Raw genomic sequence first — 72,089 nt, 5'->3', positions numbered from 1 at the left:
TCTCTGATAAAGGGTTAATATCCTGAATATACAAAGAACTCCTACACCTCAACAACAAAAAACAATCTGATCAAAAATGGGCAAAGGATGTGAATAGTCATTTTAAAAAAATGATATACAAATCACCAACAGCATATAAGGTGTTCAACATCACTAATCATTAGAGACATGCAAATCAAAAGGACGATGAGATATCACCTCACACTCATTAGGATGATTATTATCAAAACAAAAACAAAAACAAAAACAAAAACAAAATAACAAGCGTTGGTGAGGAACTTGAATCCCTGTGTACTCTTGTGAGATTGCATAATGGTGCGATCATGTTGGAAAACAGTATGGTGGTTCCTCAAAATTCAAAATAGAACTTCCATATGACCCAGCAATCCTACTCTGGCTGTATATCCAAAAAAAAATTAAAAGTGGAGTCTCAAAGAGATATTTGTACATCTATGTTCATAGCAGCTCTATCTCCAATAGCCAAGAATATTGGAAATAAAAGCCAAATGTCTATTAATGGATGAATAGACAAAAAATATTTACATACAATGGAATATTATTCAATTTTAAAAAGGAAGTAAATTCTCCAATATGCTTCGATATGGATGAACTTTGAGGTCATTACGCTAAGTGAAATATACCAGTCACAAAAAGACAAATACAGTATGATTCCACTTATGTGAGGTATCTAAAGTAGTCAAATTCATAGAGACAGAAAGTAGAATGATGACTACCAGGTCTAGAGGAAGGGAGAAATGGGAGTTGTTATTCAATGGGTACAGAGTTTCAGTTTTGCAAGATTATGGTGTGAATACATTACTGAACTGTACACTTAAGAATGATTATGAGGGACAAAAGTATTTATTTTGGAAAGCTTTTAGCATTGTTTATAGAGATACATATAATAAAAGATTAAATGTAGAAATAAAAGAACAAGGAAAGTAGGACAGAAAAAAACTAAATGAAAAATCATAAAATTAAGCTAGGAGAGTTTTATCCAGAGCATGAATGTTGTAAGATTTTGTGCTTTTGCCTCTAGGCTTTTTAGCAGCTACTGACAAGGAGACTAGTTACATGATTCCTATAATCTACAAAAATAAATTTCTAGTATGATCTCAACTCAAAAAAAAAAAGAGTAAAAATATATATAAAACCATAGAAGGAAATATGCCAAAACATTAACAAAGGTTATTACTGGCCAGTGGTATATTTTCTGAAATTTTTACAATTGGCTTCCAACTTATAATTAGGAGAATGCTGTTGTGCCTCTTGGTGACTTTGGTAGGAATTTGTTAAATGACTCAAAGAGAGAAAAGGAAAAGTCATGTGTGCAGATCTAGTGCCAGGTAAAACCAGCTATAGAGGGAAAAGGGAAAACTGCCAAAGAGAAGGATTGACTTTGCTGTGGTTGAAGGGCCACAGGCTGTATTCTCTGCATAGAAGTGAAAATGTGTAAAGCCCCGGGTCATTTCTTGGGACAATGCAGTGGGAGAAACAGCTTCTCTTCTCATAACTTCCTGCTGTGAGTAAGGAACAGGGTACAGGAGAAGATCCAACTGAAGTGGGGAGAGAGGGTTGAGAGAAGATGCTGTAGACAGTTATTGTTTGTTTTTGTGTTGTTTCTCCAGAGCCCAATTTTACTCCAAGACTATAAGATTCCATTAATCCAGGCAAATTTTGGTCAAATGGAAAATTATGGAGTTCAGTTCATGATTCTGAATAAATTTAATAGCTTTATTGAGATATAATTTATATAGCATAAAATTCACCCATTGAAGTCTACAAAAGGTCTTAGAATATATACAGAGCTGTGCAATCACCGTAATCTGTCATGACCGCCCCCTCAATCTATTAATATCTATTAATAGTCACTTTCCATTGTCCTTCATCTCAGCCTTAAGTAACCACTAATCTACTTTCTGTCTCTATAGATTTGCATCTGATGGACATTTCATGTAAATGGAGTCATATAATAAATGGTCTTTTGTGATGGGTTTCTTTCACTAAGCATGTTTTGTGAGGTTCATACATGTTGTAGTACGTGGCAGTATTTCATTCTTTTTATTGTTGAATAATATTCCATTGTATTGCTATACCATGTTTTACTTATCCACTCATCCATTGATGGACATTTGAGTTGTTTCCACTTTTTGGCTAGATTCTTAAACTGCTAATAATTTTTCTTACATGGAGCCCATTTCTTAAAGGTTGCTCTTTATGAAGATCTTATTGGGTGATTAATCAAAGACATTAAATGACTGCTATTCAGCACGGCCAGGTAGCATAAGGTGATCAACTATCAATTATCTTCTGAGATGATCAATTGTTGTACTAAACTGATATATCTCAGTCAAAAAATAGAAACAACATTTTATTTAGGTCATACAGCTTTAAGTTGAATGTTCAATTTCTGTAAGATTTTCTGATATAATGGAAATAATGCAGATTCCCATCATTACCTCTGAGGCCATTGAGGGGCCTGGAGATAGGACCTGAGGTTGGGAGTCCTTGTTTCAAATTACAGAAGAGTATAACAGGCCCTTAGTTTTATTGTTTTCAATTACATAAAGTAACAAGGACTAATTTCCAAAGCATTGACATAAAATGTCCCCAGGGAATTTGGTTTAATGAACAGCTAAAAGTGATCTACAATGAAAGTATTTGCTATTGTATATAAATGGTGCTTTTAAGGAGCTTTAGGGTTTTCTTTTTAGGGTGTGTGAATTCTGGGTTAGCCTATTCATAGGTTTTTGGTGTACAGAAGGGGACCCTCATCAGTGAAGTCCTATCCTGTGATCACCAATGTTCCCCAGAAAAGGGAGCTCAAATCCTCTGTGTCCTTACTGTCCTCCCATGCTGCTTGCTCCCACCCCAGGCGGAAGAGGGCTCATCAATGATCTGATTTCAGCAGATGGAAGGGACTACTTTTTCCAGGGGTGACACTATCAAAAGATTTTAAAGGTCCAGCAATTTCAGGTAGAGTCCTTTTTCCCTGATTCCATTTTAGCTCTTTTATTTTCCTCTCCAACACTGTGTCCAGCTTTGCTACTCTGATCTGAGAAGCAGAAGCAAAGCAAAGGGTATGGAAATATTTGAATGAATTTTTGAAAAAAGAGTCTGATGTTGATGAGGAGAAGGCAGGTAAAACGCCATGAAATTGAGGCTATCCAGAGAGTAACACCCTTTTGGGTACTCGCCTACAAATCCAACATGGTGTGCCTCTGCCCATGGGCTAGGTCTTCTTGACCTGGTCTTGTCTTTGTCAAGAAGATCTTTAGCAGAAGGTCCAGGTCAGCTGGATTAGTCAGTCTAACTGCTGTAACAAACAGCTCCAGACCTCAGTGGCCTAATACCATAAAAATGTATTGCTTCCTCACATCATGGTCTAGTGTGGTGAGGAGCTCCGGCTCCTTCTATCTTGTGATCCCACCATCATCAACACATGGACTGGTCATCAGGGTCCAGTGATGGGTGGAAAGGGTGGCCAGGCCTATAAGTAATGTACATCATTACTTCCCAACCTCCATTGTCCAGAACTTACATGCCCCAGTCTAACTGCAATGAAGCCCACGAGGAAATTAAAATGGGCTTGGTAAACATTTGGAAATGTCTCAGTCACACCAGTTCTGGGCTGGGGATAAAAGATATTTTCTTTTGCTCTCTGGAGGTCTGATTCCATTGTCTCTGTAAGAGGTTACTCATCACATTGTAGTAGTAAATTCTGAGATTTTGGGTTGAATTTAGTGTTGAAAGGGGATTAATCTGCAGTTGGGTCCCTGTTTATTCTTGGTTCTCCAAGCTGAAACACCATTTCCATAGCATCTAATAGTACCTAAATCAATAGTCAGGTCCTAAAAAAAAGTAAAATTCAAGAGTTTTGCTGGATCTATCTGATTAAATGGATTTTGTTTAGTATTATTAAAGTAGGAAGAATCCAATAGTACCCTTACTATAGCTTTGGCTCTTTCCTGATTTACCTTGTGGGAACTTTTTTATCGTTAAAAAAAGTTTCAACTTGGTGAGCAATGCTGCCAGAATTTTCATTTAGCCTCTGTGCACAAGGACCATAACTTGACTATAAGGAGGCGGTAAAGGCCCATGGGTAGGAGCACGGGTTCTGGAGCAGACTGCCTTGGTGTTACCTTAGGCCATTTACTTAATTCTCTGTTCCTCAGTTCCCTTATTTATTAACAGGGGGCATGAGGATGGTAATAGAGTACCCCCCTGGAATAATAATGTGGATTACCTTGCTTATCATATATTCCACCTCCCTTCTCGGTCCTTCCTCTCTTGCAGAGGTTGAAAAGCTAAAATCCTGCATTTCTCAAACTGTTTTGCAACTAGGAGTTTGGCTGTGATTTAGTTCCCGTCATTTAGATGGATTTGTTTGAAATTTGGAAGGCAGACACGAGAAGGCCATCTTCTCATCTCACTTGGCCATCTTACTGCTGGCACTAAAAATCCTGGAGGCGTGAGGTTTCATCTGAGCAGTGCTCCGGGATTCTTTTTCCAGCTGCCTGGGTGTCAAAAGTTGTGGCAGTGGTAGCAGCTTTTTGAATTTGGATTCCTGTTCTGGCACATGGTTTGTAAATTTACTAACTTCAGTAACCTGGAAGGTAACTGCTCTCCTCGTAGACCGGTTCTGTTATTTCTCTGGGAATCAGTTCTGGAGGCCCCATCTAGAACCTGCTCCTCTGGCCCATCTAATAGTTTCGTAAACACCCAATTCCCTGTCTTATATCCTACCTTGCTTAAAATACTTAGAAGGGTTCCTTTTGTTTTTTGTACTGAATCCTGTTGGAATCAGTATCTCCTAGGGTTATTGTGAGAATGAAATAATGTAAAGCACAAAACCCAGTGTATGTAAGTACTCAATACTTGTGAACTTTATTATTATGCAGACTAATGACCAAGAATGTGAAATGAACTCTTTCAGGATCCCTGAAGAGTTCCATTTTTAGAGATGAATCTGGCTCCAGCAATGTGTCACCAGCAGCAACTAAAGTGGAGTTTAGTCATACACAGTTAATTTGCCCACACTCCCCTCACATGCTAATTCAGGGAAAGCTATTTGGCCCTCTGCTGACCCCATTACACTGATAATTGCCATTTCACCTGGTCCTGAAAGGGCATAGCCCCAAGTGACTCTTTAGTTCTTGGACTCTCAACAAAGATGTTGTGGATGGAGACACAAATAAATGCATCAGGAACAGAGGTATTTTATTAAAACTCTCTCTTTTTAAATCAATTTATTTAGTTTCAGAAGCTAGCTAAAGATAAATTACTGGCTGTTCTAAAACAAATGCTAATATAAAAGGAGAAAGTGTGAAACAAAATTACACTTGGTCACTCTGAAGCTTCCTTTAAGATTTAAAAAGCCTAATTTAACATTCATTATTTCAACCCGAAATTCATTCAGTCTGCCTTTCCTATAAATTACCTTTTTAATGCATGCTTTGCATTGGAGCCACAAGAATTATCTTCCTTTGCTGTTCCTTTTATTGAGCCCCTGTTTTGAATCTAAAGTGGCCATTAACTTGCTGTGTATGAGGAATTTTCCCAACTCAACATCATTAATGAAAATTGAGTGCCTTCTTTTTGAGAATGGCAGATGTTTGTCATCAATGATGAGGATGATGATAATGATGATAATGATTTTTTGACAAAAGAGAGTTTATTTAACTAGATATTTCTGGAAATTATAATTCATGTTTACATGGACACCCTTGCACAATTGATAATCCATCATATCATCAAAGAGGAATTGCTGGATGCCAGGTGGAAGAGAGGAACCAGGTGGACTTTCAGGAGATTCTTCCTACAACTATTATTACCAACTTCGGGCAAGAATTATTCTTGAGTTCCTGTTTTTTCATCCATGAAATGAGAACAATAGTTTCTCCTTAGATTTATTATAAAGATTAAGGGTCACACTATTTATGAAATGCTTATCACTGTGCCTGGCACAGCAGATCTTTTGAGCTGTTCTATGTGACCAAAGGCAAGTTACTTTAATTTTCTCACTAAAACTTCTTGGCAGAAGATTAGGGCAAGTTTGTGTCAAGGCCTAGCACATGTATGCATCTACTATTATGCATATTCTTCTTTTTTTTAGTTTATTTATTTGTTTTTGAGAGAGAGAGAGAAAGAGAGAGAGCGTGGGGCAGAGAAAGGGAAAGAGAGAATCCCAAGCACACTCCATGCTGTCCGCACAGAGTTTGATGTGGGTTGATCTCACGAACCATGACATCATGATCTGATCCGAAATCAAGAGTCGGACACTTAACCAACTCAGCCACCCAGGTGCCCCTATTACATTATTCTTTACAAATAGTCAATGCTTTCTTTGAACTAAAGTATTTGGCTAACACAGTACTCCCCCAATACATTTATTTACAACTGTGTTTATTTACCAAAGGTGAAGGAGGATATTTTCCTTTTTAGGCTTGGAAAAAGAAAAGAAATGCATAACTGGCAATTCAAATACCTTTTGATAGCATTTATGGATAAAGTCTGTATGTTATATATTGTAATTCCTACTAGGTGTTCATTGCATTCACTTCTTGCTTAAATGGACAATGAAAAAATTACTCACCCCCTACAAAGCCTCCTCTCTTTTCCTTCATAATTTCTCAATACCACTTGATTTGATAACTTTATAAACTCCTTTCAATTTCATATCCATTACTAGCTTATTGCTAAGCCTTACTCCTTTTCTCTTATCATATTGCCTCTGAAGGCTTCTCTCTTTTATTTTTTTAATATTTATTTTTAAGAGAGTGAGAGGGAGACAGAGAGAGAGAGAGAGAGAGAGAGAGAGAGAGAGAGAGAGAGACAGAGTGTGAGCAGGGGAGGGGCAGAGATAAATGTAGACACAGAATCCAAAGCAGGCTCCCAGGCTCTGAGCTGTCAGCACAGAGCCCGACTCAGGGCTGGAACTCACAGACCTGAGCTGAAGTCAGATGCTTAACTGACTGAGCCACCCAGGTGCCCCAAGGCTTATCTCTTTAAATTGTTCTTCTTCCATAAACATTGGGGTACAAGTGCCCCTATGCATCAGCACTCCTGTATCCCTTGGGTAAATTACTAGCAGTGCTATTGCTGGGTCATAGGGTAGATCTATTTTTAATTTTTTTGAGGAACCTCCACACTGTTTTCCAGAGCAGCTGCACCAGTTTGCATTCCCACCAACAGTGCAAGAGGGTTCCCGTTTCTCCACATCCTCTCCAGCATCTATAGTCTCCTAATTTGTTCATTTTAGCCACTCTGACTGGCGTGAGGTGATATCTGAGTGTGGTTTTGATTTGTATTTCCCTGATGAGGAGCGACGTTGCACATCTTTTCATGTGCCTGTCGGCCATCTGGATGTCTTCTTTAGAGAAGTGTCTATTCATGTTTTCTGCCCATTTCTTCACTGGATTATTTATTTTTCGGGCCTTTTATAGCAACATGGATGGAACTGGAGAGTGTTATGCTAAGTGAAATAAGTCATACAGAGAAAGACAAATACCATATGTTTTCACTCTTATGTGGATCCTGAGAAACTTAACAGAAGTCCATGGGGGAGGGGAAGAAAAAAAAAAGAGGCTAGAGAGGGAGAGAGCCAAAGCATAAGACACTCTTAAAAACTGAGAACAAACTGAGGGTTGATGGGGGGTGGGAGGGTGGGGAGGGTGGGTGATGGGTATTGAGGAGGGCACCTTTTGGGATGAGTACTGGGTGTTGTATGGAAACCAATTTGACAATAAATTTCATATTAAAAAAAATTGTTCCTCTTCTCCTTTCTCCCCGATCATCTTGAAAGCCAAAGATATCTTCTCTATTGTTAAAGCTATTAAAAAATTTTCAGGTAAAATATCAATCCACGCATTTATAAATTCCCATCTTGATTAATGTAAACTTCTATTGGCCTTACTTATAGCTCACTTCTGTTCACCAAAATCATTTTTCATCTTTGTTCTTGTAAGAATATACCTTTACTGACCTCTTTTGTTAATTCCATTCCTCTCTCAAGATCTTCATTACCTTATGAATCTAGTTCATCCTCCATGAGTATCTCTTGCAGTCTGTTTTGGCTAATCTTTTAAGTTTTAAGGTGCAAAGCAAGCCAAATCTGAGTGGACTGCAGTCTGTGTGGCTATCCCCCTTGAAATCATTGCTTCTCTATCCATTTCAGAAAGTAGCACTCAAGCATTCACGTATTTACCAACTGGAGGGTTGGAAGCCAGGGAATGTGTTCTGTTCTGGTCATCTGTGTACCCCCAGCACATAACACAAGTCCTGACACACAGATGCCTCTTCACATTCCTGGATAACTAGCACCTTCCATGTGCCCTATAACCTGCTGGGCTCTGAGGACAAAAAGAGGAAGCAGAAACTGCCTAGGGCTTTGATGAGCTCATGATCCAACTTCAGGCAGTGTGAAAAGGACAAGTCATGATTCATTGTGATGAGTGCTATTATGGAGGTATGGGCCAAAGTGCTGGGGACTCACAGCCTGGGGAGGGTCAGCAAAGTTTCAGGAAGAAAGTGGCATTGGAACAGGGCCTTGAAGTGCTGGAAGGGAATCTAAGCAGAATAGGTCTATAGACAAATAAGCTGTTGAAGCAAGGTAGAAAACAAGTCTATTAAGAGCAAACATTCCGGGCTCTAGTCTTGTCTTTGCTATGTTGTAAGTCAAGATCTTGGATCTGTCACTTAGCTGTGTTCCAGTTTCCTATCTTTTAAATGAGAATGACACTAACAATAACCCTCTCAAAAGTTCTGTGAGGATCACATGAGATGATGTGTGTGCAAGTGTTGTGTGTGCTTGTAAATTCTAAAACACTACATGAAAGTAGCTTAATTTTAATATATGCTGTACATATGGCATAAACATTTATATACCCTATTTGAAAGCCAATAGATAACATTTATGATTATAAATTACTTTAATAATATGTATTATTATATATTATACTTAATAATATAATTTAATCTATAATTAATTATATATAATATAAAGTTCTATTTAATTACATAATTATATATAAAATATAAAATTATATATAATCATAATGTAATTATATATAAATTTTAAAAGATTATGATTTAAGACATCAATCCCTAAGGAAGAGAAAAACATTTAGAATTATGGATACATAATACCAGAGGAAATATCTGAAAGTATATACCTTTGGGGAAAGAGCTTGATGGGGAAGTATATAGCAGGTAACTGTTATGTACTACTTGACTTTCAAAACATTTGAGTAAAAAAATAATGTACAGGGGTATTCAGGCTCAGTTGGTTAAGCTTCCAGCTTTGGCTCAGGTCATGATCTCATTGTCCGTGGGTTTGGGCCCCACATCGGGCTCTACACTGAGCAGAGCCCACTTGGAATTCTCTCCCCCTCTCTCTCTGCCTCTCCCCTGCTTGTCTGCAGGTTCCATTTTTCTCTCTCTCTCAAAATAAATAAATAAACTTAAAAAAAATAAAGTACACTAAAATTAAAAAGGTAGAATGGAAAAACACAGGAAAGGAGGTGTATTTGTGACCTTGATGCCATCAGGCCCCCAAACAACAGCAGAGGCTCCATCACTTGGGACCTGACCTCATGCCCAGATTCATTCCAATTCTGACTTCACCAAGAGGATACTAAAGTTCTAGAGTGGTGTTCCTTAATGGAGCCTACCCCTATGCCCTCAGATGGTATTCTGGTCTTTTGTGGAGTCATTATTAGTTGTCACAATGATCAGAAGTGGGGAGGTGGGTGAGAGGTGTCTGGAGAAAATTGCTGGCATTTCCTGGGCAGAGACCAGAGGTGCTGGACATCCTGCAGTGCGTGAACAATCCCACAGAGTGTAGCATTCTTACATCTCTCATGATGTTCTCATGTCCCCATTGGATATTCATGTATATATTTTTTTAATGTTTATTTATTTTTGGGAGAGAGACAGAGACAGAGTGCGAGTGGGGCAGGGATAGAGAGAGAGGGAGACACAGAATCTGAAGCAGGCTTCAGGCTCTGAGCTGTCAGCACAGAGCCCGACGCGGGGCTCAAACCCATGAACCGTGAGATCATGACCTGAGCTGAAGTCTGGTGCTTAACCAACTGAGCCACTCAGGCCCCCCAGATATTCAGGTAGATTAAAAAAAGAAATCACGCTCATAAGTTTCTAAGCCTAGAACCTAACTCTGTTTTAACATATACATACTGAATATTCTGAATACCTTTTGCACAGTTTTAAACACTGCTTAGTTTGGAGCTTTAACAAGTGTCGTGCACCATTTCAGAACACCACATCACCAACTGCAGCGCCCTTGTAGTATTTGAGTCTCTGATACGACTGCAGCTCTTGTGTTGCAGTGATTCCATGCATATATAAACATATTTAACTCCGATTTCAAAGTTTCCAGTATAAAGGAAGTATGTTGATAATTCACTGAATTTGTGTTTTCTTCAATCTAAACTTATTTTGTGCATCTATCTACTCCATTATGTCTTCTTGTTAAATCATGATCAAACATTTACATATAGAAATAGTTTATTATAAATTACTTTCCTTTTAAATTCTTCTGCATTTTGCAGTTAGAGCAGTATATTGAGTTTTTAAAATTACACCTATGGGTATATTATCTATAAGCATTAGTACAGTATAATAGAGGAGACAAATATTTGTTATGCAAAGGGGGTGGCTCTGACTGGGTCTAGTACAACTGTACTAAGAAACTCTGGGTCCCTTCTGTCCCTGCTTAATGCCACTTTCCATTGGCAGTCATTTCCTCCCTCCCATTGGGGATGGAAAAGAGCTACTCAGAACCACCTTAATTAACATTTTCCTTCATTTTTTTCAAGTCTAAAAGTATAAACGATGTAATATCTTATGCTCACCAGGTTTGGCATTACAAAGCCTTTTTGTGGGTATAGATTTGCATAGCTCATGGTTCAAAATCCATGTTCCTGTGCAATCAGCCAAAAGATGGCAGCAGCTTTTCTGCAGTGTTTTCAGGGCAGCCTTTCTTGAGTGTCCCCCACGGGCCGCAGGGCTGGTCCTGCTTCGTGATCTGTGGGCCTCGTATGTGTCCACCCCCAGTGCTGGGGCCTGCTGCACTCTGCATTCTGGCCTTCGTACTGCTAATTCACCAAGCTAATTAGGCTAGTTAAGGGTCCATAAAGGCAGAAATCTGTTGGAGTTTAGTCTCATTCATTTCTTTTAGAACAACTTGCAAGGAAGCTCCTGTCAGCTTTTGGAACGGGAACAGAATCTCAAAGGCTTGGCATGAGAAACAGTCGAAGGTGCCAACCTTCTAGGCCAAAGATTCTAGTCACAAAGAGTCCCAATTCAACTTTTTCCCTTGAGGCAAACTTCAAAGTATGCAGAATCAAAAAACTCATATAATGAAAATAAACCGAGGGATAACACACTTAGCTGAGACTTGCTTGAAACACATTTCTCCCACTGTACCTCAATTCTATCTGCTCCACGACTGCCTCACGGTGCTAAATTACTTGGAAGGAGGACAAAGGCGGGTTTCTCATGTTCACTCACTTCGTTCCACTTGTGACCCAGACGTTTCTTCTGCTTGTGTTAAAAAACTGTATTAAACAAAGTTATATAGCTTACTACGTGCAAGGTGCTGTCCTAAGCACTTTAAAAATATTAATTCATTTAATCATCACAACACTCCTATGAGAAAGGCACTTTTAGTATTGTGGGGTTTTTTTAAGTTTTTTTAAAATTTATTTTTTAAAATTTAAATCCAAGTTAGTTAACATATGGTGTAATAATGATTTCAGGCCCTTGCACTATTCTCAGTTTATAGAAACACTGTTTCCTGTTTTCCTTTTGTAGTGTGTGTTTTTTTTCTTCTTTCTTTGTTTTGTTTCTGTTTTTCCTACATGAGGTTTTGGAACAGTGTGTAATTACGTTTTAGAATCGATTTGTTTTTAATGATTGAAAAAAATCAGAAAATGATGATAGCAGAGATCAGAGCAAAGCATAATGTCAAGACATAGTGTTTGGACTTGTGGGTTTTATGTTTTAGATGAAATATAAGTCACTTAAGGAATTCCATAGAGAGGCACCAACTAAAACCTCTTAAGAGAGTCGTTTGGCCATTAGGCTCAAGTTAGCAGAATAAAGCGGCACCAGCGGTTTAATCTCTTGGATCTCTCTTGTTTTTATGTACTCTTGGCATTGCTTAATTTTTTCCCCCACTAGTGAATTGCTTACCTCCAGGCTTTTTTGGGGGTGGCAAGAGAAGAATAGCATCGCACAACCTGTGTAAGAGCATTGTTCACACATCAGTGCACGTATTCAAAGAGCAAATGCCCGACTTTGGTGACTACTGCAGACAGTCATTCACACTTTTTGCTTGCACCTATATAGTACCATTTGTCTGCAAGCTTTTGTGACAATTTGATTAAAATTGAACACATATTCAGCTAGTTGATTTACGAAATTACCAAAGTGCTTGCAAAGTCTTGAAATTTGTGGCTTGTTGAAAATTAGACCTTTCCCATTGGAACATTTTGAATTTTGCAAAGAAGAGTCTATAGGAGCTCCATTTGTTAGATAGGTCTTCTTTCCTCATCTTATTTTTTTTAGGGTGTTAAAGTTTTTACCACTCCCATTTTTGAATTCTGAAGCACGTCATTTAGATTTGGATTACTGTCAACTATCAATTAGTGGAAAGAGGTGTGGGACTGCTCTCGCTTTTAAAGCAATTTTTCCATGCCACTGAAATTTTACAGCAGGCCTCCTATTAACTAGAATGGTCAGAGAATGTGGAAGTCTTGTTACTTGGATAAGGGGAACGTTTATGAGAAAGCCCATTCTGTTAGAATTCTTGGACTTCTTTATAAAATTAATTAGTCCACTTAATGGCCTTACAAAACAAAGTGAGTAGTATTAAACATCACTGAATCTGTCTTTCAGGGCAGTGTCTTGCTGTGCCTCAGGGTATTCATTCTGAAGGTGCATTATTATTATACATTTCTGCAGCTAGAGAATGGAAGACACGGAACTCAACCTACATTGCTCCCTGGACCTATGTACTCTGGAATTCTTTTCACTTGTATTCCTGATAGAGACTTGTTTCCTTATCAACAAGATGCAGTAGCTCTGGAGCAGCCTGCCACAGTTTAAACTCTAGTTCCACCATTTACTCACTATATAAGCTTGGGCAAATTAGTTATTTGTTCCTAAGTTTCCTTATCTGTGAAATAGGCCACATAGTAGGTCCTACTGCAATTCATTTATGCTTAGGTTATGAGTATTTAACATTCATACAAAAATACTAAGGAGAATATCTGAGCCTGTGTTCACCAAACTGCAAAGCCTAATGGCACAATCTCCAAGACTGTGGTCACTTCTAAGACCAACTGCAAGTTCAAGGAGTTCTCAAAACCACTCCTGGGGTTGATAATGTGATAAAACTGGAAGGATTCACAGAACTCACCGGAAGTGAGTTACAGTCATGGTTATGATTTATTAAGGGGAAGAATACAAATTAGAACAGGCTATAGGAAGAGACACATAGAGTGGAGTCTAGCAGAGTTTCAAAGGCAAAGCTTCTGTTTTCCTCAGAATGTGTTACCCTTCTGGTATCGATGTGTGACAATACACATGCAATACTGCCATGCTGGGATGTTCACCAGAGCTTTGGTATCCAGAGTTTTAACTGGGGCTTTATTACATAGGCATGACTAATTGACTGATTGCCCATTGACTGACTGCCCATCAGTCTCCAGTCTTCTACCTCATCCTCCTCCACCCCAGTTTAGATTGATACTCATGGCCCAAGGTGCCTACCAGGAATAACAAAAACACTCCTATCACTTGGGAAATTGTAAGAGTTTAAAGGTTTACTTCTCAGGAGCTTTGGGTTAGACCAATTTTTTTACTTCACAGACTGTCACAGAGTAAGTATTCTCCTAATGTGTAGGAGTATCATTAGTGACTATCACTATTAATTGTTCTCTTCCTCCTATAAGAAGATCAAAGGAAAACATTTCCCCCCACTTCTTTTCCAACTCTTTTTTATGAAAATATGCAAGTATACAGAACAGAATAATATAAGGAGTTCGTATATAAACCACTAGATCCAACAATTAATATTTTGCCGTGTTTGCTATATCTATGTAGATGGATATTTGTATATGTATGCGTGTGTACGTATCTGAATTATTTGAAAATGTTGCAGCTATCACAACACTTTATCCCTAAAAGACTTCAGCATAGATTTCCTAAGAATAACTATAATACTATTTTACACCTTAGAAAAAACTAATAATAATCCTGTGAAATGCAATATCCAGACTATATTCTAATTAAAGGGAAAATATGGGTTAAAAATTGAATTAATTGCCAGAATCCTCTTCCTTGGACACCATGCTCATCCTGTGTCTTCTCAGGGCAAGAAGCCAGGAGGGCTCCATGTTTCTTGCTGGATCAAATCCAAACACTGGTGACTGCCATTCAATGCTTCCATGACCATGTAGAGCTCACATTCTTAGCCCATAATATCACATTCCCACATACGTTATATCACATTTCCTGAATTGCAACTGTGTGCTAGGCACAGTGCTGACTGATTTATGTCCAAAGTCTCAGTGTTCTCTGCTTCCTACCATCAATGCTCTACTCCGGTCATCATGTATCCCTGTCTTTCTGCACAAACTGAGCAAGTTTGGTAGTTGGGAAGAGTCATCCTGTCACCCAGGCCTTCAGAGATCCCTTGGTTCAACACACTTGGGTTCCAAGGGTTCAGCCCATGAACGTTAGGAGCTGCCCCTAGGGATGAGGTGATGGTCAAGAGGGTGAGTTATACACCCCCCTGCAGTTTTCCCATCATTATCAAGAGAGAATTATTAGTACCTTACTGTTTTTAAAATGGTTTTACAAGCCATTAATCAAATCCAACCCAATCATTTTACATAATGGAAGCAGGCAGCGGTGAATCAATTTTCTCAGGTACCCAAAACATAGTTTTGGGAGATGAACCTACTCTAGATATATTTGATACTACATACTTGCCTCCAGCCTTTATAAAGACTGTTCCCTTGTCTGACAGGTCCTCTTGCTCCTCTCAGACTCATCCATGCCTCCTTAACAAATCAGGAGCCTCCATGCTTTTTCCCCACCATTGAATCTTCCCACAGATGCTCAAGATAGTTCTGAACTGTACACATTTAACACTTAATATTGTATGCTAGGGTCTTTTTTCCTCTCTTATGAAGTGTTGTAGTTTTGCCTTCCTTTGAGGTTAGCAGGACTTTGAAAGTGGAGAGAAAAGTTTGACTTTTAATTTAGTGTACCTAAACATTTCAATAAACATTCATTAAGTAACTACTATGTACTGAGCACTAGGTAGGTGCTATGGAGAATACAAGGATGAAAGGCTCCTTGCCTCTCTGTTTCTACTTAGAGAAACAGACAAGGAAGCATTGTTTTATGGTACCAGATGAAATAAAATAAGTACAAAATATAGGTCAAGAAAAGTGCTATGAGAATGCAAGGGAAAAGCAACTCATTTTGACAGAAAAGGTCAGTAAAGTTTCCTTTTGTTGCTATCCACCACGGGGCACATTGTAGACATTTAACAGTTGCTGACTTATGGAGGATTTTACTCTATCTCAGTTTTGATGAATCAGTATTCAACTTCTTGTAAAAAGAATCCAGAAATGCATAGAGCCAAGGCGTGTCTTATCTCATAAGACTGAAGCCAAAACTCGCATCTCTTTTTGGGTTTGTTATTACTTCTGTAGCAAAGTGCTCAGAACATCATAGCTGCATAACAGTTGCTAGTTCAGTGCAGCTCCTGAGACTTTTTGTATGTGCTCAGCAAACCAGTTTTTAAGTGTATCACTCATTACCCATTTCTTAAATTGAATTCCATCAAAAAAAGTACATATATACTTTTAAATCACCTTGTCCTGATTTGGAGCCTACTATTAAAAGACCTAAAAAATTGTGCAGGAAAAAAAAAGTTTTTTCTAGAATTCAAAGGAGACTTGGCTCTGAGAGCAAAGCTAAATCAGATGCCCACAAAGGTCAATCCAGTTTTGTGATTTCCAGCTCCTAGGCCACTTTCCTCCCATCCTCTGTTCCCTCAAGAATCTGTTTCACCTGTCAAGTTAACTTTCAGGAGTCACTTGTGGGATTGGAGTCTTCTAAGTCAAAAAGATATCCCTGGAAAAGGCATGAGAAATACAGGAGCAATTATCTCCTGGAAGAACAACGAAACATTTATTATGCCAAGCCCAAATTGTCATTTTTCACAGGTGCTTTATAGCAACCATGTGAATAATACTTTAAAAATGCTATTCAGTAAGCTACCTTAGTTTCCTGTGGGTTTGTTTGTGGCTAATATCTTTCTCAAAATGGAGTCCATTACAGGAACTACATGAAGGGTTTACCATGGAAGAGATTAGAATTCTGTAATCGCTCTTGTAAATATGTATTTATTTGTGTTACTAAGTAATTAATGTTGGTTTTCCCACTAAGCTCTAAGCTTAAGAAGTAGGGACACTGACCTTCTCACTACTGAATCCCTAATGCCATGCAAAATGCTCAGCATTTAGACGTTCAGTGTATTTTTGATGAATGGATAAATCTGGAAGACAGACTTTGGTGCAGTCTTGAAGTGCTCTTTGCCTTGTAAACATACTTAAATTAGAGAACAGGATGAACTCACTAATCAAGTTTCCTAAAGGGGGAAAAACTGAGGAAAAGTGTAGGTTGAACCATATGAAATCACCATTTTTGAAGGTCCATAAGATAGCTATTTCATACTGTTCAACCTAATGTGTTGAAATTTTGTTTCCATTTCTCAACCATCTGAATTTATGAGACTAATTTAAATGCATTATACATTTTTAAAAATATCTAGGTCCAATACCATAATCCGTAAGAATGAGAGAAACCGAAGTGTTCATGAGGCACCATAATAGGTGTTTTCAGACGTTTGAGGGACTGCTGGGGGGAAGAATCAGTTACTTCGATATGTCCCTGGTCCTGGTGGAACCGGGATCAATGGGGAGAGCTACAAGGAGATTGCTCTTGGCTCAATAATAAGAAAGTACTTCCTAACTTTGAGAGTTGTTTGAGGGATAACTCCTTTATGACCAGATGTAAGTCTGAGAAACTCTTTGCTGGTCCTGTTGTAAATGGGAATCTAAATCGTATCAGAGAGGAACTGCATGATCCCAGGGATTCTTCCCATCTTCAGAGTTGATGATTTGACTTCAAGGAACTCAATGAGGCCCATTACCTTAGGTCCAGATGTATTTATCTCTAAGAGAATGTTCCCTGTTTAACTGTTAAGTGCTTTGTGATCTAGAAATAAAGGAATTATAGATCATGGTGTATTTTTCTAGAAAAGTAAAGTTGGTGCTAAATTAAAATAAGTATGTGAGTACACAGGTTAAACAAGTATTATTATAAGAATAATACCACAACTAACAGAAAAAATGTTCTTAAAGTTATGGCATTGATGTTTTAAAAGACATTAAATACAAACTAAAATGGTTTAATTTTTATGTTAATTTCAAGGAAGACTGGCCAGAATTGTAGTTTGTATGTTTGATTTACCCCATCCAATTAGCTTAATTTGGAGATGGAAATAGCAATGGTAACAACCCTGAACTTAGTTCTCTGTCTCTGGAAGGCCACATTCAGTTCAACAAATATTAGTTTGGCCTCTACTGTGTGTTACAAAGGAGAATGAGACAATGCTCCTTTCAAGGACCTAACCTCTCATCTGCTCCATGTTTTGACTAAATATAATACTTCCTGAACATTACTTTGTACCATTAACATTTATAACATCCTATACAGTAGGAACTATTTTTCTTTCCATTTACAGATGGGAACTCTAAGTTATACAGAGTATAGATAGAGAGACTAAGTAAATCTGTCCATGGTCACACAGACAGTATTTAACAAAGAGGATCTGAACCCAGGCAGTCTGGTTTCAGAATTCATAAGCTTAACCATTACACTATATTGCCTTCTAAGTGGAACACAATTCTTCCTTTTGTACTGTTCAAAGGAGATTGACTAGAGGCTGACAGCCTACAACGATCATACATGATATACACTCATCAAAGCCTACACGGCTCATTTGTATTCATCCATTTTCAATTCAACTGGCATCTATGGAAAACCTACTGTATTTTAGGCACTGCACTAAGTGATTTCTCCGTGACTATCTCATTCTATCCTAACAGCTTTGTCAAACAGGTATTAATTCTATTTTAAGGAGGAGAAATTGAGAGGCAGAAATTAAATGACCTATGTGGGTTCACACACTTAGTGAGTTAGCACTGAGATTTAAAACCAGACCTCCTGATTCTAAGTCCTGTGCTCGCACAGTGGTCTTGCAAATGTCATTTTTTAAGTGTATGCATCTGTGGCTCTTAGTATATTTACTAGGTTGTGCAACCATTATCACTCTTCCAGAAAATTTTCATCACTCCAAAAAAGAAACTCTGTACCGATTATCAACCATTCCCCACTCTCCTCTCCCTCCAGTTCCTGGCAATCACATATCTACTTTCAACCACTATGAAATTTGCCCATTTTGGACATTTCATATACTTGAAATCATATCAGTGGTTTTGGTGACTGCCTTCTTTGACTTAGCATGGTGTTTTCAAGGTTCATCTAGGTAGTAGCATGTATCAGTACTTCATCACTTTTCATGACTGAGTAATTTTCCATTGTGTGGAGATACTATATTTTGCTTATCCATTCATCAGTTAATGGACATCAGGATTATTTCCAGCGTTTGGCTATTAGAAATAACACTGTTATAAACATTCATGTACTAGTTTTTGTGGGAATATGTGTTCAGTTCCTTAGGGTGCATACCAAGAGTGGAACTGCTATATCGTATGGTAACCCTCCTTAACCCTCCTTAACGTTTGGTTATGACAAACTGTTGTTTGTAGAGGCTACATTATCTTAGGTTCCCGCCAGCAATGAAAAGGGGCTCCAATTTCTCCACTTCCTTTCCAACACTTGCTATTTTTTAAGTCATCCTAGTGCATGTAAAATGGTATAATGATTTTGACTTGCATTTTCCTAATTACTAACTGTAGAGCATCCTTTCATTTGCATATTGGCTATCGATGTATGTTTTTGGAGACACATCTATTTAAAAATCCTTTGCCCATTTTAAAATTATATTTAAAAAGTGTTTGTTTTTGAATAGTAAGAAGAGTTCCTTACATATTCTAGATATTAGACTCTTATCAGATATATGATTTGGAAATAGTTTCTCCCATTCTGTGGCTGTTCTCTCTCTTGAAATTTTTGTGAAACTGTCCACTTTTTTACTTGCTTACTTGTACTTCTGGTGTCATACCTAATAAACCATTGCTTAATTCAACGTCATGACATTTATATATAAATATCGTTTTATTTATTTATTTTTTTTTTTTTTTTTAAATTTTTTTTTTCAACGTTTATTTATTTTTGGGACAGAGAGAGACAGAGCATGAACGGGGGAGGGACAGAGAGAGAGGGAGACACAGAATCGGAAACAGGCTCCAGGCTCTGAGCCATCAGCCCAGAGCCTGACGCGGGGCTCGAACTCACGGACCGTGAGATCGTGACCTGGCTGAAGTCGGACGCTTAACCGACTGCGCCACCCAGGCGCCCCATAAATATCGTTTTAAACTGGAATTTCAAAGACACTCTTCTCTCATGAAGGAGAAATACATAATCACAAAGTTCCCTTAGCAGTTTTAAATAAGTCTGAACTCTATTTGGCATTGGAAAATTGGGTTCATTTTTACTAGGAGATGGAAACATTAAAATAATACAGAATTCACAAGTTTTCTCCCAAATCAATTTATGTAAAATATTTGTCACAGGGCATTGAATAAACTGTTTATTATTTATTATTAATAAATTAAATAATTTATGTTATTTATATATTAATATATATTCACATATAATTTATATTAATAATTATTAATAAATTAAAACTTACCTTTTTTAAGTTAAAAAATTTTTTTATCATTTATTTTTGAAGAAAGAGACAGAGCACTAGTGGGGGAGGGGCAGAGGGAGAGAGGGAGTCACAGAATCTGAAGCAGGCTCCAGGCTCTGAGCTGTCAGCACAGAGCCTGATGCAGGGCTCGAATCCATGAACCATGAGATCACGACCTAAATGGAAGTCGGATGCTTAACCAAGTGAGCCACCCAGGCGAACCACTACTTATTATCTTAATCATTAAAGTTATTCTGAGAGATTTAAAGTCAATGTTCTGAATAAAATAATAGAAAACAGTATACAAGTTTGGAATTCATGATTAAGTGAAAAGCATTCAGAAGACATGTTTGTTAGCATATGTGACAGCTAAAAGTTGAGATGAGTTCCCTATGCCTGCTAGGATTGGTAAAGGGGACAGCACTTGTACCTCGGGCTAAGAATGAAGTCCCCTAAAATTTGGGGACAGGAAAAAAAGTCTTTGTTTCATAACCTTGTTTCAAATTCCTGAATTATGTAAATGTACATTCAAGATTTTATGGGAGATCTCACCTAGTGTTAGACCAATGGATTTTGACTTTCAGATTATCTTTTCTTAGAATTAAAAAATTGGAATTTCAGGAACATTGCACTCTAATACTACAATCCATGGGGCCATCTCCAGGGAGAATATCAGAACTAAAACGTATGATTATACAAGCAGTACACTGCTTAACCACAAGGAACGTCAATGACTCAAAGTCATTGTAGATTCATAGGGTTAGGATTTTCCGTCAGATTAGCAGATAGGTGTTTTGGAGAAGGTGGCTACTTTTTAACATGTATAAATTCACTGCTGAGGTAAGCAATGTGGCAGTCATAGGTAGGACCAAAACTTCCATCTGTTTGCAGGCAGTGTATCCAGACTCACAGCAGGATAACCATCAGATCAAATTTTGGGGAACCAAACTAGGGCTCTTACGTGACTTTGGTAGTTATCTGCTCTACAGTATTCCTTCACTTTGCTAATGTGGTAACGATAATACCCATAAGCTTTAATACACACGTACCAATGACCTACAGAATCCCTGATATTTGTGTTTGCATAAAAGTAATAGCATCAATGATCATTGTAAATAATGATTTTTTTGTGTGAATGACTAAAACACAGTGATCCCCAACAGAAAAGTAGAAAAACAACATCATTCACAGAAGAAACTCAAATGACCATTAAATATATGAAAAACTTTATTTTACTAGTAATAAAATAAAAATTTGGGGCACCTGGGTGTCTCAGTCAGTTAAGTCTCCAACTCTTGATCTCAGCTCAGGTCATCGTTCGTGAGATTGAGCTCTGTGTTGGGTTCCATGCTAACAGCACAGGGTCTCTGGGATTCTCTCTCTCTCTGTCTGTTCCTCCCCCCTCCTCTCAAAATAAATAAACTTAAAAAAAAAACCCACTGAAATTAGAACAGTGAGGCATTAGTTTTCATTACTAGACTGGCCAAAATAAGAGTGCTGGCAAAGGTAAGGAAAGATGTCATTTATATACTGTTGATGGAAGTGGATGAGTACAACTCTTTTGGCCATAGTCAAGATGTCAAATGTACATTCCCTTTGACTCAGACATTCCACTTCTAGAAATTAGTTAAGTAAAAAAATCTACGTAGGCAAAAGCTTTGTGAACAAGAAGGTTTACTGCAGTATCACTGCAGTATTAGAAATAATCTTTACCTATAACTATAATCTATTGGCTGAATAAGTTCAAAATAGAATGTATACAATATTCTCCTTTAACAATTATATGTGCATCTACATGTGTGTGAATATACATTCATAGATACACACATCCATACACAGTCATAGAGAAAATGGTGTGCAGTGTTACCTCTAGGACACAGGAGTGCGGGGAAGGAGGACGTTGGCTTTTTTCTCCTTTGTACTATTGTTATGTTTATTTAAAAAAAATCACCTGTGGCACTTTTGTTACTGTTTAAAAAGTAGACCTGTGGAGTTTACACTGCATTTGTGAAATGGAAGCAGGCCAAGAACATAGGTCAACTGTGTACTGACTGCACATTGAAAATATTTTTGTATTCACTGGATACCAGCTATTTTTCTTTGGGTAAAAGTGGTGTTCAGCATGTCCAACACAAATTAAGGTCCATTTTATAATCAGAAGCAAAAAAAAAAAAAGCTATGAATAAGATTCTTCTGGATATAATATGGATAGTAAATGCAGTTGATTAAGGACAGATTGGGGGCACTGACACAAGTTCTGAGCCCCCACAGTATATGCTAAGGCCCTGAGGAATTACAGCCTCCTTACAAGAGCCTCTGAGCAATTCAGGTGCTACTTTCCATCTTAAAAGATTCAAGTCCTCATCTAAGAGGAATCCCCAGAATTCAGCTTTCTTGGGTGCTCATGCAGTCTCCAAACTTCTCAGGAATGCGAAGAAAAACCAAATAATTATATTTATAAAGTAGTTCTCTGTTGGGGGGGGGGTGGCGGGGTGCCTGGGTGGCTCAGTAGGTTGAGTGTCTGACTTTGGCTCAGATCATGATCTCAAGGTTCGTGGGTTCAAGCCCTGCGTCTGCCTTTGCGCTCACAGCAGTGAGCCTGCTTCAGATTCTCTGTCTGCCTGTCTCTTCCCTGCTCGCCTCTCTCTCAAAAAATAAGCATTAAAAAAAAAAAAAAAAAAAAAAAGAAACAAAAAGTAGTTCCTATGTTCCCGGCACACCTATGTCATTCCAGAAAGAGGAGCCTGTTATGGTCTGAATGCTTGTGATCCCCCTATTTTCCTATGTTGAAATCCCACCCACCAAAGATGATGGTATTAGGAAGTGGGGCCTTTTGGAGGTGCTTAAATCACAACGGTGGAGCCCACATGAATGGGATTACTACCCTTGTGAAGAGGTTCCAGAGAGCTTCCACAATGTAAGCACACAGAATTCTACAACCTAGAAGAGGGCCCTCACCAAACCATGCTGATACCCTGGTATTAGACTTCCAGTGTCCAAAACAGTGAGAAATAAGTTTCTCTTGTTTATGAGACACCCAAACTATCGGATTTTGTTACAGCAGCCTGAACAGACTGAGACAGGCTATGTTTAAAATTCGAAAGACCAGGTTCAAATCCTGGTTTTTCTCTTTCCTGAAGTAAGGCATAAACATCCAAGTCCCCATTTCTTAGCCTAGAAAGGACCTCTCATATTACTTATGCTACCTCCATTCTTAGCTTCATGCAAGGCTAAAATGTGGTCATGCCGGGTAGAGAGCTTTCAAGGCTGTGAAGTCCTCAACAAATGGGAAAGTATTTTAGTAAAATGTGACTTAGTATATTTTGAAAGGGAGAGATTTTCAAGGATCAGCACTAGTTTATGGTTTTTCTCTGGTTTAACAGAACTCTATGCTGTTTATAAAGAACTTTGAAAAAGTAATGTTTTATTAAAAGCTTATTATATGGTGATCATTGATGACCACTTCTGATATAAAGTGTTTTAGATGTAATTCTTCCACACTAGCACTCACCGATGGTTTCATTAAAATAATAACATTTTTACAGGCCAAAGAATTAAGAAATAATCCTACTTGACTTATTAGGAATGCTGTTATGGCACGCACTGGAAATATTCTTCACATCTTCTGCAACAACAAAATGAAACACTGCCCAAGTTTATAGTAAAGACACTACTAAGAGGCAGGTATTTTGCAGGCAAGAAAACCTTTTATTTTAAACCACAAATAGTCAGCAGGTGGCCACAACTATCCATGTTTCATTAAAACCACATAAAACCTAGGTACAAAAGCACCACTTATTATTGCTCTAGAAAAACTGCGTGAAAAATTTAAATACGCACAGTAGAAACACCACAGTATCCACAGGACCCGATTTTTAAAGCAAGTGCATGGAATGCTCAATCAACCTTACACATAGCTTTCAATAATAAACTCGTATTTATTTTACTTGAAGATGATGGAAATTTCCAAAAAAGCATGACTATGAGAAGATAAAATGTCCATCCTTATATATTTTTGTATGCCAACTAGTAGAATCCTAAAAAATTAGCATTTACAAAATACTTGGTAAAAATAGCTTTTAAAAGTTGCCCCGAGAGGTACATAAAATCAACCCCAATTTTTCATGACAATTCATTCTCCCTTGTTATCTACAGATTCAGTTTTCTGTGCCTGTGAAAAAGAAAGGGGGGGGGGGAGATATAGTTACTATTAAAGCTACTATCAGCCAAAAGAAAGTCCACCCGACCAACACACACACTCTGAACATCTGGTTTTTAGCAGCTCGATTGCAAAACCTATTTCAACTCTGGGTGTGAAACAGACAAGGCAGGAATATAGTAGGCAAACACTTGGCTGCATTCATTGCTTTCTGGTTTTCAAACGACCACAGAAGCTTTACCTGTAAGCTCCCACTGTTCATAATAAAAAAAAAACACCACACTACTATCTGATTCTAGTCACTGCAAACATGCAGAATTTTCTACTGTACCCTTAACTCTCACTGTTTCAATCTGCCCCTTTACTGACAGTGTGCTGGGTGGGGTACCTCTGGAGGTTGAGACATTAACAGTTGAGCGAGAGATGTGGATCTGTAATAACATTACGGGCAATAAAAAGAGTCATTATGAACGTGCTATCACCGGCTGAAGGATTGAGCAATTTCTTTTAAGACACTGATTCAATCAGTGGGGGGTATTTATGGAAAGTACCTCTTCAGCTTTAGTTTCACCTTTTTCAGATGGTGCAGTACCTTCCTTTCCAGCTTCTTGCTTTTCCTCCTTCTTCCCTTTAGCACCTTTGTTAATCTTTGTTCCAGGTTCTTTCTAATAGAGGGAAACAAGGCATGTTAGACAGGGTGTGATGTCAGTAAAAATCAGCCAACCTCGCCCAAACACAAGGTAAAGCAAAACCAGGGCCAACATGGTGGCTTTCCAGGGGGAGGGGAACCCAATTTTGCAGTGCCTCGAGTGAGTTACACTGAGTCTCTGTGAAAATGTAATGGGCTGCTTAGAATATCCACTGACTTTCTCCTCTGGGAAAAAGGTGGTGATTCTCCTCATGTATTTGTTCAGTGGGCCTCCTCTCTCACTACAGAGAAGTGGTTCTGCTGTGGAGGGCACCAGCAGTGGGAAGTGATGGAGGAGGCAGAAACCAGGAAAGAAGCCAGCAAGAGAAACATCTCATGTGGGGACGTGGGACTTGAGTGACTAGAAGGCTGAGAAAATGCTTGAAAATGAAGTCCCAGGTGAAGAAAAGTTCCTGATTGTAAAAAACAAGTATATATATATTTTGAGAGAGAGAGCGAGAGCATGTGCACGAACAGGGGAGGGGAAGAGAGAGAGGGAGAGAGAGAATTCCAAGCAGGCTCCGCACTGCCAGGGAGCGCAGAGTCTGATGCGGGGCTCGAGCCCACGAACTGTAAGATCATGATCCGAGCCGAAATCAAGGGTCAGATGCCCAACTGACTGAGCCACCCAGGTGCCCAGAAAAGTTCCTGATTTGAAGACTAAGCCACAGGGGCGAGTTCTGCTTCAGAATCACCTATCCATGCCACAAATACACATCGTTTCAAACAATTCACAACACTGCTCTGAAGGGCAGAGTACAGAAAAGCAATTTGGGACAAGTTTCTTCATACCTCTCTGCTTGTTTCCTTGTCTGCAAAATGGGGTATGTGTACCTACCTCATAGGGTTGATGTGAGGGTTTCATAAGAAAAGCAAGAACAGGGTCTGGCATAGTATAAGAGCCACCATATAAATGTTTGCTGATATTAATTATTGGCTAGTGTTAATTATTACATGTCAGTCATCAGACTAAGCCACTAAGACCAGTTATATGAAGTCAGATCCCCTCCCCCAAGCCCTTGAGCTACTGGCAGCTGCAATACCAGGGCCCAGCCTCCCACCTCCCGAGCCACCCTGGCGCACTGCTAACAAACCCTCCTGGACAGGCGGCTTCTCCGAGCACCACGCTCTGACTTCCTTCACCTTTACTGACCAAATGGGAACACTTTCCTGGGAAAGCGTAAAACCGTGCTTTATGCCTTTTGCAACAATGGTGACAGTTTCCTAGTCAGTACATTTAGCCCGAATCATTACATGTGATTTTTCCTTGGGGGATTTTTCGACACAAAATTATAATTTATTCATTGTTTAAAAGGTCAAAGTCAGTCAAAGGAGCACCTCTTACCTTAGCAGACGTTTTTCTTGGTTTAGGTTCAGGTTTGGGTGGAGCAGGTTTCTGCAAAGATAAATTACACAAATACTGAAAAACACAACCCTCGAGACCAAAAGGAATGCAACGAGACTGCAGAAGACACCAGTTCATTTTGACTACGATTTTGTTCATTTAAAAAAAAAAAAAAAACCTCTTTCTATTTTCGGCATCAGGTAGCAGCATAAAGATCCGTGCATTTCGTGACTATTTTCATCCTGGGTTCTCAAGTGAACAGCAGGTGAGATTTAAAAGCCGACTCTTTATTCCCCAGTCCAGAGTAGCTCTCCAGGAACAGGTTTAAGCTTCTAGCTCTGATGTCTCTGTACTTCCTTTGATCACAGCACAGCAGCAAGAGGAATGACTCAGGCCCTCGGCCAAATGACTCAATGAATTCAGTCACACTGGCCTTCCCAACAGTCTAGAAATCACAGCACAATTGCAGGCAAAGCCCATCCGGTAATGAAGACCGCTGCCTGTGAAGTATTTCAAAATCATTTCCACATCCTTCCACCTCTGATGTCAATTTCAAGTTCTGTAGCCAAGCTTCAGCTTCTTCCTATTCGCATCCTCTCCAATGCCAGCTCAAGGTGAGAAGAATCTCTCGCCCACCCAGACACTAGGCTTATTTGCCTCTAGAGCTTTTTATCAGAACATGATTATAATAAAATGTCCACTGTTAGCTCCGAAAGTTTAAGATTTCTCTTAAACTTAGCCAAAGAGTCCACTGAGCAACTATTTTTCTCTTGCTTCATGCGGTTCTCTTCCCTGCTGCCATGAGCACTGCTTGCCCTGTGGCCATGGTTCCCTCCATAACATATAGAGCTTCAGCCCTCACCTGCTTTCCAGGGCGGGTGGGGGCACATGAGGACATGGGGGAAGATAACCCATTAAAGCCTCTGCTTTTCTATAGCTATTTTAGGGCAAATATTTCTCTCATCAAGCTAGAAAAAAATAAGTGTCCATCTCTCCCAACACTAGGGAGAATGGCTTTTGAACAGAAAACACTGCCCAGGATATCCCCCTCTGGAGAAAATACATGTTCGTCCCTGGTGCCTGTAGGTGGTTCAGGTTCATATTGAATCTGGCCCTGTTCATCAAACGCATAAAGTAAAATTGTAGACAGTTCAATTCCAGAAGATTGGCTGTTAGGACTTCTCAAATAAAAAAGGACAACTGGGTCTGAAAAGTAAGGGATATTTTTATTAAGCTTCTTACCCCCTGAATCTGTAGTCTGTTACCTAAACAGCAGCTTGCATGGCTACTAGGTTTTCAGAATTTAAAAAATTTTGTAATGTGAGGCTTTGATATATTGCATTAACATGTATTTGTTGTCACAATTCACAGCAAAGATTTCCTTTTGTATTTTCTGTAAAGATAGACCTCTCCTCCATTCAGCATTTAAGTGTTTTGATGGAACAGGAAAAGATGAGATTTTGCAGGCTGTAATCCCACCGGCCACCGAGGAGGCTCTGTGTCAGCACCACAGGCAATGATCTCAGTGGAAGGTGCTTATACCGCTGGTTCATGGTGCTCAGGAAAAGCCTTGTTTTAAATTTTGATTTTTATTTGACTTACAAGGTCTACTCCCTTAATGGGACAGAGATCCACAGAATGCAACGGCTTGTAGTACAATCTACAGCTAAGCCTAACGGAAGTTAAAACATAAGTACTGAACAATGGTGAGAGTTAATATTGGATAGAGCACACCATCTTGAGGGACTTCGGCAGAATCCGGATTAATTGTGCGCACACACAACTGAATCTCCCGGCTCTTCATCTTTCCAGTGGCTCTGATGTTGCTTCCTTAGGTTGGGACTCACGTGAAACTGTCTCACCCAACCCCAAATTGGCTATACTTCGGAACTTGTGAGTGCCCTCATAGCCCTTTTTGCATTGATTCCCTATACTGTGCCAAGCACAGGTGTTGGCTGACATGAAATCCATGCTCCCCCAAAGGCTAAAGCAGCTAGCAGCTCCTGCCAGCCAAGAAGCCAGTGCCTTTCCTCCTACATCTCAGGTCTTAGCAAGGGCTGCGGCTATTTTAACCAACATCCTCCACCAGAGAGCCAGGCTGACCTCTCGTGGCAGAGTAATGGCTGGTACCTCTGCAGGGCGGCAAGGAGGACCACAAGAGCCAGCAGGGAGCACAGCCTGGTGAGAAGGCCTGGAGCTCATTTATGGCCAAGGCTGGTCACAGCTGCCCATCCCAGCTTTAATGATCTTAACCCTGGTCTCTTCCCCAGGCCTGGCCCACAGAGGGAGACTCTGAGTGGCAAAGTGGAATCATTACTTTTCCAAAGATTCTCTAGTTCTGAAATGGGACTAAAGCGCATGGATTCCGATGACTTTTAGCATGTTTCTGAATAAAGTATAGGCCGTGGAGAGAGGATCGTAATTCATCTCCACTTTAACACATCATGTGCAGAATCAGAAGGGTAGGACTTTGCTAATGTGCTTCTTTTGTTTCAGAGATCTAGAAATATCAAACACCTTCCTGGGTTTTGTACGCCTGGTAATGGGGCTGGCAGCTACTTTTCACTGACATATCTGATCAACTGAATTGCTTGGCAACACCAGTCACATTTGCCACAGATTGTGACCCACGTTGATTTCCAAAAAGGAAACAAAAAAACTCAAGGGAAATAACACCTTAATCTTCCTTCTGCTGCTTTGTCCTGAACAGAGGGAATATTTACTCATAAGAACTAACAACAAGAGGGTTCTAAAGTACTCACCGCTGACAATCTAGCAGACCGTCTGGTGGGCTACAAAGGAAATGGAAAAATATACAGTTTTATTAGACACAACCCAGCTGATTTTTAAAAATTTATTCTTGGTATCTTACTTTGTTGAAAGAGTGTAATGTATGACTCCCATTACCCTCTCCAGGTAAGCAAGCATACTAAAACATACTTCAAGTGCCCTGGGAACCATAATACTCAACAGGAAGTTTTCTAAAGAGGTTCAGACACACTATTCAAAGAAATGGCCTCTCCTAATTAAGGGTGTTGCGGGTAAGAAAAAGAAAGGAAGATTAATTTAGGTTCTGACCTGTAATCTACTTGTGTGATAAAAATGACAATACGAGAACTGAGGAGCTATTTAAGAACTAGTTCCGGTCTGACTCTTGTTCCTTACAAATAGAACTAAAACTTATAAATTAATACAAAAGAAGAGTTACATAATTGTGTAGAAACCAAAATAGGAGTTCCCTGACTTGTTACTATGTTAGAGAAGAGAATGACTATAAATCTTAGGCAGTTCACAAGAAATACTTCCTCTTATCTGTAACAAAATAAGCACATTTATTTATCTGCTAAATGCATATGTTTAATGAAAGATTGAGATAGAGTAAAAGGTTCACTAATCTTTCCTTTTAATTTGGAAGTCGAGAAAATTTAGAAAAACTGGGTTGAGATTAGTATTTTTAAGGAAATCTTTTTCTCTTCAAGGATGCAAATTAAGCAAATGAGGCCGCAAAGAAAATTTAAAATAGCAACAACGGTTCTAGGAGTTTCAGAAATAAGCATACAGAACCGATATTCTACTTACCATCAGCAAAAGATGGCTCCCCAAGGGATTTCACATTCTGAAAGTATAACTGCCTTTCTTGAAAAGTGTTCCAGAAATAAATACTCCATACTCTGTCTGTTTTACTCACTGCTCTGTCTCTGGTAGAATAGTATGCGTACCACCTAGCATGTAGATTCTCAAAAATACGTGCTGAAAAAATGAACTCCAATCTTTTACCTAATTCAGGCTGCCTTATACAAACTTTGCCTCCTTACAATAGCTTAAATGTTTCAAATAATTTCTTCAAGGGGGTCAGCAAAGATGGTCAGGAGGAACCCGTGCCACAATTGCAAGGAATTATGGAATTCTTGAAGCCGTGCTGAGGTCAGCACAGGTCAGCTGGTCAGGCCAAACTGGAAGAAATATTTCATGCCGTCTTCACACCTCAGAACTTTCTGGCTGAAAATAGCCAGAGGAAGCTAAACTCATCTCTCTTTAAACTACAGAAGGAAATGAAGGGCCAGAGCCTCCATGAATAATTTTAACCCTGGGGTCCTGAAGAAAAATCAGAGCTGGACTTAAGGCCAGTGAACAGAATGTGCAGAGACTAGGAGACTGTGTCGGTGAAGTGGTGGCCATGATATATTCACTGCACCAGGTAAGGGGATGTACAGTGCAACATGTAGTATGGGAGGCATGCCTGTATCACACGCTCCACAGGAAATACCACGGTGTCTGCTCGGATTATCGTAAGTGCACTGATGGGTGCATTCATGACAACACACCCATGAGTCGCAGGGAACCAGAACCCAAATCCTGTGCTGCCTTTCTCAGTATCGTTAATTGCAATGAACTGGGTATCACCAAAGAAAAGACAACAGTAACAATCAAACCAGGCAGCAAGTGTGTAACTTGTGCTTCTTCAGATGCTCTTTTGAACACGGAAGAGCAAAGGAGCATCCACTAATTACCAAACAGAGTTCATCTTTGATGCTTCTGCATGGCCTGAAGAACTACACCACCATCTCCCAAGCGAAGCATAGCCGGCAGAAGAGTGCTCAGAAAATATCGCAGGGAAAAAAATCGCAGCCTCTATGCTCAGAAGGGGTGAAAGGACCTTATTTGAACCCCTCTCCACTTCGTGTTGACTTACGTGTACCGCCTTGGCCTTACCTCACTGTTCACCTCATCTATCTCACATCTGTACCCCTAGTGCACTTCTCATGGGTAAGCACCAGAAATGTGTACTAGTGTGAACTTGAGGTGAGGTGTGCTAAGGCCACTACTCGGATACTGTCTAGTTTAGTGCCTGAAAAGAAGCCAATATATTAACTATTACTCATCACTGCCTTCCTATCCACCAAGCAGTTGTCCTGAGGAAAATCTCATTGAAGTAAAGCCAAATCATGTGACAGATTTTCCAACTCTGGTGCTGTTGCTCCTTTCTTCTCCATGGGAACACCTGGGCAAACTGAAGAGGCGGATGTCAGAGAGCCCTCTGGGATTTCCAGAAACATTCCAACCTAAGCAAGCACTGCTCTGCAGGGCCTGAAAGCTGTTCTGATCCAAAGGACTCCCTATCTTTTTATAATTTAGACCCAGTACAAGAGTTTCAAAATAAAAAGCCTAGGAAATTAATGCAAAAACAAGGCCTGCCTCTCCAGGCTGTCTAAACCAACCATCTCTAAAAAGCACATCTTTTACTGTAAAATCATTTTACGACTTCCTGTCTAAAATTTACCAGCTCTTCTTTCTATGCTATAAAAAAAGGATTTTTCTCAAATTTTCCTTTCCAGCAACCATCATAAGAGATTTTCTTTTTCACTGCAAACAGTGGAGGCTGAGACGAACCTTTCACTCACAGTCAGCAGCATGGTTATGCATGCAAGCATGTACACCTTCCTGGAAAGTTCCATCAGCTTTCACAGCCTTAAAATCTATAAATGATTGGGCTATATTTATTGGATATAAAATAGACTAGACTGCTATTTTTTTCCTCCTTAGAGCACTAGAATTTTAAGTATTCCCTTGAGACTCAGACTGTTGGGCAGGGCTACTATGAAAAAAGAGCTAATAAGAATTTCTCCCGATTTGTTGATGGTGAATCTTCAGGAGAAGTGGCCAAAAGTGGTTATCAGAGGAGGAAAGGAGACTTTCAGAATGGTATGCCACCAAGAGTTACAGAGACAAAGAATGGGAGGGTTTGTCAATGTGGTGTCTAGGTGCTGGGTACAATGAAATTCTTCAAAAAGCATTTGATTAATTCATCATTCCCTGGGTTGGAGCAAATTCTGGTGAAGGCTACTCCAAAAGACACAGAGCCTTTTACTTTAACGTCCTGGTTGCAAAAGAACATGGAAGTCTTATTTCGCTATGGCAAAGTTCACTGGTGTAGCTGGATTCAAGTAGAATCACTGGACTTTGCTGAATACTTCTTGAAACATATGTGCCATTCCCATGGAGTCTGGAAGTATGTTTATTTTTATAAGATTTCTTAATGCTTCTAAGTTTGACCACGTACAGATTTTCCTCAACTTCCAATGGAGTTACATCCTGATAAAGCCAGTAGGTTGAAAATGTCTTCAGTTGAAAATGCGTTTAATATAGCTAACCTACTGAACATCAGAGCTCAGCCTCCCTTAAATGTGCCCGGAACATGTATATTAGCCTACAGTTGGGCAAAGTCATCTAACATAAAGCCTATTTTATAATACAGTGTTGAATATCTCACGTAATTTATTGGATACGGGACTGAAAGTGGAAAACAGAACGGTGGTGTGGGTACAGAAGGGTTGTTAGTGTATCGGTTGTTCACCCTCATGATCACAGGGCTGACTAGGAGCTGTGGCTCACTGCCAGTGCCCAGCGTCACAAGGGCACATCGTGCCACATACAGCTAGTCTGGGAAAAGAGCAAACCAGGAAACATGGTTTCTACTGAATGAGTATTGCTTTTGCACCACAGTAGAGCCAAAAATTGTAAGTCAAACCATCACAAGTCAGGGACCATGTGTACTTGCAAACAAACGCCAAAAGTCAAGTTGCTTTTAATTTCCAAAGATAAATGAGGAGCCAAACGGAAATTAACTTCTTTGGTGGGACACCTGGGTGGCTCAGTTGGTTGAGCTCTGACTTCGGCTCAGGTCATGATCTCACGGTTTGTGAGTTTCAGCCCCGTGTCGGGCTCTGGGCTGACAGCTTCAGATTCTGTGTCCCCCTCTCTCTGCCCACCCCTGCTTGTGCCCTGCCTCTCTCTTTCAAAAATGAATAAAAATTAAAAAAAGAAAAAAGAAATTAACTTCTTTGCAAAAATGGGAAGTGGGGGAAACATGGATATCAGAGCATTGGCTAAGGAATGGAGAGGACAGAGAAAAGGCACTGGATAACCATGTTTTTATGATTACCACAAAAGTGGCATGAGGACAGAGGATTTTGTTTTTTATGTTTATTTAGTTTTTGAGAGAGAGAGAGAGACAGAGCACAAGTAGCAGAGGGGCCGAGAGAGAGGGAGACACAGAATCAGAAGCAGGCTCCAGGTTCTGAGTTGTCAGCACAGAGCCTGATACGGGGCTTGAACTCACGGACCATGAGATCATGACCTGAGCCGAAGTCGGACGCTCAACCTACTGAGCCACCCAGGTGCCCTAGAGGACAGAGGATTTTGAATCAGGGCTCAGATAATTTTCCTGGTTCTGCTATATACAAGTTGTGACACCTGTGGAAAATAATGTATTTCTCTCAGGACCTTGTTTCCTCTAGTAAAGCTGGACATAATAACATCCGCCTGTTACCAAAAACAGCAATTCTCTGATATTCATTATTCCCTTTCCTGGCTTTATTTTTCTTCATAGCAAATATCCAATGATTTTATTTTACTCTCTTTCTCCCCCCACTAAAATGGAAGCTGCATGAAGGAAGAGATTTTCCTTCTTTGGTTCACTGTGGATTCTGCAGAGCCTGGAACAGTGCTTGGAACATTAAAGGTACACAATACATTGCTGTTGAGGAATGAATGTGCTCTGCCCTCATTTCAGGGTTATTAAATGGATCAGATAAAATAACAAATGTGAAAGGGCTTTGCAAACTGCCAAGGGAAATGCTTCTAATGTACTGTTTTGGTCTTTTATTATCCAAAAACTATACTCTGCACCATGCCCTTCACACATCATGGCAGTGGAAGAGGATTTTCAATACAGGATCCTGCTTTGTGACTGATATCTATTCACTATAGTCAAGGCTGTGCATACACAATGACATAACTAGAAAATTCAGTCAATTTTGGCGGTCGTGGGGGAATCAATCAATATACTGTTTAAGAGTTCTTACCCTAAACCACCAGCTGGCTGACCTTTTCACTTTTCAAACAAGCGCGTTGATGTCCTGAAGACAAATCATGAGTTTTAATCTGGTCATAGCTTACATGACCGGGAAAGAGTGTTTTCTAGGAACGATTTTTGTTGGCCACGATGTAGTACATGCAATAATATAAAATAAAATATTAAAAATAATAAAATATATAAATAACATAAATAACTAAAATTCTGGGGCTAATAGAATATGTATAAGACAGCTGTATAAGCAAGAATCTTTTACGTATATTCTAACCAGCTTGGCTGCTCCGTGTAGAAGGCTGGAAAAGACAGTGTGCACTATCCAAGATCTATCATGTGTAATGGTTTCTAGGTTTTCTGACTGACAGATCAATTTAAATAGCAGTTCCTAAAGGAAAAATCCAAACGCATTTTGTGTCCAAATCTAAAAACATTAAGATCTGTTATACTTAGCCAACTGCCCTACAATTTATAGTTTTGCCATTTTTAAGAAAATCCAAGCACATACCATTTTTTGGTTCATCCGAGCATGTGTTTAGTAACTTGACCTGAGATTAGAAACTTCACCTCCCAAACTCTGTGACACTAAATGCTGGGTCAATGCATGGTGGGGCCTTGGTGACAGGCAGTTTTGTTCGTTTGGCTTTTACATTGATTTAGTTACAGATTCTGTTAAAGGTTTTCCATTTGGCAGAACAAATTTCCGTGTACACATTTGTGGAGCGGTTCTGCTATGCATGACAAACTCCTCTGAATTATTAAACCACAATATGAATCCCTCAATCAAAGAATCTGTAACTAAATACTGTTTCTGTCTTTCACGTGACCTCTTTTAGTTTATAAGTTCAAGGGTAAGAACTGCAGTTGTTCCACACACTGTAAAGCTCTGTGCAAAAGTGAATGGCTGCCATCAGAGTTAGCCTCTAATTTGCTACTTTTTTATCCATCTCCTTTTAGAAGTTCATGATATTACCACAGTGGGTAAATGCAACCATCTCTCTCAATTTCTTAGTTTTTTTGGAGGTTTCTGAATTTTAATACAGAATTTCTTTGAATTGTTGCTCAATTCATTATCCAAAGCCCTAAGAATATTCCTGATTAAAAAAAAAAAAAAAAGTTCAGTATTTCAACATTTCGTGTGTCCTTCCACAGTTTTTGACTCTAGAGATGACTCCTTTTAGGCAAATATTCAGAACTAAAAAAGAAATGTATAATTCACTCACTGGAGCAGAGAATTTATTAAATCAACCATCTTTCATTTCCTTGCTGTGAAAGGCAGACTTTGTTCTCCTTGATGAATTTACCTATTATCTCGCTCTTTGCCCAGAAGGAATTCTCAGTATCTACTTTAACAGACAGCAGGACCGACAGGTAGAAACATAAACAACATAGTAAGTGGAAAATGTCTCATCAGTGATCTCAACTGAAATTTACCTGCGCCAAGCAATGCTACACAGTGGCACTTTTATCTCTGGTTTATGTAGTCTCAACAGCCTTATTCAGAACTGCATTCATTCAGATGCATACAATCTTAACAATATTAAAAAAAAATTCCAGTTAAAATAATTAAATACAGGAAGTCAAAGATACACTTACCTCCTGTTTAGTTACTTTGGATCCATCCTTGCCCTCTGTATTCTCCGGAGACTGGAAAGAAAATATTTCAGTGAATTGTATTTAAACTGGAAAGCACACATTAGAGGCAGATTTGAAAAAATAGCTCTTTCAATTCTCCAGACCACGTAAGTCAACAGATATTTTGTGGGAAAAAAGTAAGTCTGTAAGAGGATACATTTTATATATATACATACACACACACACACACACACACACACACACACACACACACCCCACAGAGCATTTAATCTGCGTAACTGCTCTAATTTTAAAACAGGAGTGGTGCAAGAACCGATATGCACATAAAAACTGATGTGTTTTTAATGTGCGTTCACCCTCAGCAATTTTCATTGGATTGTTGAGGATTTCACCACTAGTTAAAGGACAGGGACCCAAGAGCCAGTGGCAGCGGTGCCACGAAGCCACCACATGCTCCAGTGACTTTGTTTCTCTATGATGAGAGCAGGATGCTAAGAAAGCCCAGCCTGAGCACAAAAGCATATTTCTGTCCCATACTTGCCTAGTTTTGATGTCTAGCCCACTTCTTGATACGACTTGACAAATGTGTCACGGATTATTATTCTTTCAGCATCTCGACCAAATTCACAGGCTTGGCAGGACAGCCAAACGCCCTGCCACTCCAGCTAATCTGTTTCCTAATTTTGATCCATGCCCCCCTGGGGCAGCACCTGCCCTCTGGTGACAGCTCAAACCTGACTACTTTCTAGGGGGCATACAACTCTGGGAAAAATATGCTTACATTCATGTGACACACCCTGCAGATCTCAATGTATTTTTACTGGCTAAAGACAGTAAACAAGGTGAAAATGACTAAACTAGTTACAATGTTAAACTATTTCACATATTTTAAAACCATACAAAGGTAGCAGGTGAATACCCAATCTCTAGGACACAAACGGGCAGAAGATATGAATAAGAGTTTCCAAGAGAAAACAGCAAACCGACATTTGCCATGATGTTTGGCTTTAGCAAAATGAAACAGCTACGTAGTGGTGCCTCAGCTGATAAAATGAGAAAAACGTTTTAAAGATCATAAAACCCACTGTTTGGTGGGGCTGGTGACACAGTTAATTAATATGATATTTTCAAAAAACACCATGCCAATATGAGAAAGACACACCGACTAATCATATAAAGATCCAGTAATTCCTATTTTGGAACCAGGACACAAAGAAAGCCTGTAAAAACATCATTTTATTTGTACTGTTTCTAATATGGACTAACTCGAAACAACTCACATGATCAGTAAATGACAGAGAAATATTTAAGTAAACTATGTAACTATTAATGCAATGGAATTAAAAAAAGTTAGGCTATGTGAATACACAGAAAGTCCACACAAAATAATGTTAACTTAAAAAAATTTAGATTATAAAAGAACATGTAAAACATAGGCTAGAAGTATACAAAGTCTTTTAGAAAGTCAAAAACTTTTCTTCAAGGCAGAGGACACACTAAACCTTCAACCCAGAGTCTGTCAGTTCACTTCTCTCCAGAACCTCCCACATTCATGGAGTTCTTTCTTGTTTCCCAAACAGCCAACTGTTTTCCCCTCTTCCCTGGAAACTTCTGTCATGAAGGGAAACACTGCTTCTCATCTTGCCCTATTAGCCAGTCAAATTGGAGATAGCAAAATCTTAGAAAGTGTCAGCATATGAAGATAGTCCCTACATGGGCTATTTCCCTTTGCTCAACTCCATGCTGCAAACCCGACTTTCAGGACACAAACCAGCCACTCCGTTGTCAAGAAGCACTGGGCTCTCATTCATACCCGTTAGGCCACTTGGTAGATTTCAATTCACCTGTAGCTGGTGGGCATTTAAAGAAGCAGCACACAACTATTCTGATGTTAACTGACATTAAAAAAAGTTAAAAATGGATGTTAGTGACAAAATTTTCAAGATTCTTCTATGCAGTAGATTAGTGACAGCAATATGATTGAGAGATCACTTTCTAAACACTGACCAAATGTCTGTGTCAGGTACAAATTACTGAAAAAAAGAAACCCGGAAAGATACCACATAAAAAAAAGCAGCTATAACTGAAGATGTTAATGGCTTCAGGTGAATGAACATAAGACTAGAAATGTGAAGAGCTACAGCTCAAGGCTAAGCTGGTTTCTCTGGCAATCTCTTCATTAGGGCTTTCTATTAACAAGCCCGTAACCAATTTAGTCAAAACAAGCCAACTGATATTTATCCTGGGTCAGGACCCAGGCCTGAGTGTTGGCTCTCTACCTAGGAGCTGTAGTGATCTGGGCCAGTGACCTGATCAGTGGCTCAGTCTGTTCATCCATAAATGACAGAAGATGATGATGCTGAACTCCAAGCGTCAGGCTTATGATCAAGCAAGATGTTAGATCATTTCGGAGTCGGTGAATTGTTATACAGATGTTATGCAACGAAATATATATCTTAATGAGTCTTCCAAATGATTAAATATCAAATTATATTCAACAGACCCTTAAAGGTGAGCACATAAAACTCCCTGTAACCTTGTTATCTGTTTTTGTTGCACAGAGTAACAGATACACTATTTCAGAAGGACTTATCATTTCAGGCTGTCTTATCACACGCCCGGGCTACCATTAACACTTAGCCACGAGGCCGGAGACAGGAAGCAGGACATGGTATGAAGGGCTTGAAGCAGAAGGCCAAAGTTTTTGTCCCAAGGGGCTGTGAGGAATAAAGACAAAGAAAAGGGGGGAAATGGGGACTGGGGGTATATGGCGATGATCTCAGATGTACTTCAACCTTCTGGGAGGCTGATGGGAAGGATGAGGCGAGTTGGATCTGAAGAATTCCAAGACAGAGGGGTTCTCAAATCATTTCCCAGGACAGAGCAAACTTATGCTAATCCAGTTTGAACCCAGAACCCATGGTCAAGAGAGTAAAGAGCCATGGTCAAACAAAAAGGTCTCATTCACATATGTGAAGCTCCTTCAGCACCCAAGAGGCAAAGGTACTGAACTGAGAGCCAGCAAGGCGGGGGGGGGGGGGGGGGGGGGGGCAGACATACACAGTGGCCTGATGCAAGGCCCAGCAGAGATTCTAGGAAGTTTGGAGTACCAGTGAGTGCTGATTTGAGGGCAAGGCAGCAGGACGGTGGATCACCTGAACACTGGTGACCGGATGGGGACAGAGAATCGGCATTAGAAGGCCTGAACTTTGGCAAAAACCAACAGGTAGTTGAACATCTTTGAATTCAAAATTCTGAAAATAAAAGTAGACTCATTGAAATAAAAAAAAAAAAAAACAAAAAAACAAACAACCTCTCAAAACAAACTCTAGACCAGGGACAGAAGAAATAGTAAATTGTCAGAGAGTGCTGAGGAATTAGCCCAGAATGCAACAAAGAGCAATAAAGGAATAAACAATACGCAAGAGAGGACAGCAGATATGGTGGTTAATTGAGAAGCTCCAAATATACTTAACAGACATTTCAGAGGCCAGGAACAGAGGTACTAGAAGGAAGGCAAAGACAGGGTGGCTGAGAATTTTCCCAAATTAAAGTCATAAGTCTCCAGGTTGAAAGCTTATGACAAGGAACAAAGTAGAAACAAAACAAATGGATACCATGAAACATGTTGTAGTAAAAACTGTAGTAAAGTGAGAAAAATCTTAGAAGTTATCGGAGTAAGGGGTGCCTGGGTGGCTGTTGGTTAAGCATCTGACTCTTGGTTTTGGCTCAGGTCATGATCTGGTGTTCCGTGAGATTGAGCCCTGTGTTGGGCTCTGTGCTGACAGCATGGAGCCTGCTTGGGATTCTCTCTCTCCTCTGCTCTCTCTACCTCTTCCCTGCATGCATGCTCTCTTTCTCTCAAAATAAATAAATAAACATTTAAAAAACATAAGTTATCAGAGTTAAAAGATGGATTATCTACAAAGAATTACTTTTACCAGCAAATACAAGTTTAAGAAAATATGAAGTAAGGTTCAAGTAGTTGAGGCTAACTGTCAACCTAGAACTTTATATCCAGCTATCACTTAAGAATGAAGGAAAACAGGGGTGCCTGGGTGTCTCAGTCAGTTAAGCATCTGACTCTTGATTCTGGCCCAGGTCATGATCTCACGATTCTTGAGTATGAGCCCTACATCAGGCTCTGCACTGCTTGCGAGCCTCTCTTTCTGCCCTTCCCCCACTCATGTTTTTCTCTCTCTCTCTCTCTGAAAATAAATAAACTTAAAAAAAAAAAGAATGAAAGAAAAATAAAGACAACTCATAACATGAATACTTAAGAGACTTTGCCATCAGCAGAGCATTTCAATAAGGAACTGTTAGTAAAGAATCAAATTCAGTAATAAGAAAAATGAATTCAGATGAAAAAGTATGTAAGAAGTAATGTATAAAATACTGGCAAATCCAATTAACTATTACTTGTAAATAATACCTGTTTTTTTGTGTTTAAAAACATTTCCCTAGAAATCCTAAACCAGTGCTGTCTTATAGAAATATAACATTTAATTCCAGATTTTCTGATAGCCACATTAAAAAAGCAAAAAGAAATAGATGAAATTAATTTTAATATTTTATTTAACTGAATCTATCTAAAATTTTATCACCTCAACATGTAATCAATTTACAAATTATTAATGAGATATTTCACAAAGTTTTAACACTAAATCTGCAAAATGCAGCACGTACTTGACACTTAACAGCATACCCCATGCAAGTGTTAGGTTCTCACCTATCTATATTTGGAGTTCAAGTTTATAGTAGTTTCACACATCTGGGTTGTCCCAAACATATTTAAATTGTTCCAATAACTGTATCTAATACAAATTTTGAATTTAAGTTAAAATTGAAATTTAAAAGATTCACCTTCTTCTTTTTAAAGAGTGCTTAATTGGGGCGCCTGGGTGGCTCAGTCGGTTAAGCGACTGACTTCGGCTCAGGTCATATCTCACAGTCCGTGAGTTCGAGCCCCGCATCGGGCTCTGTGCTGACAGCTCAGAGCCTGGAGCCTGCTTCAGATTCTGTGTCTCCCTCTCTCTCTGACCCTCCCTCGTTCATGCTCTGTCTCTGTCTCAAAAATAAATAAACATAAAAAAAAAAAAGAGTGCTTAATTTCCTTACAAAGCTAGTGACTACCATACTGGATGGCACAGTTCTAGACCCTAATAACCACAAAAAACGAGAGGAGGATGAACATATGAGAAAGTAAAGCATGCTAGGGTCCTGGTTTTATTCTGGAGGATGATACAGTCACAGAAATTTAGATTTGCTAAAATAAAATTTAAAGATAGCCATTAAAATTTAACGTAAGAAACAGGATCTATAAACTTCCAAATCAAGAGGAGTGAAATTAAGCAATTATTATGTCAATAAGGAAGGAAGGAAAAAAACAAATGACAAAAAAAAAAACACCCCACAAAATAAGTCATTAGAAAAAGTCCAAACACATTAGTAATCACAATATACCTAAACAAATTATACTTATCCATTATAATGTCAAGTGACAGGAAAAAAACAGAATAATATATGCTTATGACTACACTTTTACAAATTTTAAAACATGCACCAGTCAATACGAAGGATTTATATATGACATATGTACCATAAAAGTATAAAATCATGGACTAGAAGGATACACAACAAATTCATGATAATGGTTACCTCTAGGGAGGCTGATAATGGAAGGAGACCAAGGGGGGGGGGGGTGGTTCTAAGGAAAACTGAACTTTACCTGCAACATTTTATTTTATTAAAAAGAAACCTGAAGCAAAATGATAACATTAAAATGTGTGAATTTGAGAGGTGGGTAAATGAGTATATTATTTTCTGGATCTTTCTGTATTTAAATTTTTCTCAAATAAAAATATTACCAATAATGAGAGAAAAAAAAGACTAGAGGCAAACTTGTTCCACTAAGTCTAGTTTAACAGGGCCCTCACACAAATTCCATGACTAGGTTTACTCACAGCATTTTCTGCATTTCTTAAATGGCTTATAAACCTGGCTTATATACTGCCTCTTCCTTTTCTGTTCAAGATATATTCCGGGGCTCCTGCGCTCAGTCTGTGAAGTGTCCGACTTCAGCTCAGGTCATGATCTTGTGGTCCGTGAGTTTGAGCCCCACATCAGGCTCTGTGCTGACAGCTCAGAGCCTGGAGTCTGCTTTGGATTCTGTGTCTCCCTCTCTCTCTGCTCCTCCCCTGCTCACACTCTGTGTCTCTCTCTCTCAAAAATAAACAAACATCAAAAAAAAAATTTTTTAAAGACATATCATTCATAATTGTTTCATCTTATATGAAGGCTCTGGAGTGGGGCAAGATGGGAAGCCAAGGGCACTACCACAAGGATGCAGAGCTCTCCTTGGGCTAGCGTAGGAGAGCTGACGGGGAGCACAGATTCCTTCAGCAGCTGACCAACTGTTCCATCCCCATTCTTTCTTTACGCGGACATACCTCAGCCCCGCCCCTGAGGATACAAAAATGCATTGAGGGGACACAACTGCATTTTCTGGAAGACTGAACAGGACCAGCAGTCCTTTTAGGAAACCAAGAAAAGAAACTTGGAATTTTTATCCCACAAACAATCCATAAGGAATCAACAGGCAAAAACTCCCCAACTGCCGAGTTTCTCTTCCAGTAAATAGCAGTTACCACTGGACTGAAAGGCACCGGTGGTGGCAGTGGTCAGAAGCCAAATTTTCTCTCTCCAAACTCAGGAAGATATCAGAGAAGATGGGAAATTCCTTATACCCTTCAACAGTTGCTTGGGAACAGTTCAAACAGCATGAGCCTGTGGACTTCTCACAGCAGAGAGATATGGAGGGTGTGGCAGATGGCTGGACATGGTGAGGCTAGTACCCGGCTTGTGCCATGTTTCTTCTAAGCTACACAAGAGAAGAAAGGGGAGGGCTCGGGAGTCTCAGCAACAAATGCTGGGCCTTATGTCAAAGTTCCAAAAAGTCTTAATGATTGGTAAGTGTCGGCTCTCAGAGATTTTCTTCTAAGACTGAGAGACAAGAGCTATTGCTTTATAAGTGCACTACCTGAGAGCCTACAGTATCTGTGCAATTCAAGCAATCATTTTCCAGCAGCCACAGAACAAATCCAGTCTCAACTCCTGGGTTGTCCATGCCAATGCAGGAAATTAGGGAGCAGACGTAACAGTGCAAATAAACCAGTAATTACTTCTTTTAACCCAGGAAAGGTATTACTTTGAGGTGATTCTTCTCTAACTTGCTGGCCAGTATTTCTTTTTTAAAGTTTATTTTTTGAGAGAGAGAGAGAGAGACAGAGTGCGAGCGGGGGATGGGCAGAGAAAGGGGGACAAAGGATCAGAAGCAGGCTCTGCGTGGACAGCAGAGAGACAGATGTGGGGCTCAAACTCATGAATCCTAGATCATGGTCTGAGCTTAACCTACTGACGGTTAACCTACTGAGCCACCCAGGCACCCTGGCCAGTATTTTTTTTTTTTTAATCTCTTTATCAAAATTTCTTTAAAAATTAATTTTATGTTTTTTGTTATAAACCCAAAGCTACAGGAAAGAAGCAGTCTAATAGTGAGCTGGTTAGCAGAGGAAATTCTGGGACAAAAAATCCAAGTAATCCACCCAGAGAAATGTGCCCATAACTAACTCTTATCACTCTTCAGCTAAAATGAACACAGAACTCAACTTTTTAACACAGTATGAATTCCCCCCCCTCCTCAAATGGGGGCAATGCCCATGAAATTCTGGAGGTTTTTTAAAATAACAGGTAGTTCTCTTAAATTCAAATATTCCTATGACATATGAAACAGATACTAAAATATTGATTCAAAGCCACAGGATCATTATTTAACATTAGCATGATTGTTTTTCATTCATCCCGTAGGCCTATGTTTGGGATCCTCCAATACTTCACTGCTTTGTAAAATAATCTTTAAAAACCCAATACTTACAATTGAGAGATCATTTTAAGAGGATTAATAATCAAACTAATATTACATTTCTCTGCTACCTCCTTCCTTGCTTATGCCTGTTAATTTCATCAACTTATATAAATCCAAATTGCAGTTATTAATGTCATGTCAGGCTAGTATGTCTTCCCCAAATTTTATTTTGTTGTTAGAGATAAAAATAATTGAGTTAAAAACTCTGCTTTAGAAGACTTTGGATGAACTGAAATAAATAGCAACTATCTCTTTTCTGAGGGATACTTTTAGGGAAAATATCTCACATTGTATTCAGGTACAAAAGATAACCAAAAATAAAGAATAAGCCATGTTCTAGGATGTTCAGTGAAATTTTATTAGCATTTATATATATATATATATATATATATATATAAAATTTATATATATATATATATATATATATATATATATAATGCAATAACGGAAGTATATCTTCAATGAAATAGTCTTAAATATTTCACACATCTCCTTGGTCTGAATTGCCTTTTCTACCCGAGTTACGTTTTTCATGTGAGTTGTACTGCATCAATGGGAAAGCACTTGGTTGAAGTCAGAAGCCTGAATTCCAGTGTGGCTCACATCTCACTTCCCTCTGCCCAAGTTTCTTCATGAGTACAAGTGAAAGAGACAAGGGACCAAGAGGAATAATAATAATAATAAACAATGTATACTGCACTTATGTGCAAGGCAATGATCTAAATGTTTTAAATCTCACCACAATCCTGTGAAGTTGGTAAACTAGCATCATGTCCATTTTATAAATGAGGAATTGAGACCAGAGAGGTTAAGTAACTTGCTCCAGATTACCCAGCTGGTAAACTTGCCTGTAAGTGAAGACCTGGGATTTAAACCGAAGTAGGCTGGTTCGGAGTTCATTCTCTCTCTCTCTCTCTCTCTCTCTCTCTCTCTCTCTCTCTCTCTTTTTAAGTAGGCTCTATGCCCAGCATGGAGCCCAATGTGGGCCTTGAACTCATGATCCTGAGATGGAGACCTGAGCTGAGATCAAGAATCGGACGCTTAACTGATGAACAACCCAGGTGTCCTCAGAGTTCATTCCCTTAACTACTACAACACTCAGACTGATTTGTTAGTTTTCTGAATTTAAAAATTAGGTGCAGATCTAGGATGCTAGAAGAGCAAAGGGTTTCCAGATTGGGAAATATCTTAATCTATAGATGTAGCCAACAAACACATAATATGTAGTGGAGTGTTTCCTATTCCCCCCTCACTGGTGAGCCTCTTGGAATAACAATAAACAATGTCCCATTTAAAAATACCGTATGTTGAGATGCACATAAATGTACTATTCTGGGTTTCTAAATGGTTACATACACAGATAAAAGTATTTTTATCTATTAAAACAATCAATTTTTGTAGAACTTTACATTTTTCTTTTTTCTTTTAATGTCTTTATTTCTTTTTGAGACAGAGAGAGACAGAGCATTAGCAAGGGAGGGGCAGAGAGAGAGGGAGACACAGAATCTGAAGCAGGCTCCAGGCTCTGAGCTGTCTGCACAGAGCCTGATGTGGGGCTCAACCTCATGGACTGTGAGATCATGACCTAAGCTGAAGTCGGTGGCTCAATCGAATGAGCCACCCAGGTGCCCTGCACTTTACATTTTTCAATGTACTTTTACATTGTTGTTGTATTTGGTCCTCTCAATAGCATGGGAATACAGAGGTGTGACCTTAATATTCCCATTTTACAGATGAAAAGTAGAAGTTCAAAGAGTCAAGTGACTTTCCCCTTCTAAAGAGGGGTGGAGTCCACACTACACCCAAGTCTTCCAACTTTTATACCAGGGATCTTTCCAGATGGTTACTTTATTTTCCTATTTGTGCTGGTATGAATTAATTTCTAGCAAATGGTAAGCACAGTTATGATGTCCTTGTATTTTTGCAAAATTAATCAGCTAGCTCTGATGTGACTGACCTGTGGCCACAAAAAAGGGGGATAATAAAATTAAAAATTATAACTAAAAGGTAAAGGAAAGCCATGAGACGTAGAAAGAATAGAATGTATTATATGGAAGGTAGAACTTCAGAAGGAGCCTTCAAAGCTTCACAGTTTGACCACCTCAAATCTTTGGTATGTTTATTGCCCACATACACCATGCTTAATACTCATGATTTCCTACAAAATAGAATTCTGCCCAGTATTGTAAAAAAAAAAACAAAAACACAGCTTATATCCACAAAGAAAAAAAGAGAGAGAAAGAGAAAAAAAGAAAAATAAATATGGAACCCAGGGTAGACTTTGTATTTATCTTTGCATGGGGTCACATAATCAAATTATAATTTTAAACTAATATCACTTTATAGTATACCTTTTAAAAACAAATTTTGTGGGGAGCCTGGGTGGCTTGGTTGGTTGAGCCTCTAACTTCAGCTCAGGTCATGATCTCATAGTTAGTGAGCATGGAGCCTGCTTGGGATTCTCTCTCTCTCTCTCTCTCTCTCTCTCTCTCTCTCTCTATCTTCCTTTCCCTCTTCCCCTTCCCTGCTTGCACTCTGTCTCTCTCTCTCTCAAAAATAAACAAACATTAAATTAAAAAAATAAATGTTGTGATTAAACATTAAATAATTGGTAAACCAGAACTCTGAAATAAAAATCCATTCAGTCCTAGGTTCAATAGATTTTCCAAATTATAAAGCTTTTATTCTATTCGAAGAGTTCCCAAAACAAAAGCACTGGCTCATTTTTTAAACGCAATGCTTAAGTAATGGTAATGTAATATTTACGTTGCAACCTCTCAATATATTGTATAATATGCAAGTGTACTTATGTGTTTCTGATCACAGGGGACTATCTCTATTAGCCTATATAGAACAAATTAATGAAGACAATATATCTTGGAAATAGTAAATCCAGCAGTTTGTTGTAATTTGAAGAAACACTGAGTCTTAGACTTTCAACACTCAAAGATATTAATACTGGGGTGAGGAAATTGTGCATGTATACATATATATCTTGTATATGGCTCTACAGTCTATTAGTTACTGGCATACCAGAAGCCTTCACGATAATGTATGTGCCTCTCTCAGAAGCAGAGGCCTGACCCTGAGGCCAACCTTAGGGCATGATCATAAATAATAAATACTTCTTGGGTAACTTGTACTGGCACCTAGAAAAAATGGCCATCAGCCTATGTCTATTAATAAAGACAACATTTTAATCAAAGGAACATTTACGTATTTATATAACTCTTGATTTTTCCTTGTTTCATTCATTGGGCATCTTCATTTAAGTAAAACTACATGAGGTTCCTAGATATAAACATTTATGGGACGTATTGTGGTGTAATGGTTAAGAGCAAAATTCTTGGGTAAAGAGGGTTGGGTTAGAATTCCTGGATCTATTACCTCCTAGCTGTGTGACCTAGGGGGAATTCCTTATTCTTACTAAATCCCAATATTCTCTTCTGTGTATGAGAAAGGCCGTAGGGCTCGGCGGTTAAAAGCACAGGCTTTGGAGCCAGACTACCAGGACTGCAATCCCAGCTGGGCCATTTCTTATCAAGGGGGCCTTCTGCGAGACCACAGTCTGAAGAGTACATACCTTACTGGGTGGTTGGGAGGGTTAGGTTCATTAATGCAGAGTGCTCAGAACAGTGCCTGAATTCCAGAAAGCCATCTAAATGTTAGTTATCGTGGCTGTCGTTACCATATCTGTGAGATGAGAATAGCCTCACATAACAGTTGTGAGAATAACATGAAATAATATGAAATTACACCATAATACTTCCCATATATGTTTGTTTCTAGTAGCTTCACATACTTGGGTTTAAACTAATGAATGTAAAGCATATAAAAGCTAAGGTCTGGTACATCCAGGCATTTAATAAATGGTAGCTACTTAAATTTTAATAGTAATAAATGTATTTATATGTTGTTACTGCTGTGTTTCCCTTGAAATATTAAATTTGCAACTCATTTTGAAATTTAAAACTGTTTTTTCTATTTCCCGACTTCTGAATAGTGTATCATTTACTTTAAGTGTGATCAAATATGCATTTGCCTTAGGCATCTCTAAATGGCCATTTCTGAATGTGTCCACAAGATATAATAACACTGGACTCAATAAATACCATGACCAGGAACCAATACTTGATTTGACTGAACTCTTCTAAGAAGACAGTGAAATGTACAAAAAATAAGCAGCCAGTGAAAAAGGAATTCAACATTTTGATTTGGTTTGTTATCTTCAACACTGATTTTTAAATTACTCAGGAGACTAACATCATATTTCAACATACTAGGTACTGTGAAAGCAGACAGCTTAAATGGTGTTTATTTCAGTCACCATTTCCAAATTGTACCCTGCAGGAAAGTGGAATATATTTAACTTGGGTATAAACAAAAGCAGTGTTTTAGGTGGAAAGTATAGGAAAAGAGGATCACTTGATAACTGATTTGCCAAGGGAATTTTAATGTTATATGGAGATATTTTTAAACATATTTTTTCTTTGAGAAAACACAACCCTGTAAAAATGCACCAGATTAAAGCTTATGTTCCTTCAAAAACACTACATTTGTTATTCAGTTGTTGAACATCTATTTCTGTAACTGCAGTTAATTAAACTGTGCAATCTACCTGTTCCCTATCCACGCTGTGTGCCATTTTATCCTCCTACCAAATGGAAGCATGGTGCTTATTTATTATTATTTCACTGTAGTTCTCTGAATAATTGAAAATATCATTATCACAATAACGAACACCCCATGTGTTTTACACATGGCAAGTGCTATGCGAAGTACTCTGCATTCACAATCTCATTTAATTTCTCCAACAACCCAATGAGGTAAAGCATATTTGTATCCCAGTTTGATAGACAAGAAAACTGAGTCTTAGAGAATTAGGAACTTAGAAGTTTAGGGGGAAGTGAAGTAATGTGCCCTAAATCATACAGCCAGTAAACGGTACATGTCAGAACCCTACTGGACTACCTCCTCAACAAACATATGAAATAATTAAACTTACTACTTTCTTCCCTTGGAAATGATTCACTCATGCACTTGTTCAACAAATAGTTATACTACTTGTGCTAGGTGCATGGGATATGAGAAACATCAGAGCCATCAAATATTTCACAGTCAAGTCAAATTAGGAAGATTACAAAGTTAAATCTAAATTAGGTAATCAAACCATGTGTCCCAATTTAGAAACATGGTGCTTGTCAGACAACTACCTTTAAAATAGAAGAGAGTAAAAAAATAAAAATAAAAATACAAGACAGTAGTTAAAAGAAAGGCACTAATGAGGGAGGGTAGTTACTGCATACAATCTAATCTCAACTGTTAACAGGCCTTGAATTTAACTTCCTCATATTTCAAAGAAAGCAAGACTTCACAGAAAAACCAATGACAGATCACCTTTAATAACAAACTAGCACTGATCCTCTTGTGATTAAAAAAAAAAAAAAAAAACCTATCACCTTCAACCCTTTTAACCAAACAATTTCTTGTCAGTATTTTTTCTCTGGACATGTGGTCTGGCCAAACCTTTCAATGCTTTTATCTTTTCTTGTGGCTCATTATCATTTCTTGCCATAAATTATAAATATTTACATATGTATACTACCTACCCTATCAGACTAAAGGATCCTTAAAAATAGGGGCATTTACTCATTCACTTCAAAAAGGGTTGGAAAAAAATCCAATTCACTTATTCTCCCAACATGATGATACTTTGCATAAAGATGATACTCAATAAATGTTTATTTAACATGGAATGAGTGAATGAATGAATAAAATGTACAACTCTGCCATTTTGGAGCCTTTACTCAAACATAGGTACCATCTCAATATTAACTCAATTAAACTCAGTAAGCATCTGGGTGGCACACTACCTGTAGTTAGACCCTTTCATATTCATACTGGAGACCTCAGTATGTTAAAAAGGCTATTCACCCCAAATTGATTTACAGATTCAATTCAATCCCTATTAAAGTCAAGGGAGGTATTTTTGTAGAAGTTTATAAGCTGATTCTAAAATTTATATGGAAATGCAAAGAATACAATAGACACAACAATTCTGAAAAAGAAGAAGAAAGCTGGAGGACTGACACTACCAGATTTCAAATCTTACTCTAAAACCATAGTAAGCAAGATAATGCAGTACTGATCTAAGGACAGGCATATAGACAATGGAATATCACTGACAGCCTAGAAAGAAACCTTTACATTTAAGATGAACCGATTTTCCACCAGAGTACCTAAGCAATTTAGTGGCAAACGAACAGTCTTTTCAACAACTGGTGCTGGGAAAACTGGCTATCAACATGCCAAAAAATAAAAAAAGAGAGAGAGAAAGAGAGTTTAAACCCTTATCTCACACTAGGTACAATATTAACTCAAAGTGGATCATAGAACCAAATATAAGAGCTAAAACTATAAAGCTTTATGAGAAAATAATTGTGACTCTGGATTAGGCAAAGATTTATTAAACATGACACTAAATGGATTTATCAAAATTAAAAAAACATCTGTTTTTCCAAATTTTAAAAAGCCACAGATTGGAAGAAAATATCTACAAATCACATAGCTGATAAAGGTCCTGTGTTAGAACATTTAAAGAACCCCAACAACTCAATAAGAAACAACCCAATTAAAAACCGGGCAAAAATATCTGAATAGACATTTCACCTAAGACATACATTATGCTAGTAAGCACACAAAAAGATGCTCATCGTCATTAGTTATTATGGAGATACAAATTAAATTTATTAGAATGGCTATAAGCATAAAAAGTGACAATATCAGGAGCGCCTGGGTGGCTCAGTCGGTTGAGTGTCTGGCTTTGGCTCAGGTCAGGATCTCACGGTTCAGGAGTTTGCCTGCATCAGGCTCACTGCTGTCAGCATGAAGCCTGCTTTGGATCCTCTGTCCCCCCTCTCTCTGACCCTCCCCCACTTTTACTCTCTCAAAAATAAATGCAAACCTTACAAAGAAAAAAACTAAAACTGACAATATCAGTGATGTTGAAACACTGGAACCCTCATCCATTGATGGTATGTATAATCACTTTGGAAGACAGTTTGGAAGTTACCTAAACGTTAAAAATAGACTTTCAAACCACCCACCAGTTCTACAGTTAGGAAAGTTCCCAGGACAGATGAAAATGTGCCCATGAAAGACTTATATATAAATATTCACAGCAGCGTTATTCATAATAACTAAAACCTGGAACAATCCAAATGTCCATCCATTTGTGAAAGGATGAACAATGGATGATCACTGGGCAACAGAAAAGAACGAAATACTGATTCATGCTAGAACACATATGGACCTCGGAAACATTATGCTGAAAGAAACCAGACACAAAAGACTACATATTGTTTGATTCCTTTTATGTAAAATTTCCAGAAAAGGCAAATCTCAGTAGATTCGTGGTTGCCTAGGACTGGGGTGGGAGCAGGGACTGGCTGTAAAAAACTTGAGAAACCTTTCTCCAGTGATGGAAATGGCTCAAAACTGGATTACGGTAATGTCATAAACTCTATAAATGTATGTAAAATTACTGATTTGCATAGATGAATGGACATTATGGGAAGTAGATCATACCTCCAATAAAGCTTTTTTTTTTTTTTTTTTTAGTGTTTATTTATTTTTGAGAGAGACAGAGACAGAATGCGAGTGGGTTAGGGGCAGAGAGAGAGAGACACACACAGAATCTGAAGCTGGCTCCAGGCTCTGAGCAGTCAGCACAGACCCCGATGCGGGGCTTGAACTCACGAGCTGTGAGATCATGACCTGAGCTGAAGTCAGACACTCAACCAACTGAGCCACCTAGGCGCCCCAAGCTTTTTTTTTTTTTAAAGTAAATTATATTCCCATCCATATAGCCTGACTGCTGCTAGAGTGTCAGTACAATTCAGCACTTAGCAGTGATACTTCCAATCTTTTTTACCAGACTGGTTTTTTAAAAAATCACATCTCCTTATTCTTAATAATATACATTTCTTTGATTTCTAGCAAATCTAAACATTTCATCTATTTGGGTCTGCTAGTTTCTAAATATACATCTTTTCCATAAGGACATGTGAGACTCTTTTATATTTTTAAACTAGCAAACTTTTTTCGGTGATCTGTGGTACAAACATTTTTTCCCAGTTTTTCGTAAGTTTTTAGATTTTATTAACAATAGGTTTTTCTTTTTGTCATACAGAAATATTCATTTTCATGTAGTCACATTCATCTGTATTTTCACTTCCAGAGTCTGTCTCTGGTGTTTTGACATGTGATATTCTTTTGAAACAGTAATCAGAAACCTTGAATATTGTTAGTTAATCATCCTCCGTGCCAAGCCCAGCACTATCGGGCCTTTCTACTTTAAGAGAAGAAAACCCTAATTTCAAATTTCAAAGCTGGAGGCAGACTGCCTTTTCTTCCTTAAGCCTTTAAGTGTATAAAGAAACACGAATGTTTATACCCCGAATTCATGGACAAGTGCCTCATTAGAGAACTTCTGATGTGATACACTAGATATTTCCAATAGTTCTAGTGATGAGATAGTGGAAAAATAAAAAGAAGGATGTGAAAATGTGTTTGCTGTTGCTAATCATGCCAGGCTATGACTCTAGGCCTCACTGGCTGATGCCTCTTTGTAGGACATCATATCATCATATAACAACGTGACCAGTGTAGGCATTCATGGATGTCTGACCAGAACACTCTAGAACTCAGTCACTCATTATCTCACAACCACTGCATTCATGCATATTATCATTTTCCTTGCTATGTCACTCACTATTAATAGGTGGTGAATGACCCATCACCCATTAGGTAATAAATACAGGAAACTGAATTTCATTCTTATTTTACAAACTCAGAAGGAGATTTAATGCTAACGAAAGAATTCCTTATTGTTGAGTGCTTCAAAAAATTCTACAGCAGTTATAAAAAAATACCACCTATTTGGTTTAACATAGCTATAACTATCACACAAAGAGATAAAACAAAGATATGATTAAGAAATAAAAGAACATTTTATATTAATGTGGATATTATGGCTTTTAAGTTGTATAGCTGGTTAAGAAATAATCAGAAGAGGCATTGAAATGCCTGATAACAGAAAATGACTGTTTTTCTCTGTATATATTTGAGTCCCACCCACCCTTGCAGGACCAGCCCAAATTCAACCTTTTTTCCCTATCAATTCTACAGCATTTAGAATCTATACCTATACTATATATTCTGGCACATATATACAGTCTTAACATTATTCATGTGTTTAGTGCCTGTCACTCTTATCATCTTCAATGAATTAAATATAAGTTCCATGAGAGCAAACTATGTATCCCTACGACATTAAAGCAGTGGTAGGATTCCAGATCCTACACTACAGAACAGCCTAAACAGGTGTTCATTAAATAACTTTTCTTGATTTCTGGGAAAAGTTGAAAAAAAAGGGCCAAGATGGAGAAAAAAAAAGGTATTGTGGGGCACTTTCCTCAAATGTATTATAATGTAGAACAGGCAGTCCCTTTAGTCAAGAAAAATAATGTGGAGTAGTATGTAAATGCTTTAGCAGTTGCCCCAGCTTTACATACCTCAAAAAGCTAGGCACAGACTGTTTTCAGTTCTTCTCTTTGCATCCAGGCAGGCTTTACCTAAAGATAGTGCTTTCCAATGTAAGCTCCAACAAACTCCAGGATTCTATGAGGCAGCTCTAAGGTCTGACTGATAGATGGGATGGCCACGTTAGCTATGTTTAATTTGTGGCTGCTTCTTTTCAGGTATCAACTTTGGGCTCCAGGTATAAATGAAGAGCCTTCTTACTAATCAAGGACAGTTTTTCCATCTCTGAAGAATACTCTGATGTCCTGAGGGATGACATTCAGGTACTTGTACACAGGTTTGCATCTAGTCCCAGGATGGCTGGCTAGCTTCTTCATAGGGGTGCTCCCTGCCTTCCAGGGAAATAAAACAATAACCAAAAGACAGTTCCTCTACTGTAATTCTTTTCTTCCCTACTGTTTCCTTTAGAAAGGTGGACAGCAAGGGAAGGTAAGAATGATTTCACCAATTCTGGCCCTTTAGCAACAAGGACTCCAGCACATCAGGGTCCATTATAATAATGGGTTTTGTGCATATCTAAGTTACCGTTCATTTAAATTTGTTAATAATTCTCAGGAAAGGGGAAGGCACCATTCACTCTCTAAGGATATGACTCTACTAGAATTCCCAACCCTGTCACTGAACCTCAGATAAAATGCTGAAAATAGTGGCATCATTTTAAATATCTAAGTTCTAGTAAAACAGGGCTAGAAAAACAATACTTTCATAAACATTAACTTTAAATAATGAATCTCAAATATCAGTAAATGCCATCCATTTTCTAGGGCTGAGAATCTCTGCATTTCCTAAATTCCTCTTCACCTACCGCCACTAAATGAAAAGAATGAGTGAATAATGTTTGAAAGTAAGGACTCTGAACCTACAGTATCTAATTAAACCTTGGTTACTAGCAATTGGTTGGTGCAATGTTGGGTAACTCATGTCTCTAAGCCCTAGTTCAATGGGGTGTACTGAGGAGTAAATGAAATCATGCAAGCCAAATTCTTCCCACAATATGAAGCACATAGTATGTGCACGATAAACTCTAAGGAAAAAAACCACTTTCGTTATATTTGTTAAAAAGTGGAGGCAAGTTTCCACCAAATTCTTAGTAATGGTAGGTAAGAAAGCAAAACCTTCTGTATTTTTAAAACTTCAATATTTTAAAGTAACGCATTCATTTACACCAATTAGTCCACAGTTTTTAATTGATAATGCAGGATATTATTTGTAATTTTGCCTCAAATTTAATACACTCACTGGCTCACACTGCTGGCAGGCGGTGGGAGGGTGCAAAGCATTTTCTCAGAACAGCCGCCACACACCGATTTTCTCAGGGTGGAGGCAAGCCTTCCCTTCCCTCCCCGGGACAATGACGGGGTCTGAGCCCGGCACCTACGGAAACGTGCGTCGCGGTGTGCGATACTTGGTGTCCGCGACCCGCGCGGAAGGGGACGTAATAGTCCAAAAGAAACCGAAGCCGAGACGAAAATGATCCCAGTTCCCGGTGAGCACCGAGGGACTTGGGAGCTCGCGCACCCCGCCTTGCCCGACTGAGTGTGGGCTTGGGTCGCCAGAGTGGACCCGGTGGCCCCTGCCCTTGGCAGCCAGAGTGGGCGCCACTGGCGCCGTCCCGTCCGGTGCGTGGCTAACTCCGCCGCTCCCGCCGCGAACTGCGGGCAGGTCCCGGCAGCCCGGCCCCGCCTGCGCCGTCCCCAGCCCTGATTGACACTGGAGTTGGTACATACGGGTCTGCAGCGGAGGCGAGCAGGGGGGTGAGTGCTATTTTAAACATGGCTTTCCCTCTCTCTTGGCCTCAGAGCCAACGCGGCGCGCCCAGCCGTGGGCTAGGCCCACCTGGGAATAACCCCAACATCTGCCCGACTTATTTATTTTTTTCGATCTCTCTATGCATGGACTTGTTTTCCCCCAATCACTGCTTTTCCACAACCCGGCAGTTTCAAAGAGGAAACTCCCCTCCTGGAAAGGGGAATGGAAAGCGCTTTTGCTTCTTCTTGTTAGAAGGTGGAAACCATTCCAGTTACCAGGAGTTCAAAAAAGAAGGGAAGCGGCGTCGCTGGAGAGAAAGTAACATTCAGAAATCCTTGGGGACCGAGGGAGGGAGGGAGGGAAGGAGGAATGTCTGCAACAGGCATCTGAAAACAAGCGTGGAGAAGCAAAAAGATTCGCAAACCCGGAGTTACTACCAAGTGCATTCCGCGCAATCCATTGCAATGACAAGATCTGCTGTAAGCACAATTTGAAGGCCTTTGAAATCTTTTTGGTGAGACTTACCTTTCTCTTCGGCATAATGACTACGTTCGTGCAGCTAAAAAGTAAAGCAACGGGGTGGAACTGCAGACACCGCCGCTGGATGCTGCCGCTGCCCCTGCAGCTGCTCACGCGCAGGGCACGGCGTACCCGGCCTCTCCGACCTGCACCTCCGCGGCTCCCTCCAGGGGCCCTCTACTCGCTCGTCTCCTCGCTCACCCAATGAGGAGCCCCAGCAGCCGGCCGCGAGGCCCCATTGGCTGCGGCAACATTCTAAATTCCACGAGGGCACGCCCACCTCCGCGCACACGGTAAGCGCTGTTGTAGTTTCCACTTCATCGAAAAAATCTGCCTGGTGACTGGGCATGCCCAGTTCAACTAGTAACCTCCAAGCTACAGGGTCCTGGAGTTTCATTGTTTTCCTGCTCCCTTTTTGGATTGTGTCACTAGGAACAGCGTGGGCCTTTAGAGACAGGAAAAAGAGTAAGGATGGACACATTAACTTTATAGTGTAAGTATATGCACAGCAGGCACTTTATAGGTTTCCTACCCATAAAGGCTTGTAATGAATGTTACGTGATGGAGACCTGTAAGAGAGGGAAGATACCCTGTTCTGGAAGAGTGTGGCAATTTCTAAGGGTCTCAGCTTCCCGTTCTAGATATCTAGTGACAATAATCTCTAAAATTACTTAGTTTTAATATCTTAAAATCTGTGATTACAAATCACTAATTCAGTCAACTTCAAAAAAAATTTGTTTAATGTTTACTTATATTTGAGAGAGAGAGACAGAAAGACAGAGCGTGAGCTGGGGAGGGGCAGAGACAGAATCTGAAGTAGGCTTCAGGCTCTGAGCTATCAACACAGAGCCCTACTGGGGACTTGAACTCATGAACTGAACTCATGAATGGTGAGATCATGACCTGAGCAGAAGTCTGAGTCTTCACCAACTGAGCCACCCAGGCACACCTTAAAAAAAAATTTTTTTTAAATGTTCATTTTAATTCAGCCAACTTCAAACTAGGCTCAAAGATGAATAGGATATATTTGTTATGGAAATCAGAAAAAGAATGAACAAGGTCAGAACAGATTATTTTACATTTGAAACATTTAAATAAGCATATTTAAAATATACATATTTTAATGTTTCTCAAAGTTCTGCAAGGCATTAAACAGGCTTTGCAGAAACACTTCCGAATTTATTTTATGTGATCAGTTTTACCCTGATACCAAAACTGGTATAAGACCTCAGAAGAAAAGAGAGCTAGAGACTGATTTCCTTTATAAACATAGACACAAAAATCTTGAACTAAATTTTAGTAAATCAAACCCAACAGCATTTAAAATGATAAGACATCATGACCAGTGAGGTTTATCCTAGGAATTCAAAGTTGGTTCAACATCTGAAAACCAATCAGTGTAATTCACCATAATAATTGAATAAAGGAAAAAAACCAATATGATCATTTCAGCAGATACAGGAAAAGCACCAGTGAATGGGTGAGCAAATTATGGTAACCATACACAATAGAATATTACTCAGCAATTAAAAGGAATAAAATATTCCTTCATGAATGAATGCCAGAAACAAAATGCCACATGAAAGAAGTCAAATACAAAAGACCATATTGAATAATTTCATTCTTTTGAAGTTACAGAAAAGGTAAAATTAGGCAAGCTTAGTTTCATAATCATATTGAAAGGCAAAAGTTCACCTCATAGGAAAATGTATTGAAGTCTTACACCACAAACATGGCCAAATTCACTTTGGTCATGCAGATGATGAAAATATGCATTAAACAATGTCATTAAATAATTTTGATGCTTGGATTTTTTCTTTATTAATTTTCAGAATAACAAATTAGCATCCTAGCAAACTCTAGAAGTGGTCAATGACTTTCTTTTTGTAATATCTTTAGGAACTCATGGATTTTTATGTATTTGGTACACTTCAATCTATTGCTATTATTACTATTTTTTATACTCATATTGCCCAAATTGGTCATTTTGACATGATCCTAGTTGTCTTTGATAGATTTTTCACTTTCAGGCATTCAGTGGATCACAATATACTAAAAATAATCTGAATAAAACCAGTTCATTGCTTGAGAATTGGATAAACTTTGAGGTTAATAATTTTACCATAAAAATAATATTTATAATGGAGCTGTCTTGGAAGAGAGTTAATTTGCAAAATGTTTGGTGGTTAAGAAAAAAGCCAGTGAAGACACTTTTAATGAGATATGTGTGGAAGGATGCTCGGTAGCACTTGTAATCTGGGTTGAAAATTTTTTTCTTTACGGAGATGGAAAGGCTTCACAACAAAAGTAGTCTAGAGTGAATTTTTCCCTCTGTGATGGTAAGTGCAAAGTTGGCTTCTTTAGTTTATATTTTTCAAGGCTAAACTATCAACAACAACAAACAAAACTGTGAATGTTTTTACTGCACATAATAAAATAACTGCGATGAAAACGAAACTAGCTAGTTGGATAAAGAAAGTTGATTGTGGGAACCTTGGGTCATTTGAGCCTCTTAGTGCATTTATAAGTGACAAAAATAACAGGTTAGTTTTGAAATGAATAACAGCATGAATTCTCTTTCCTTTGAAGTGGATTACACCTGCTTGAGCAGAACACTGGGGAATAGAGGGTTCTCCCTGTATCTTCAATATCTTCCAACATCTGAGAAAATAAGCACAGACCTCTGGAGGAAAGAAGAGTAGGCAAAGAGAATGATTTAGTGGGTAGCTAGAATTCCAGGTTAGGAGATAAGACACTTGAGCAGAAAGGAGCATGCCACGTGAGGAGGCAAGGTCAACATGGTAAGAAGTAAAGACTCATTTGTTTGGCAGTATATTCTGCTGAGTGTTTCTCTTGCTTTGAAACATCAACCTCTAAGCCAGTAAAGTCTTCTCTATAAGATGAGACTATTTTAGTGAAGACAGATGATGGATAAATGCAGGGAGTTACTGCCTGAGGAAGAAAGAAGGAAAAATTAGTGAACAAACTTCTTTTCCAATTCCAGTTCCTCTCTACTTCTTTCCTACTTGAAACAGTTGGAATCCTAAACCTGCCTCAGCATTTTTCAAACAGCAGGACAAAGTCATTGATGGTATCATGAGTATCATTAAGAAAGAGAAAGGAGAAGGGAAAAGAAAAGAAAGGGCAGAGCATGGAAAATATCAGAGTGTTTCACATGGTAAAGTTAAGTAGTGTTTTATAAAATGTTTCCATTTTTCACACATTCCCACATAAACATACCACACATGTACACATATAGTTGTGCGCATGTGCGTGTTTGTGTGTGTGTGTGTAAGTGTGTGTGTTCTAGGTTGTAACTTGAAATGTATTTTAAGATGGGTGTTGGTGAAAAAACTTTAAAGCTACTTCACAGCCCTAATGAATCTTGTGGATCTTTGGGGTTCCAGGAATTTCTTCCTCTGGAAGAAGGGTGTTTAATCTTCAAATCTTGAAAGGAAAATTTGAAGGGAAAGGACCACCTCCCTCTTGATCTGTCACTTCTTCCCTCTTTCAGGCAGGCACAGGCAGGGTTTTGCTGTAATTAATGGCGAATTTCTGGAGAATTAATATCTAGAATCTGTAGACTGTTGCTTCTGATAACTCTAATTCTGGAATAAATTATTCGGTAATCGGCCAAAGAATTCCCGAAGTGAATGAATTCAGGAGTATAACAAAACAACATCAAAAACAATTGACAAGAGGTAGCAAAGGAATACTCTATTTTGTTTGTATTTTTATCAGTTAAATCTCTAGTTTGATTGGATGCTAACTTTTAAAGACACCATGTTTAATTTTACAAAGTAACCAGGATACTCTAAGAGCCATGAATCCCAAATCATAGGAGCTGCCTGATGATAATGCAGGTACCCAGGCCCTAACCCGAGCTTACTGAATCAGAATTTTTCATGCCTGGACCTGGGAATATGCACTTCAAACAAGTTTCTCCTATGATTTTTTATACTAGAATTTGAGAAGTTTAGACTCGACCTTAGGTCTCAACAAATTTTTGTTGACCGCTGGTACTTAGATTCAAATGATATAAAAGGCTGCTGCCTCCTTAACACACTTCCAGAGAAGGAGCATAATTCTGTGGGTGAAATTTCCCTACCATGGGCCTCCCCTGTGCTTTCTCCTCAGTTCCAGCTTAGCCTGGCACTACATGCTTAGTCCACATTCTTCTCCCTCCTCTTCTCGTCTTGCAAGGAGCCTGAAGGATCATTGAAAACTGTAGGCCCTGAGGTCCCTAGAATAGCGCCTCTTCCTATCTTCCCAGGCAGCACTCTAGGCAGCTCCCTGAGCCTCTGATAAGATTAAATTCCCTGACCCCACATCCTCAAAGGGAACCTAACTTGCCCAAAGCTCCACAAACCACACCCTTTCAATGTTGTATTATTTCAGTGGTTGTACAAGCATACCTTGTAATTGCATTAACAGCAAGGGAACCAGGGCATTCTGTGATCTTCCAACAGGAACCAACTTGTTGTTTTTCCCAGCCTTCAATCAAATTTAATCTATGTGCACATTCTTTACCCTATGTGTGTTCTTCTACACAGTTCTTCTATACAGTTTTCCCACCCCCAGTCCTTTTCAGGTTCAATCTCTGTGTTATCTACCTCTCCTTCTTCTTGTTGCTGCCGCTTAAACTCATCAGAGTGTAATTAATTTGCTCTTTGTAGCTCCCAAATGACTATTTGGGGATGAATTAGCCATGCTCAGTAACTAGAACCGGGGATTGGGCTACATTTGTTCAGCCATCCCTTTCTGCCAGATTGAGAACATGTCCAGTGCCAAGATCCAACCATGTTCAAGGAGGTTAAAGTTAAGGGAAGGGACTCCTGAAGCTTCATGGTGAGGACACAGCAAGGAAAAGACACATCTCTTCCCCTTTGGGGACAAGCCACAAGCTGCAAAGTGCCAGAAACTAGTTTAGGGGTTGTTGCAGATTTCTGAGACGGAGTTACACATTCTTGTAGACTACTGCCATTGCCAGTACACTCTCAGTCAGGACCACACCCTGCCTTCTAAGCTGGGGAGCTTGGCTACCCATGTCCAATGTCTTCTGCATTTCCTTCAAACCTCAGAATCCTTGGAATCTTGTAAGAAACATCCAACAGCCCCATTCCTGTCACTGTTCACAGTGGTCCTGCCTTTCAGGGCAGATCAGACCATTTCCTTTTCTCAGTGAAAACAAATAAACAAAATTGAGGCTTAGAGAAATGAGAATCATTCTGAAAAACACCATAAGGCAATTGGAGATGATTTTTCAGGTTAGCGTGGTTAATAACTATCATAATTCTCAAGGCAATACATTTTTATACAGCAGTGGAAAGCTAGCCTGAAACGTGCCATAGTCTTTAAGGCTGCTTTTAAGCACAGAGTTGTTGCTGTTTTTGTTGTTGCTTTTAAAACATGGAATTGTGTTATTCCCACATAAAATCTCATCCTTCCCCTCTTTTTCATTCCTACTCCCACTTCTGCTCTTTGCAAACTTTAACAAAAAAATTTTTTTCTGATTAATCCAATTTACCTCTTTATATATATTATATGTCAAAAATTTTCTGAAGTTTTAACTATTTTTTTTGCATAAATGCCTATCCAAAAACCTGAATTTGGAGTCATAAGGCTTGAACTCAAAATCCCAAGTCATCGAGCTGCAATCAAATTATTTAACCTCTTTGAACTCTGTTTTGTTGTTGTTGTTGTTGTTGTCGTAAAATGATAATAATGTTTATCCAAGGCAGACACTGCTAGTTACTGGCCGAGTATTCACACTAGTCTTCTGTCTTACTGACAGAATTCTGATTTTGGCAATGGGCCTGGCCAAAGCAAAGCAAAAACTTTACCTCTCTGGTTCCCCAGCAGAGAGGTTGCTACATGACACTGTTTTGGTGAATGAGATGTGTGCCAAAGTCACAAGGTAGTGCTGTAAACACCACCTATAACAGGGACAGGGACAGGGGCAGACCCAGCCCCACAGCTGCCTTCTGCCTTTGTTCTTCCCCCTCCTCCATCCTGGAAGTTGATAATAATGTCTAGAAGTAGAACATCTATCTTGTGTCCAAGAGAATGAAAGCCTGACAAGTCAAGGATGAAAGAGAAAGACATCCCGGGCCCTGTACTGGCTACCACTCTACTACTTTTTAATGCATGGAAAATAAACAGCATGCTTGATCCAGGCACTGTAGGTGGGTGCCTGTGACATGCAGCTGAATATAATCCCTAACTGGTAGACTACCTCACAGAATTGGTGTGAAAACCGGAGACAGTAACTATGCGAACGCTTGTATGCCTGCAGCACGGTACTTACCATATTTTGTTTCAAGAAAGTGTATTATAACCCCCCATAGATTATAAAAGAGAACACAGAAAAATTTTAACTTTCCCTGAATCCCTGAGGGCCTGATTATGAATGTTTAGTGTAAACCTCTTAAAATTACTTTAAAATAGGCAGAGATAAACATTATAAACTGATGCTGTAGAATGTGCTGCCCTAGACTATGGCCTAAGGCCAGGATATTTTGGCTTGTTGTTCAACTCCATCTTTGTGGTAGTAGGCCTCCTTGTACTGTAGATGCTAGAATCTAAAAAGCATATCCCAGAGCTCGCTGCAGCTCGGGTTTTGGGTGTGATTTGGATTTGGCCAATTAGATGCACTAGCGTGAAATTTGGCAAGTAGAGATTAAGAGGAGGCCACACTAGGCTACGTCTGCTGTGTCTGCTGCTTTCTGTTTTCCTGCAACAATATCAGCAGAGATCCCAGGCACTGGCTTTGTGGGTTTTGATAGACAGGACTCTCTGCATCCACTCTGTACACGTAGACTGCAGCAGGTGTGGTGTGGTCTGGAACGGGGAACAATAGTGGCTTCCTGACTGAGAAAGCATTGTTATTATCATGGAGTCTTGACACTGGTGGAGTCCTGAGGGCAGAAAGAGCGCACAGCTCCTTTGACGACCTGGTTCTGGGGTGTGACTTTGGGGGAGTTTCCTGAAAGTTCAATGTCAAGTCTATTTCTTTAGCCCTCCCTACCGTCCAGGAGCCATTGATTCCTTGAATGTATTTCTTCCTCCTTAAGTTAGGTAAAATGGGTTCTGTTCCCTGCATCTGAAATCAGAGCTATAGAACTTCTCTTAGTGTTGTTTATGAAATATTTCCATCTTTAAGGGACACCCTCTCTTCCATTTGAATCTGTGGTTATAGAAGCAGATGTTGAGATGCAGACTGTCTATGTGTGTCCCTGAGTGACCACTGTGAACAGAGCCCTCTGAAGTCTCCTCAAGTGGATATGGGACACAGGTGAAAATAAACCTTTTATTTAAGCTGTTGATATTTGGGGGGGATTTGTTACCACAGGTTTATCTATCTTATTCCAAAGTTACATAGAACTTAGAACCTAAGAGCTTGGGGTGCTGTTTTAATAATAAAATAAAGCCTAAAATATGTGGCATTGACTTCATAGCTGGTCAGAGAGTATGAAAGAAACCATTGCTGAAGACTGGAAGAATGGATTTTCTAGTGGTGAAACATTTGGTAAAAGTGTTGCCTTCAGTAAATTCGAAGGTATTACCTAATTTACCTAATTTTAGGGAAGAGATTGAAAATGTTATTATTCCCATTTAACTGGCTGCCATGAACTGCATTTGGCAAAATACAAGAGAGAGATAAGTTTGGAGAAAAATTGGTCCGTTTGTAAGGATAAAAAAGAGAGTCTACAAATTCAGGGATTCAAATGCAACTGCTTCTCAACTCAAACATTAAAGGATAAAATTCATACTTTGAGCCACAAGGGACTATTAAAACTCAGCTTTGTAGCAAGGATCAATTCACTGAACATGGATTAGGGTGTGCTGGCTTGAAATTCCTTTCAATTGGACCAAATGGCTCAAAATAACATGAAATGGTTCAGGGGGAAAGGTATTGGCACTACTAGGCTCAAAAAGCCTACAATTAGGAAGAGAAGGCAGGAGGGAGGGAGGGAAAGAGAGAAAGAGGGATAGAGACAGAGACAGAGAGGAAGACAGAGAGGGAGAGGAGGAGGGAGAGGGAGACAGGCATTGGGGCAAGAGAACACAGAAATATGGCAAAGGCATATGTCTAGAAAGGAAACATGAGAGCAGGGAAGAAGTCAAACAAGTTTAAGTTTGGAAGATGGTTTTACTGATAAAGAGGCACCAACCTGGATTAAATGCCACTGTAGCTGTATGAGACTTAAAATGACCCTTAGATTCCATACCTTTGATGGATGAGAAGGATGCTGAGAAAACTGCTCAGTCTCTAAGGCAGATATATTCTTCAATGCCTACTTCAGACAAGGCGCCCAGAAGGGTAATGGAAAAGGAGGAACTTCCCAAAGGGCAGATCCAAGTACCATGGAGTTGAATAGACAGGGGAGCCCCTCCTAGGAAACCTACATGAAGCCTATTCAGGGAAAAAATTCCTCACCTTTGGGGTAGGAGGCCAACTTCTGCTGAGTCTAATATCAGAATTGCAATAGGTCAGTGACTGCCATGTGCTTCCCATTCTTCCTATTTTCATATGAGTATTTATTGACATCATCCCAATGCTGTTCCACCACCACAGGGAGGGGCAGGTCCCTGGATTGAGAGGACATGCACATGGACCTGTTGCAGAGGCCATTATTCTCTGATATAAAGACTACCACACATCACCCAGAGACCCTGGGCTTTGAGCTTAATGTCATCACTGGGACTTTCGAGTTCTCTTCACTGCAAAGGGATTTAATAAGTGCATTTTGTTTGCAGGAAGGAGAGTGAAAGAAGGATTTCACTTCCAGAAGAGGAGACTGTGATAATAGTCAGTATTGTTCATCACCTGCGTCAGCTTTACTTCTAATGGGATTATCATTCTCCCCCTCCCACCTTATTTTATTTTATTTTATTTTATTTTATTTTATTTCATTTCATTTCATTTCATTTATTTAAAAAAATGTTTATTTATTTTTGAGACAGAGAGAGACAGAGCATGAACGGGGGAGGGGCAGAGAGAGAGGGAGACACAGAATCCGAAGCAGGCTCCAGGCTCTGAGCTGTCAGCACAGGGCCTGACACGGGGCTTGAACTCATGAACTGTGAGATCATGACCTGAGCCGAAGTGGGATGCTTGACTGACTGAGCCAGCCAGGTGCCCCTCACCCCCTGCCACTTTTAAAGTTAGGCACAGCTATATAACTTACTTTGGCTAATTAAATGTGAACATAAGTGTCATTTGTCTTTTCTGAGCACCATTTTTTTTTATTGTGGTAAAGACCACATAACAAAATTTACTATCATAACCATTTTTAAGTATACTATTCTGTAGTGTTAAGCATGTTCACATGAACATGCTTATGAAACAGATCTCCATAGTTTTTTCATCTTGCAGAACTGAAACCCTGTACTCATTAAACAACAACTTCTCTTTCTCCCCCACCTGCCCCAGCCCCTGGTTGTACTTTCTGTCTCTAGAAATTTGACTACTCTAGGTACCTCATATAAATGAAATCAACTGTGCAGTATTTGTCTGGACTGCCTATTTTACTTAGTATAATGTCTTCAAGGTTCATCCATGTTACAGTATGTGACAGGATTTTCTGCCTTGTTTTTTAATTAAAAATTTTTTTTCCTTTAAATATAATTCATTGTCATTTTGATAACATACAGTGTGTAAAGTATGCTCTTGGTTTTTGGGGTAGATTCCTGCCGTTCATTGCTTACATGTGACACCCAGTGCTCATCCCAGCAAGTGCCCTCCTCAGTGCCCAACACCCATTTTCCCTCTCCCCCACCCCCCCATCAACCCTGTTTGTTCTCTGTATTTAAGAGTCTCATGGTTTGCCTCCCTCCCTCTCTGTTTGTAACTAATTTTTTCCCCTTCCCTTCCCCCATGGTCTTCTGTTATGTTTTTCAAGATCCACATATGAGTGAAAACATGATACCTGTCTTTCTCTGACTGACTTATTTCACTCAGGATAATACCTTCCAGTTCCATCCATGTTGCTGCAAATGGCATGATTTCATTCTTTCTCATTGCCAAGTAGTATTCCATTGGAGAGAGAGAGAGAGCGAAAGCGAGAGAGCAAGCCTGAGTGGGGGAGGGGCAGAGAGAGAGGAGACACAGAATCTGAAGCAGGCTCCAGGCTCCCAGCTGTCAGCACAAAGCCCCACGTGGGGCTCAAACTCACAAGCTGTGAGATCATGACCTGAGCCAAAGTCAGACACTCAACCTATTGAGCCACCCTGGATTTTCTTCCTTTTTAAGGTTGAATAATATTGCATTGTGTGACTATACTACATTTTATTTACGAATCCATCTGCCAATGGACATTTGGGTTGCTTCCACCTGCTAGCTATTGTAAATAGTGTGCTATGCTGAGCACCATTTTTAAGAGTCAGTGTATGATTCCCCATACTCTCTTTTTCCTGCTGCCATGAACAAAGAGGCACACATGAAGATGAGCTTCCCTCAGCCCGGATCCTTGAATTATAGAAATGAGCAGTGCTCCCTGCTGACCCGCATGGAACATGCACAGTGAATAGAAATAAGCCTTTGTTATTTTAAGCCACTGAGATTTGGGGTCCTTTTTCCCCCTACGGAAAACTGATAAGGTTTTAACTTTTAAAATTAAAATTTGACTCTTTCAAAGTTTGCAGAGAAAAATAATGAACAGGCTCTTGCAGTGGCAAAGGCTGCTGTATTTGAACCTTGTACCTCCATTGTGTCTCTTTGGTTACTTACACCTTCTTCTTGAGGGCTTTGTTTTGTTTTGTTTTGCTGTGTTTTGTTTGTTCTTGTTTTGTATTCTATGGTCATACACATGACTTTTTTTTTCTGTAGCTGGCCAAAGCCTGGAGAAATCCCAAGACCCCCTTTCTCCTTCCTTACCTGTTTATCTTGTTTTGTATACTTTGAACAGTCAATGTCATTGCACGCTATATTTGATATGAGTATGTTTGGGCATCAAAATCCCCTAATAACAGAGGCTAGGAAGATAGAAGCTAACTTTTTTCACATTAAAATCACAGGGTTGATGTGGTAACTCCATGACAAATTAGGATTCAGTCTCTTAACTCATTACTCTGTCATCCTCATTATGCAGCTTCTATGTCCTCTTCCAAGATGGCTGATTCAGCTTTATTCCTTATGTGTACATTTTAGTGAGCAGGAAGGATAAAAGAGAGAGAATTGCTCTTTTTCTTTAAGGCAGCTTCCAAAAGCTGCATATAGCACTTCCACTTATATCCTACGGTAGAATTTAGTCACGTTAAACATATTAAAGGAAGCTAGAAAACATGGTCCTCTTTCTGAGCAGTGATGTTCCCTACTTTCAGTAAATAACATGGAGGTTCTACTTTTGAAGGACAGGAAAATAGATATTGAGGTTTAACTAGCTATGACAAGCAGAATAATTGTCCCCCAGAGATATCCACACCTTTATTCCCAGAATATTCTTGTGAATATGTTACTTTTCATGGAAAAAATGACTTTGCAGTATGGACCTTAAGATGGGGAGATTATTATTGATTATCTAGGTGGGCCCAATATAAAAACTTAAAAGCAGAGAACTTTTCTTGGCTATAGTCAGAAGGTAGATGCGACAAGAAGGAGGGTCAGAGAAGTTCCATGTGAAGAAGACCCAACCCACCGCTTCTGGGTTTGAAGAAAGGGGACCATGAGCCAAGGAATGCAGGTGGACTTTAGAAGCTGGAAAAACAGGAGAACAGATTATTCCCTAGAGCCTCCAAAAAGGAGGCCAGCCAACACCTTAATCTTAACCCAGGGAGACATGCTGACATATAAAACTGTAAGGTAATAATTGTTTGTTGTCTTAAGCCACTGTTTGTGATAATATGTTACAGCAGCAATAGAAAACTAGTACACCAGCATCTCTGGTAACCCAAATATCTGTGCACACCTTTTTTCTTCACATAGAATAGACTCCCTTTCTGTCCAAGGGAGAAATCCCTTAAATCCCACACATCTCTTCTACTTAGTAGAACCCCTCTGTAGATCTTTGGTCTAGTCTGGCATTTTATATTATTTTGACTCACATCTCTTGCTAGGCCAAAGAGGAAAAACTCTAATGAGGCTTCATTTTTGCTTTTGACCCAAAATGGAAACCATGAGACAGTTTAGTTACAAGGTGAGGAGCAACTGACTTTACACAGGAAGGATGTGAACAGCTCTTGTCCCACAGTCTGAGAATTAGCATTGCTCACAGAATTGTAGCCCATTTCTAAAACTTTCATTTTGGCTACCTCCCTGTACTGAGACGCCCTTCAGAGTAAATGACCTGTGTGTCAGTGTCTTTAGACTGGAGAAGTAATCTTCATTTCAGATGTTGACATGCCCCTTCTTTCTTAAAGGCTTAAATCAAACATATACAATCCCTGTATGCTATTGATTTTTCCCTTTATCAAAATGGCAAAATTAAAACAAATGACATTCTGTTCCAGTTATGATGTAGACAGTGTGACAATCCCTTCCATCCTTAAATAGAAAAAAAATCACATGAACTGAGAAAATCATATTTAAAAAAAAGAGAGCTATTAAATGAAGAAATAAAAAAGAAAAAGCCAAAAGAAACTAAATTCCATCCTAGCAATATATATAAATATATAATAATGATAGCAATGTAGCTTAATTTTTAAAGAAATCCCTCAAAAGTGTTATTTTTAAGCAAAACTAAAACTATTGAAAAAAATAAAATAATTTCTTAACTTTTTAAGTAAACTTTAGTCTTTTGCTTGATGTGAAAATATAACCTTTCATTTAGTTGCTAATTTATCATGCAGATATTGTTGAATTTTTTCTTTTTAGCACTTGACATAAGTAATAAAATATCAAATAGTTTTTATCAAGTTAAGCGGTAAAATATGAACTATTTTTATTTAATTTTCAAACTTCAACTTGTACCCAAAAGCATGAGGAACAAACATAAATAGCCACCAGGCCAACAGCATCCCGGAGCCATGTGCAGGCCACCTCTTGCAATGCAACTTTGAGATCAAGATCAATTGAGCAAGAGAAAGTCCTCAATTCACAGCCTTCTATTAGCCATAGTTTTGTAGAACTGACCTGGAATACATTTGGTACCCTCTGTGAATTCAATGTCAGTGCTGCTCGTGTGATACCCCTAAGGACTCAAAACCCAACGAAAGGAATGAAATACGAAGGAATAATATTTTATAAGGTACAGTTGCACTTTGGAGAGCCACATACCATTATAATATTAAGTTGTTGTTTGTTTTTTTTTTAACACTCTCCAAGGAATAATTTTTGTCCTGTTTGGTGCAACAGTGCCCCACTGAGAATGCCTAATGTAAATGAATTTAAAACAGTAGAAGGGGCACCTGGGTGGCTTAGTGGGTTAAGCTTCCGACTTCAGCTCAGGTCATCATCTCGGGGTCTATGAATTTTGAGCCCCGCATCAGGCTCTGTGCTGACAGCTCAGAGCCTGGAGCCTGCTTCGGATTCTGCGTCTCCCTCTCTCTCTCTGTCCTTCCCCTGCTCTCTCTCTCTCTCTCTTTCTCTCTGTGTCTCTGTATCTCTCCCTCCCTCCTCTCTCTCTCAAAAATAAACATTAAAAAAATTTAAAACAGTGATAGAAAATATTTATAAAGTGAATATTTGCAAGAAAAATATATTTTCCCTTCAATTACACAATTTAATTTTTTTAACCTCTTACATATAATTTTACATGGATAAGGGATGACTGCCCTCCTCCTAAAAAATTTCCCTAACTTGATTACAGAAGTCATTTAATTCATTTAATGAATTCATGAAATTCATTAAATAGAAATTCATTTTGGAGTGCACTTTTTCTAGGGACTTGGGGAATCATCTTGTGCAGTGTGTCCAGTCTGAGATCTTTGAATAATTACAAAGGTAATGGGATGTCGTGAGCTATTTTCAATATTTCAAAATGCCTTGGCAAAATCATACTCTTGCTGGGCTTTTTTCCCCCTAATGTGCTCAGTTTTATGGGTCTTTGTTCTATAAAAACGGGACATCAAATTGTTGCTTAATTACTTGATGAAAGTGACATCTCCTTCTAGCCTAGTCACCTACACTGCCCTCTGCCTCCCACAGCTTCCCCTGTCTATGTGGCCGCCATTCCTAATCCCCCCTTAGAGATTTGTCAGAATTTTTAGCAAAACAGAAAATGAAACAATTATTGCTCACTCAGTGACTTTTTCTAGACGTAATATTTTGAAATACAAGGTCCATGGTTAAAAATTGTTAGCAGGAGAATTTAGTAGTGAAAATGTTTCAACTACGTATCCGGTTTAACGTTCTACAGAGGTAAAATGGGGTCAACTGCATTTTCTAAGCTCTTGCAACTGATTAATGATGGGGATAGGACTAAGTCCAAATTTCTGACTAAAACCTGTCATTCTTTTCACTACATTAATGCTGTCCTCAGCATTGACAGTATTAAATGCTGTGCCATAAGTGGCATGAAGGCCGTTTTTTGTGGATAGAGGTTAGTGGCTGCCTTCACACCCTAAGGCTTGTAAGAGCTACTTCTGCATGCCTGCTTGTATGCCAGGGCATTGTCGTCAGCTCAGACACAGCAGAAGGCTGGGAGGCAGAATACTGGTGCAGCATTTTTGACAGATCGCTGAAAGCAAGCTCGTGTTGTCTGTGACTGCTGAGTTGTGCTGTGATAATTGTGGTTTGCAACAATGTCCCTAAGGCACTGCAGGTTCTCAGGATGTGATCTGAAGTTTCAAAGACTTATTATATTTGGAACAGTTTTAGCATTTACTACATTTGATAGCATTCTAAGGTGACAATATGGCAAGTCTCAGTCAAACACGTTTTGCTTAATTGGACTCTAAAATAAGATTTCTGGAATACAATATAATAGAAGACTCAAGGTCTAGACTCATATTGCTTGTTTTTATAGTTTATACTTGTTATTATAGTTTTACTTTTGCTTCATGAAGCCTTTGCTTATGATTGTGGTATGGATTTCAATGTTGTTTTTTTTTTTTTTTTTTTTTTTTTACTTGTTCAAACTAGTTAATCTGTTGAGTTCTTTAAAACACAATTCATCAATTATGGATTCATTCAGTAAATTATTGAGCACTTACTTTGTGCCAGATTTATTCTAGATACTGGAGAGATACTGGTGGAAAAAAGACACAACTTAGGGACTATAGAACTTACAGAACAAATAATATAAAATTACAATTGTGATGAGTGTCATTGAAGGGAGGGTATGGTGATGTTACATTTTATTAAAGGCAGATTTGATAACATTGGGGATAACAGAAAAAGATCCCTTGAGGAAGGAATGATTAAGCAAAAATCTGAAGAAATAGCGTTTAAATAAGCAAAGAAGGCAGAGAAAGGTCTTCCAGGCAGAACAGCATGTGCAAAGTCCCTGTGGTGAAAGGGTGGCTCAATGAAATAAAGGGCAGTGTTGCTGGAGTGCAGAGAGAGTTGGAGGTTTTTATAGGAGATTATGTGAACTAGGACCAGATCATGCATAATTTGTAGGCAATGGTATGCCTTTTTGCTCTATTTGGAGAGCTGCTGAAAGCATTGAAGGAGGTGAGGTGATCAAATTTTGTTTTGGAAAATCAGTCTGACAGCTTTGCAAAGAACAGATCAGAGAGGAAAGAAGGAGGTATTGAGAACTATCAGGAGATTATTTTAGGAATGCAAGTGATAAATGCTAATTGTTTAGACCATGAACTCTTCATAGGGGCGATATCACTCCCAACAGAGCAAAAATTGGTTCATTGGGGAAAAAAATCTTCAGTATTATTATTATAGTTTGTGACCCTCCAAAACTCAACTCTAATTGATAAAATCTTATTCCTCAGTATTTAATGTCTTTCATTGCATTTTAGTGTTGTTTTGAGGTATCACATGAGCAACATTGGCATTGGATTTATGGATGATACACAAAATGTATGCAAGATTAGTGCTTTATAACTACAGGAATATGTGGCTGTAACTGGGGACTTTCTCTTGTAGGATTATTTGATCTTGAGTTAATTATTGCAAAAGATTGTCTGAGCTTGGGTAGAGGCTGCTTTTGGCTACCTTGTAGATGTTGTTTGTGTTTGATCTTAATGATCTTGTGTGTGAGTTGGGCTTTGAGAATTAAGTAAAAACAGTTTATATTTTGTTATTTATTTTGACAGAAGTTAATCAACTCATCATTCATCTTGTCAAATGCTGAAAAGAAAAATTTTAACAAATCTGAATAGATATCTAGCAGCCAATGAAGCTAAATTTTATTTTCCAATATCAAGCAAGAGTCAAAAGTTAACTAAAATAATTTTTAAGAAATTAATTCAGTTCTTAAAGTTATACTTTTGCTGGAAAATACAATTTAATGATTAAAAAAGAACTTAATTCTGTGTCTATTAATAGTATGTATTTATATAAATCACTCATTTGCATATATGCACATATTTGATACTTTATGATTTACATAAGCATATAAATTACATTAAAATTTACCTCGTGTAAATTGGAAAAAGGAAAGGACAAAAGTAGAGGATTGCTATTTTCCATAGTAAGCTTCATTTAACATTTAAAACAATGTACATATACGATGTTGATAAAAATTAAATATTGTAAAAAAGATTAAATGACATGTTTCAAAAGCATGTATCAGACTACCTGGTTTGTAATGAAT

At 38.9% G+C, this 72,089-nt stretch overlaps 1 protein-coding gene across 5 annotated transcripts; it reads right to left on the bottom strand.

The window, feature by feature from the left end:
• Positions 1-23,668: 23,668 nt before the first annotated feature.
• Positions 23,669-55,598, bottom strand: HMGN3 (high mobility group nucleosomal binding domain 3). Of its 5 annotated transcripts, none has more exons than XM_019442709.2 (7): positions 55,441-55,596; positions 35,640-35,690; positions 28,936-28,965; positions 26,174-26,224; positions 24,692-24,805; positions 24,472-24,571; positions 23,669-24,152 (listed from the first exon to the last, which is right to left on the bottom strand). In XM_019442709.2, the coding sequence occupies exons 1-7, from the start codon at positions 55,453-55,455 to the stop codon at positions 24,139-24,141; spliced, it is 375 nt and encodes a 124-aa protein (XP_019298254.1). In that variant the 5' UTR covers positions 55,456-55,596; the 3' UTR covers positions 23,669-24,138. The 5 variants fall into 5 exon arrangements, 4 of the variants coding, with proteins under 4 accessions (XP_019298254.1, XP_019298255.1, XP_019298256.1 ...); XM_019442710.2 differs by having other exon boundaries at positions 24,529-24,571; positions 55,441-55,593; XR_008422973.1 differs by having other exon boundaries at positions 24,529-24,805; positions 55,441-55,592.
• Positions 55,599-72,089: the final 16,491 nt, after the last annotated feature.

The sequence above is a fragment of the Panthera pardus genome, unplaced genomic scaffold (genome assembly GCF_024362965.1).
Source record: "Panthera pardus isolate Hobbes unplaced genomic scaffold, ASM2436296v1 HiC_scaffold_17, whole genome shotgun sequence".
NCBI classification, from domain to species: Eukaryota; Metazoa; Chordata; class Mammalia; order Carnivora; family Felidae; genus Panthera; species Panthera pardus.
The sequence above is the reverse complement of the archived record's forward strand: the minus strand, read 5'-3'. Positions and strand labels throughout refer to the sequence as shown.

What these genes read in the sequence shown, in the direction of transcription:
- HMGN3 (XM_019442708.2), bottom strand. An exon ending in GGTCTGCTAGATTGTCAGCG is followed by an intron (nt 26,225 to 28,935) that starts GTGAGTACTTTA and finishes TTATCTTTGCAG; the next exon opens with AAACCTGCTCCACCCAAACC. An exon ending in GTGAAACTAAAGCTGAAGAG is followed by an intron (nt 24,572 to 24,691) that starts GTACTTTCCATA and finishes ATGTTATTACAG; the next exon opens with ATCCACATCTCTCGCTCAAC.